Genomic DNA, 72,089 nt, shown 5'->3' on the forward strand with positions numbered 1-72,089 from the left:
ATATATATATATATATATATATATATATATATATATATATATATATATATATATATATATATATATATATATATGCTTATCTGCTAGGGCTCGATCCCTGGTCTTGCGTACAATTTTCCAGGAGCCACCTTCGGGTCTTTCATACAAATGTTAAGGGTCACCCCCTTGTCTTCCTATAACATAAGCCAATGGGCCAGCACTGGTGCCTTCGACCCATAGTATAGTGAGGAGACTCACCTCAAGCTTTTGTATCTCACAAATGATTCTTGGCATGCTAGTCCAGAAAAATCCTCGCGTTAACATCATCAATAACATCTAATCAGTAACTGGATCTCGACCCATAATTAGGAATCCTAGTCTGATGTCCAATCTTCAGGGTAAAAGTCCATTTTACCCTTTCTTCACTTCGCCCAAAACCAAAGCCCAATCCAATTGCATCAAAAGCCCAATAAAGCCCAACTTCCTAAATGGCATCCCAAGCCCAATATGGCCTAATCTTCGAAATTGGGCCCAAAACCCATCATGGGCCAAATTCCAAAAAGGCCCAATCCAAAAGTCTAATGGCCTACTAGGCCCAAACCCTAAAAGTCCAAAGCATGGCCCAAAAACCCAATTTAGCCCACTGATCAGCGTATGCCAGGCGTACCTGATCCCTACGCCCCGTGTACCCCAACACGGACTAGCCACGAGACTTCATCCCAGTACGCGCAGCGTGCACGATGGTACAGCCATCGTACTAGCCATTGCTCCAATGTCTTAACTAATGGTTTTAATCCTTAAGACTTAGACGTACAAACCTCAGGTCAACACAAAAATAACGTCTTAATTCATAAATTTGAAGCTTTTAAGCTTTTGCATGGAAAAAGTGGGGCTAAATCTCCAAAATCCATACTCAAAACCACGTAACTCATGCATGGCTATAAGAAAATGATCAAGCAACCATTTTTATGACTCACAACACTCTAAGACCTCAGAAAGGACATCCAGTATGCTCTCGACTACGCCATACTCACAAAGATCCAAGCTTTCGGACAAAAAGCTTGTAAAACCATACTAAAACAAGATCTAAAAATAGATTCATCAAGCTTGAAACTTTGTACATTCAAAAGATAGATCAAGGATAGCAAAGTCTGGATCTTCAAGCTCCAAGCCCCCAAACACTCCTTCAAGAATCTCTTCCTTCTTCAATGTACACCAAAAACCCTAAAATCACACTAAGAGCTCAAATATCACTCAATGAAGGCTAGGGTTTCGAGATTGTAGGTTCAGAGAGATGAAGGTTGGAAATGAGGAGGGTTCCAAGAGTTTTCGTCTTAAATCTGATTACGAGGTTCAGAGAGATGAAGGCTGGAAATGAGGCTAGTGTTTCGAGATTTAGGGTTTGCATCAGACCTACGTACGCCTAGCGTACATATGGTACGCCCAGCGTACAAGGGTGATGGTCAACGATCATTTGTGCCTTCTACGCTCAGCATACACCCTGTATGCCCAGCGTACTCGGCTTGCCCCAAATCCTTGATGACTTCTAATGGCCATAACTTTTCGTCTTAAATCTGATTACGACGATCCTTATATCCACAGAAAGGTGATGAGAAGCTCTACACTTTTATTAACTCCCCTTCCCATAAAATTTCCATAACTAAAATCCAAATTTTATAAAAGGCCCGAACCGCCACTTTACCGATATACCCCCGGGCTCTAGGGTGTGCAAAAAAACCGAAAAACCAAGCCGATCCGGCCAACCCGAAACCGAAAAAACCGAAACCGAAATAAACCGAAACCGAAAAAACTGAAATCGAAAAAACCGGGTATACAGGTCGGTTTCGGTTTGGGTATTTAAATATCCACGGATTCCCGAACCGAACAGTCATATTATAATAATAATAATAATAATAATAATAATAATAATAATAATAATAATAATTGAATTTTGTCAAGTTTTAAATTGATAATTTAAGTAAACAATTAAGGATAATGAAATGTGCAGCACAATACTCACGAAAATTGGGATGCAATGTATGTTTTTATCAAATTTATCATTACTTATCAAATCAAATTATAAAATGTACGTTTTATGCATGCTTATGTATTTATTTGTAACATGCATGTTTTGTCAGATTCATAGTGTGTATATTTTTATCAGCAATAATTGATTTTTGTTTTAGATTTTTGTGAATTTTTTGTTCAGAAAAAAGTTGTAATGGAGTTTGTAGTTTTGATTATTTTTTATTTTTTTATTTAACGGATACCCGTGAACCGAACCGTGCTTACTCGCCTTCATACGATTCGGTTCGATTCGATTTTCTTAGCAATTCATTTCGATTTCGGTTAGTGCATGCAAGGTATCCGCCCCGCTGTCACGGTTCACAATTTTATTACTATCCGATCCGAACCGCCCCGTGAACACCCCTATTGAGCTTCAAAACATGAACCGAACTTCCGGATCACCTAATCTATGATACCCACATCCAAAAGGGTCTAAATCCTTCTTTCCTCAAGGCCCGAAGCCTTATGATAACTGATCATCGGGTCACGGCCCCGAATAATGAAACGATTTGAAACCGAGTGTTACAGAAAGATACAATGAATGTTCATAAAAGGTTACTCTCACAACCTAGACTCAATACTATTTATAGTACTCACAGATACAAAAAAAATATTAGGACTTCAACTATCGAAGTGTAACTGATGCAGCGTACAAAACAAATAGAAATAAACAAGAGTGAACCTGTTGATTCTAAAAGAATAACCAGGTCAATCTCTTCAAACCCACATTAATTCTACGAATATCGTGGAATTGGGTTCAAAATCTTGGTTAACACGCACAAAATTTTGGGAGAAAATGAAAGTTCATAAAATTGATGATCGACCATCCAAATTACATCAAAAACAGTTAAATAAGAAGCATAAATTAAAACGAAACCCTAAAAGTCCATGGGCCAAATACAACCCAAAAACCAAAACCCAAAAATTAAGGAAAAATAATAAAATTGTTCATAACTCCATTTAGAAAGCGACTTCTGGATGTGCTCCTTGCTCCAAGCTTGGACTGGTCGTAGGCCCAAAACGGAGATCTGTAGCCAAATTTATGGTCATTTCCGTGAAGCCCCTTTAGTCACACGATCGTGGGCCTCTAGGAACGCAAGGGCCCGATCCTCCACACTAGGGCCCGCATCACTAACAAACATATGTGCCTGATAAAATACATACAAGTATTGAAGTAGTGAAATCTTCAATATGGAAGCAATACTTCGACTCCTACCTAAGACTTCGATATATTACAACATCTTCGATATCCTACATACGATCGAGAACATATCTAATTTACTTAATTAGATGAGATAATTAGATTAACGACATCTCAGTTAATCGTAAATGAATCAGTATAGAATACTAAATATACCCTTCCACATAAAATGTGACTAATTAAAAAAGATGGATGTGATTTAATGAGATCAATGGTTAATAAGGGTTCCTTAGTTCAATGGCTTAAAATAATATATATATATATATATATATATATATATATATATATATATATATATATATATATATATAGAGAGGTAGGTTAAAATGTTTCTCACATCTATTGTGTGGTACAATGCACCAATACGAATTTAGTATTAATTATATATATATATATATATATATATATATATATATATATATATATATATATATATATATATATATATATATATATATTAAATGTTATCCATACTTATAACTCATTTTTATGGAAACTAATTAAATTCGTCATTAATGTCAACAATAATATTCTTTCAGCATTAATTCATATCTACAAGAATGAAAGTGTATTCCAGCAGAATGAGATTGTATTCTAGTAGAATACACGCTCGTTATTCATATTCCATTCAACTTTATTGTATTTTAAGTGAGTGAGTCCTGAAACAAAATACGAACTCATATATAAAAATCTAGATGCGAATTCATTCTGAAAGAATGTTATTGCTGACATTAATGACGGATTTAATTAGTTTCCATAAAAATAGAATTATAATTATGGATATCATTTAATATACATATTATTATGGAAATCATTTAATATCTATATTTATTTAATTAAATAATTATTTGATTTACTAAATTTCTATTGGTGCATTCTAGCACACAATAAATGTAAGAAACAAAATAACATAGCCCTAAATATATACATATATATATATATATATATATATATATATATATATATATATATATACACACACACACTACATGTCTGTCCGCGCAAAGCTGCGACGATAAATAGTTTTTTTGGCGAATAGTTTCTTACAAAGAAATAATTATTAGATTTTATTATTAGTTATTATGTGATAAAAAATTACCATTTTTATATAAAATATTCATGTTTATACCTTATATTTATATTGTATGTTTAAATTAATGATGTAAATTAATTAATATTGATGTCTAATTTAAGAAATAGAAATAAAAATATATAAATGAATTTAATATTTTAAAATTTTCATTTTGCTCCAAATTGAACTTAATTACTTTCCTTAATTCAAGTCTTCAAACTTTTGGCAAGTATTAAAAATTTATTTATGCATAATTGATTTTTACAAAAACCTTTATAACTTATGCTTCTTAAAATTCAAGATATGAGTAATATGTTTTATAATATACTCTTTCTCTCTCTCTCTCTCTCTCTCTCTCTCTCTCTATATATATATATATATATATATATATATATATATATATATATATATATATATATATATATATAAAGAGAGAGAGAGAGAGAGAGAGAGAGAGGGTTATGTGTTCTAACTATCTATTGTGTGGATGTAGGGTTGATTATGGACCAAACAAAATTTAAAATAATAATAATAATATTTAAATTAACAAATAATGGTAATTAAGTAATTTGATAAATAACTTCCACAAATACTCCTTATCATCATGCTAACTTTTAATCCGATTTCTCCCCATTTTTATCTATGGTCGTTCCTCACCTCTTGCAAAAACCATGAATCGTCACATACCTCCATATCCATCATCATCATAATCTCTCACCATTGTCGCTTCTTCCTCCTCCATCTCAACTGTCGGCTCTATTATCTATTGTAGGAATCAGTCCATATCTGTCACCCGTATACCAACATCCTAACCTTGTTATGTTTTTGAACTCAATTTATGATTTAAACCTAATTTCTGATATTGCAGTTGAACTTCTTTTGAGAATAACACGCTAATCGATTTTTTATCATGCACTTTTGATGTTTTGGATCCCAATTTTCTGATATTTTTTAACTTCGATTTCGATTGGTCAGATAGCCAATACCAATATACAAAAACCTACCTAGTAGAATAATTTGTGGCTTAAAAAAATACCCAGCTAGCCATGTCTCGTAAAATTGATTATTACTTACATTTTCAAAAATTATTCGAATTATTGATATCGTTTGCAATAAGTAAGAATTGAGTATCCTATAAAAATATATACGAACACAAGCTAGTTTGGTTGAATATAATCTACAAAAGTTACATTGTCGTGTATTCAAATCAATATTGATGCAATAAATATTCATATACTATATACTAGTAAAAACTCTCAAATCGCTTTTTTCTCTCTTGTATATCATTAGCGATTTTCATTCTTTTTGTGTTTTGAATTTAAATTAGTAATATGCATAAAGCTACATGTAAGTTTCACTGTTTTCAAGTTGATTGTAAGTTTTAATTTATTTACTTGTGATTTGTAATACCAAGTTCATGCGGTGACTTTTGTTGCTCTTAAAAAGTGTGTATGATGCGTTAAGAAGAATGGTTCATATAAGCATTCACTCGTTTTGATGTTTGTTATGTAATATTGTTATGATTTTTACCTTTTTGTATGCAGCCTTTCAGTTTTTTGAATCAATTTCATAACTAGATTTCGCATTCTGATATGGAAAAGAAAGAAAACATGGAGTACGAGATTATATTCTAGTAGAATTTATTCTAAAACAATGTTGTATTGTGATAGAATTTTAGTTGATTATTTATATGTTCAATGTGCAGTTGTTACACGTGTATCACCATAAAGTAATTGAAAATGCATTCGTGGTAGGAATGATTTAAAGAATGGCTTGAAGAGTTGATAGGAACGGCTTGAAGAATGAATGAAATATTGATCACACTCACAATTTAAGAATGAGATTATTTTTTAAGAATTAAACTTGTTATTTTTTTTTCATAATGTTGTTATTATTCTAATCATGTTATTATTCAATAATATGTTTTTTTGTTCACAATCATACAATGTATTGATATATTATTAAATCAAGAGTCGATTTTGTGTATTCTTTCATAATGTACTTATTCATACTTTCTTCTTATTTATGTTTTCATATATAATGTCATAAACTTTCATTCTAATAGAATCTTATTCTGACAGCATAAAATATGCTATAATCATTTATATTATCATTTTGACAGAATAAAATCGGATAAAATTAAAAATTACGTTAGAATTAAAATTGAATTAATTAAAAAACCATAATTCAAAATTAAAAGAATCAAATATCTCTTAAAATAGGGAATTTTCCATTTTAAAATCCATTGACTAAAATATCCTTAAAATTAAATTAGACGGTGTTTTTCTATTATCTTTAATTTAATAATAATTATTAATCATTTTCTTAGAATAACTAAAATAATTGGTGCACGAACGCAATCAACGCTACATCTACACAATAGTTAGATCATTTGTTATACCCACAACTAACCACTATAGTGATGAGTATCACATTATCACCATATATTTACCACTAAACCATGGGATACCTACTATTAACACATCATTCCACCTCTTTTTTTAAATTAAATTTAATTCAAACATATATAAAAATGCAAATACAATATATTTTTTATAAACTAGTTTTTTTTTTCAATTAAAAAACATTACATAATTTAAAAAAAAAAACAACTAAAATAAAATAGAAAAAAAACAGAAAATGCAAGCACTAACACCTTAAACTAGTTTCTAAACCCTACTTTTTTAATTATCCCACCATTAGGACTCTTTAAAATTTAGCCAAGCTTTGAGATGTTTAAACGGTTTGTGGTTTATATCTTTATATTGATGCATGGTCACAGCAATCGGATCGTCTTCGTATGCGTTGTTTATAATAAAGTTATAAAGTTCGTTGAACTCGCGACATGTTGCCCTCATATAGAGAAATTAAGAACATATTGCATCAAGATTACGACTAAGACAACCCATTAAATCATGAAAAATGTTTCCAACTTTTGCCCAAAAATCCCTGGAAGTTCGACTATATGGATCTTCCGAAACTGACACCCATGTCAGTGTTAACTTTTCTTCTTTCTCTTCCGACCAACTCTACATTTTGAGAACCATCGTTTTTGAAAGTGAATAAAGGTAGAGAGAAATGTGTGAAATGTGAAGATGTATAGGTAAAAACAGAATGGGTTGAGTGTATATGTTAAATTATTGTGTTTATATATAGGTAACGTTTTTATATTAAAAAAATTCAAAATTTTTACCGTTGAACGGTCAAGAAAAGGAAAACCAAATGTAATTGGCCGTTTACATTCGTCGTCGGCAACACGAGTAAGCACGACCACGCCCGACAACCAATGGTCGGGAAAATTTTGTGGCCACTTGCACCATGATGGGTTTCGTCGAGGGAATACGCAATGGCCTTACCACATATATATATATATATATATATATATATATATATATATATATATATATATATATATATATATATATATATATATATATATGAGACGATTCACTTGTGATTTAAAATAATAATAATCTTGAGATTCAATATCAGTCATATATTTTTCATTTTCCGTTATAACGTTCCAATATACCGAAAACAACGAACTATGCCTAATCATAAATGATTATATAGCAGAGAGGTATAATCATATATGATTATATATATATATATATATATATATATATATATATATATATATATATATATATATATGATTATACTTATATATCTCTTTATAGATTGAGTAATCATATATGATTATTATGGTTGGTAGCAGAGAGGTGGTGGTGGCAAAAGTGGTTGTGGTATAGGTGACATAGGTGCCACTGGTGGGGTTGGTTGCCACAGTTGGTAGCAGAGGTGTGGTAGTGGTAGTGGCGGTGACAGTTGTGGTGGTGAGGAAGCTGACGGGGGAGGAAAGGAATGGACGGCGCTGAATAATGGTTTATGATTATATATATATATATATATATATATATATATATATATATATATATATATATATATATATATATATATATATATATATATATAGGGCTACGTTATTTTGTTTCTTATATTTATTGTGTGCTACAATGCACCAATAGGAATTTAGTAAATTAAATAATTATTTAATTAAATAAATATAGATATGAAATGATTTCCATAATTATATGTATATTAAATGATATCCATAATTATAATTCTCTTTTTATGGAAATTAATTAAGTCCGTCATTAATGTCAGCAATAACATTCTTTCAGAATGAATTCGCATTCATGTTTTTATATATGAGTTCGTATTTTGTTTTTCAGGACTCACTCACTTGAAATACAATAAAGTTGCATGGAATATGAAGAACGAGAGTGTATTCTACTAGAATACACTCTCATTCTACTGAAATACACTCTCATTCTTCTAGATATAAATTAATTCTAAAAGAATATTATTATTGACATTAATGACGAATTTAATTAGTTTCCATAAAAATGAGTTATAAGTATGGATAGCATTTAATATACGTATAATTAATACTAAATTCCTATTGGTGCATTCTAGCACATAATAGATGTGAAAAATATTTGAACCTCCTCTATATATATATATATATATATATATATATATATATATATATATATATGTATATATATATATATATATATATATATATATATATATAGAGAGAGAGAGAGAGAGAGCTAGGTTTAAATGTGGATTGACATTTATTGTGCGGAGGTGTGGATAGTGCTATTCTGTGAGAATGAAAAAGAAAATATGTTGTTTGGTAAGGTAAATACGTTCAATCTTACATAAATATTGTCATTATCACACATTCATACTAATTAAATCGTCTATAAGGTTATTATAATTTTTTTATTATTATTCTCATTATGTCAGAATGTTGCTAGAATGTTTATTGAGTCGTATTCTGTAAAAATGAAAATGAGTAAAACCAATGCGTGAGAACAAAAATGAAGAAGAATTAGTGAGAATGCATGAAAATGACGATAATTGTATGAAGTTAAACGTATTCACATTAGCAAACAACCTATTGTCTTAGTAATTATCATAGAATAACATTGTCCACACGTCCACATAATAGTTATTCATCCACATTATAACTTAGCCCTATATATATATATATATATATATATATATATATATATATATATATATATATATATATATATATATATATATATATATATAGAGAGAGAGAGAGAGAGATAGAGAGAGACAGAGAGACAGAGAGAGAGAGACAGAGCTAGGTTCAAATGTTTTCAACAAGTATTGTGTGCCTCTAACAACCAATCAGAATTAAGCAAAAATAAATTCAATAATAAATCAGAAAAGGGTATAATAGTAATCTTGGCTACGTTTAATTTTTGTAGATATTTAAAACATTTAATGTCCAGGGAAATTAGTTTGTTAACCCTAGAAAAATACTCACCATTCATCCTTAAATTGTTTTGTTAATATTCACCAACGACTCCTTCATGATACCAGGAGAAGAAACCCACCATGTCGACCATCATCAACCTGACACACAATACAAACATGAACCCTAATGGTGCCCAATTCCCATTCACATTGAACCCTAAATTTTCCATGGTTCGAGCCCTAAAATATCCACTATCAATCATCAAGTTTCCAAACCTATGACCATGGATAAATTTCTTCTCCAATCATCCTGTAAGTTTCTTTTTCTTCTAATGAGCTCGTTTTTTTTATTTAATCGATTTTATGTATTTGGTTTTGGATAAATGATTTTGTAAACGCCATTTCTGAAAAATCGATGATTGCAATCTGTTTGGATGTATTTATTTGCATTTTATTTGAACGAAGCTGGTAAGTTCTTTCCAATTAAGATCTCCCGGTTCTGAAAATTCACTAGCGGAATCGAATATACGTTCTCTTAATTCAAGTTTGGTATAGCTACATTTGATTTCTGATTATCTCAACATCTGTAATCGATTTCTATCGATTTCCCATGATATCATGACTCTTTCTCCTGCTTTCGGTTCAATTTCTAATGTTATGAAGGTGTTTGGTGTTTAATACAACTTGTTGAAGGTGTTTGACATTGTATTTCAAGGTAAAGCTAGGACAATTGGATAATGCACAGAAGGTGTTTGATAAAATGCATAAGAGATGTTCCAAGCCAAATTCTCAGTAATTGACTAATTCCATATTTAAAACATAGTTTCTAGTAATCTTTGACATGGATTTTGTTATATTCTATGTATTCTGTCATATTCTATGTATTCTATGTATTTTGTCAAAATGTATTCTATGTTCTATGTATTATGCCATATTCTGCGAGAATGTTTATGTCATATAACATGTATTCTGTCAGAATTACTAGTAACATATGTTTTATGTAATATGTATTCTGTCATATAACATGTATTCTGCCCTCTAAATGTTCGATGAAATGCCTATATATAAGACTCAATCTTTTTTCATTGCAGTTTTAGGATTACATGATTGTATTTCATATGTTATACGCATATTGGTTTTTAACATTTTTTTTGATGATTTCTTTGTCTATTTATAAGGATCATGGTCATTGTTGATACACACCTAGCACCCACATTATTATTCTAACTTCATTAATTGTTTTAAATGAATTTCGGTTTGTTTGATGATAATGCCTAACAAGTGTTTGTTGAAATGCCTGAAAGAGAATCTAACGAATTTAACCTTGTGGTATGCATTCTGTCAGAATTACTAGCAACACATGTTTTATGTAATTTTTTAAAAAGGTAATTGATTTGCCTGTGTATTATTTTGGTTCAAATTGGGATTTTGAATTCCAATTTCTATTGTCCCTCGTTATTGTATATTTGGAATCTAAAATCATATTAGCAGTAAATACGATACTTTTGAATGTATTCTTTGTATTCTGTCAGAATGTATTCCGTCACAACAAAATCTATGTATTCTGCTAGAATACATTCTATGTATTCAGTCATATTATATGTATTCTACCAGAATATATAAAGTGATAGTTAATTGTAAGTAACATGTTTTTAACAATTATTAGTTTTTGTTGTATTTGTGATAGGAATGGCTGGAAGATTACGTTGAAGACCTAATAAGAATAACTTGAAGAATGAATAAAGTTTGATCATACTCACAATTTAAGAATGTTGTTATTTTTTAAGAAATTTATTCATTTTTGTTGATATTCTTTTAGAATATGTATAATTATATTAAAATGTATAAGACTTTTAGTCTGTAAGAATATGTATGAATTTGTATTTAACTTCGGATGTATAAGAATATATATTAGAATGTTGTTATTTTTCAACTTCGAATTCAAGAATTTTGTTATTCTTCAATAATATTCTAATAGAATAAAATTCTGAAAGAACATCGTTCTAACAAAAAATATTCTGACAAAATAAAATCGGTTATGTTTACAAATTACGATAGAATTAAAATTGAATTAATTAAAAAATTCAGATTTTTTAAATTAGGATAATTAATTATCCCTAAAAATCAAAAAAAATCTTTTTATACATGTAGTTAATTGTCCAAAATACCATTTTGCTAAAAATTGTGTGATTATAGGGTACATGTTATCCCATTGTAGTATCATACACTCTCAAATCATGTCCATTGATTAATTCCATCCATTGGTCCAGATATGTGCATTCTGGCACACAATAGTTAGTAAAAACAAAATAACCTAAGCCTATATATATATATATATATATATATATATATATATATATATATATATATATATATATATATATATATATATATAAAAGTTTAGGTTCTATGGAAAAAAAACACTAAAAATCAAAAAAAAAAGTATAAAAAAAATGTATAAAAAAAATACTTAGAGATCACAAAACTTTTTTTTTTATTTTTTTATGAAAAAATCGCAGCTTCTACTTTAAATTCGTTGAAATTTATTTTGAAAAAAAACCTATTTTAAAAAAAAATTGTGTTTTTATTTTTTTTTCAGCGATTTTATTAAAAAAAACTGCGATTTTTCTATAAAAAAATTAAAAAAAAGTTTTGTGATCTCTAAGTATTTTTTTTTTATGAATTTTTATAATTTTTAGGGTCTTTTTGTTTTCCAAATAACCATTCCTTATATATATATATATATATATATATATATATATATATATATATATATATATATATATATATATATATATATATATATATATATATATATATATGGAGTGGTTCAAATGAGAACCAAAAAAGATTAAGAACCTAAGAACAAATTGATTAAGGAAAATGCTTCTTAAAACACGGAATGGCATAAATTGTAATTATCAATAAATAGAAGGTCTGTTATGTATCATATTACAAAAAAAAACACGGTGGCAATTTCGTAAATATACAAAACATATTAACACTCATTAATTTGCTAGAAGACTTCAAAACCCTAATTTCAATTCACAACTTTTTAAAACAACAAAACCCTCTAATTTAATTCACTGCAACGAGATCAGCGATCATTCAGACAAAATTCAAAAACAACAAAATATATACAATACGATGACAAAAACACGTAAAACAAGAGAATTTGGAAAAAAAATCGACCAACAATGCAACTGATGAAGAAATGACTCAAACACAAACAAAACAACAAACTACGAACATTTCAGCTGAAAAAATTCCATTCATACCGATCAAAACCACGACAGAGAAAGAAGAAACATCGAAGAGGATGATTTCAACACTCATCGAAAAAGGTAAAACCCTAAATACAGTATAAAACGTAATATACTTAAAAAAATTGAAAAAGTAACAAATATTAGATGATTTCGTTCTAAAATCTTCGTATTTATTTACTTATATCATGATTTTTTTTAAAAGTATGCATTTCTTAAACTGTGAATGAAGATTTTATAGATTTGAATATAAAAACAGTTTTAAGTTAACATGGTAATAATGATTTTAAACTATGAGTCTTGAATTTTATATTGTGATTATATATTAATGATTTAATATATTTATAAATTTAAAATAATGAATTTCAACTATGAAAGATGATAATGATTTAAAACTGTGATTATTGAATATTAAATATATATAATGATTTAAACTGTGATACATGATAAATAATAAATGTTGAGATTATAAAATATAAAATTACAATTTTAATTTTATGTATGTATCACATATTCACATATGAAGAAATGCAAATAGAACAAACAAATGTATTTAAAAAAGGAAAACTAAACTCTGAATTTAATGATATTTTAAACTGTGAATTTACCTTTAGAATATATAAAATATTAAATATTTAATTTAAGTTTTAAATATATAATATACATAAACTAACACATGATTTAATGTTAAAATGTGCAGGTGAAAACAAAAGAAAACAAGATAAAGAAAGTGAAACTAAAGAAAGTACAAAAAGAGTTATGACAAAAGAATTGATAAGGAAACAAACAACAAGAGTTGTTCAAATACAAGAACCAAAACAATCAAATGATAAAGGTATCATACATTTATGCAAAAAATTAAAATTTTGTTTCTTATTCTTAAAAATCTTAAAATTTCATTTTTCTTTTGATTAAATTTTCAGATAAGGGAAAAAGCATTTTGATGAAAAAATCAAAACAAAAAGGTAAATATGTTAACTGTGAATTATATTTTATTAATTAAACTGTGAATTATCTGTTAACTTGTGAATTTTGAAAAAAATAAAGTTGTTGAGAAGAAGAAAAAACAGAAAACGAAGGAAAAGGAAAATGAACAAGAACTTCAAGGTACATTTTAAAACTATATATAAATAACTGAGAACTTATTTAATTTCTCATATAATTGTTCATTATCATTACATAATGAAATTTTGTATATGGAAAGAAACGGAAAGAAACGGAAAGAATAAAAAAGAAAAACAAAAAAGCTAAAACAGAGCATGAAGAAGATGAAGACAAGTTTCAACCATTAAGAACAAGAGTTGCAACACAAAGCTTATGGAAAGTTGTAAAGATATTAAGCAGTGAACAGAGAGACTGTGTAGAAAGCTTAGGTTTAAGATCACTCTTAAAGATGACATTGGATGTGATTCCTTCAAAAATAGGCTTCTTTTCTGTGTTTCGCTACAACTATACAACAAACTCCATTGATTTAGGACATGGAAGAATAACAATAACAGAAGAAACAATAGGAGAAATTCTTGGGTTAAAAAATAAAGGCATGGATCTTGAAACAGTTGATGACTGTGAACAAGATAACAGCACATTAATTAAATGGAAAGAACAACATCCAAAAATTACAAAGTCTGCTCAAGCACTGGTAGATCTTATAGAACAATCGCAAATTGCAGATGAGATGTTTGTGTTGAACTTCATTGTACTATTTGTCAACTCAATCATAGAGAAAACAACATCTGGAGCCATAGAAACAAGATCTTTGCTGAAGTTGATTAAAGTTGAGAATAAAGAAAATATCAATTGGTGCAAGTATATCAATCACACATTGGTTAAGAGTAAAAAAGTTTGGAAGCCAAATTGTAAAAACAGCTACTATGCTGGACCATTACCATTTCTAATTGTAAGAATAATTTATAAAAATTTAATTTCTCATAAAATAAAAATATTTAATACTAATGTTAATCAAACTTATGTTGTTTTCATGTATCTTGCAGCTTTTGTATGTGCATAAAACTCAATGCATTCAACAACAATTCATTAACAGAAGAATAAGACCACTTCAATTCTGGAACTATGGGAGACTGAAAACAAGACAAACAAATGAAATTGCAAATGGAAAATTTGGAATGGTAAAAATTTTGGACAATATGGAGATGATTGAAGTTGATGAATGTCACACCCCAAAACCGGAACGGCGGAAACGTTCTGGGGTGGAGGACGTCATGTCAAGTATCACAACATATGCAGTATAGTAATCAAAGTACAACAACCATTGCATTAATAGTAATAATTTTACATAGGTTACATTTAACAACAACATCAAAAGTAGATATAGGAAATAACATAAGCTGCAGCTTGGTACTAGGCTGACTTCGCAAAAGCTCCCGGAGTGTACCTGTCTACTGATGACCTGAGAATACAAGTTATTTTGAAAGCGAGTATCAGCATTTTAATGCTGGTGAGTTCATAAGTATTTAATGACATTGATATAAATACATGTTTTTCTTCAAAATAATCTCACTAGATAATGGTGATTTGAGTTTACAGAGTATCAGAATCCTTTCCAGAAAATCCTATATTTTCTCATAAAAGTAGTCTTCTACCAAGACCCCATTGTTTTATGGTTAAGGAGTAATTTCCCCCAAAGGTAACTATCATTATCAAAATATAGTTTATACTTTAAGAAATATGTGAGAAGATCACAAGCAAAAGTAATAGGGAAAATACTATTTTACCTCAGCAGTAACGCTGCTGACTAAAAGTGAATAAAACATAGACTCCAGGTGGTATCGAATGAACCATACGCCTCGGAGAGTCTAAAGGAATGAAGTATAGACTCCAGGCGGTATTAAGTGAACAATACGCCTCGGAGAGTCTAAGTGAATGAAGTACAGACTCCAGGCGGTATTAAGTGAACAATACGCCTCGGAGAGTCTAAGTGAATGAAATACAGACTCCAGGCGGTATTAAGTGAACAATACGCCTCGGAGAGTCTAAGGGAATGAAGTATAGACTCCAGGCGGTATTAAGTGAATAATACGCCTCGGAGAGTCTAAGTGAATGAAATACAGACTCCAGGCGGTATTAAGTGAATAATACGCCTCGGAGAGTCTAAGTTAACCTTTAATCCTAAGTAGGTCAGTTTAAAGGTTTAATATGAGGCCTAGTGTATAACTAGGAAAATATATTATGATGGTTTCATATGTAGAAAATACCGTGATAATACTTATTACCTTAAAGCCATGAATTATAAGGTGATTGAAAAGATACTCGTAACCATACTGATTGACGGATGTAAACATGACGACCTGCTGGCGTCGGAATGAATGTGACATTTGTCACCCCTTGGCTTGGTCGGTCGGGACTGTAGCTAGCAGTCTGGATGTGGGATGGTCTGTCCCGTATAGATCTATACACACAATGCCCGCTCTCCCTCCAGGAGACTCTGCTTACCACTCGACAACGGTGAAATCCACGTCATGAGGATGTATCTCGTGTTTTGATTTCTATATACCTTTCTTGTTACTATAAGTACAAGTTCTTAGAATATAGATATAACTAAGTTCTCCTTCATGAAAGTTATGGTTGGTTTCTAAACTATACCTATTATAGTTTACTCGAGAGGTTATCTAGATGCCTTTGCTACCCAAAGGTGTTGAACTGGAATAAGAGTATTAACATCTAACCAGATATACATAATATATAACTAGGACTTCAACGACACTCGGACAAATAACCGGATGCTCTAAGTCCACAACCAAACAAGGAACAGGAAATAAAGCGGGTTATCAGTCCTAAGTCCTTCAAACCCTACTTATATAACTATATCTATATAAACATGATTCTATCAAGAATATAAATTTAAAAGACTTTGATAAAAGCTTGGTAATTTAAAAGAGATTTTGGTACTTTAAAAGAGATTTGAAAACAAAATTTGGAAACCTTTAGCTGGATAAAACAGTTTAACATGCAGAAATCTTTTTGCTATACAGTTATTAATCACATGCGATTGATATAATAACTTTATAGTTCAACTTGTATTCCCCCCATAAAAGCATTTAAAATCATTTAAAAAGGTTGATTAAGGGGTATGAACTCACCTGAAGTGGGTGATTTGGATGAACGGGCGGTATAGGATGCTAAGTGTCAAGTGAGGACTTGAACACACACGCGGATCCTATTGAGCATGCAATGATACATTTATGTATCTAATTAGTCATTTAATAACTAATTAAGCAAGTAAAGACACTCAATTACATGAAAACACTTTGTTTCAAGTGCTAGGAGTGCTAAGGGTTGCATCTTAAGAGAGTATGGCCTCACATTGGAGTTTACTCCCCATATGGTAGCACCATATGGATTTACGTTCTGGGACCATTTCACACATGAGTTTACGGCCGTAAACTCATGGTAATGGTGCCATTGGGTGTTTTAAGGTCCTACACCACACAAGGAAGTAAGCTAGACTCGAATCCAAGGCTTAGGAAGTGACTATGGCTCGAAATGGCCCTTCTTTGGAGTTTACGGTCCTTGGACCACTCCTTGGGAGTTTACGGTCGTAAACACATGTGTTTACGGTCGTAAACCCATGATTTTACGGCCGTAAACTCATGGTTACCCAACCATTTCGTGTTTTGGTGTTTCTAGATCATGCATGCAAGGTTCTAGTCCTTTATACAAGCCATAGAAGGTGTTAGGGGCACCTAAACCCCACTTGAAGGTGTTTACGGTCTAAGGAGATCTCCTTGAACCGTAAACACATATGTTCTTGGGGATTTTGATGTTCTTCAAGGGTTTAACATGTATTCTAAGAAAACAACTAGTTAGGAGGAGTGTACTTACTTATAGGAGGCTTGTAGGAGTGTTTAAGGGCCAACAACACTAGTGTGTGTTCTTGGTGTTCTTGGTGTTTTGAAGAACACTTGAAGATCTAAGAAAAGATGAAGAATCCATGGATGAAATGATGTATAAACACTAGATTAAGTGTTGCATGTTCGAATCTAGGAAGGAAACAGTTACATTTTTGCGGATTTGAAGAGATGATCTTATGATAGTTGAGAAAAAAGTTGGGTGTTCTTGAAGTTGGAAGTGTAAAATGAAGGAGTGGGGAGTAAACTCATGCTATATGCATGAGTTCAAGGTGAAGAGGAGTTTATAGCCCAAACTCCTCCTGTTTGGCCGTAAACACCATACTAAGGTGTTGGTTGTTTTATTGTTACACATTGCTCCTAGAAAGCACTTCCATTTATTTGATCGTTTGACGAAAATTAAAATAAAAACACCCAACGGACTGAAAACCAGGCAAAAACGTACTAAAATGAATTTGGATTTAATTTGATGTGTTTGACTGCGGAGTTTATACAAATGAAAATTTCAGGTTGTCACAATGAAGAAGAATATGTTGATTAGGATAACGAAAAGAATGAAAAGAATGAAGAGGAATTTTCATATTTAGATGACAAGGATATTGGTGCAAATGTAATACAACTTATACATAAATCTTGAATAATAAAAATACAAAAATTATATAAAATTCATATAAAAACAATAATCATGATACAAAAAGTAAAGATTAAGTTGCGAATTTTAGTGTTGAAAATGAATTGACTATTCATATTAATATTAATAAACTATGATTATAATTTTAACATTTAGATATAAAACATAACACATAAAAACAGATGGTTAATTAAACTGTGAAATAGCTGTTAAGTTGTGAATATCATAAAATAAAATATTCCTTTTTTTATTGTAACCTTGTTTATTATGAATCAACAAAATACATACACCACAGGTATTTTGATATTAATATTACTAAACTGTAACAGATTTTTAATATGTGAATTTTAAACATAACACATGTTTAATTAAACTGTGAACAAGTTGTGAATTACATAAAATAAAATATAACACATTATTAGTTTGTTTTAATGAAATCTTATTTATAATAAACTAACAAAAAATATACTATACAGGGATTTTGCTTAATGATAGAAAAAGATTACAAAATGGTATTAGCTTACAAAAAGAGAATGGAAGATACATTGGTGAAGGCGAAAGAAAAACATGCAGATGACATAACAATTAAAAGATGGTTTATGAAATATCAGAGTTTGTTCAATAAGCATATTGGTGAAACATCAAAAGTGAATGAAAATGAAGTTCAAGTTGAAAAGAAAATAGAAGAATCAGAAGATGAAAATCTGACAAATGATATTGCATTTCAAAAAGAAATAATTGTGTATACACCGAAAGAGAATCAAGTACAACACACTGAAGTTGAAAACACAGTGAATGCAGAAGAAACTGAAGAAATGGTTGTGGCCCAAACAACAAACACACAGAAAGAAATTCAAGAAGAAGCATGAGGAGAAAATAAAAGGAAAGCAAAAGAAAAAATTGAAAAAACAATGGATGAAAAACAACATTAAGAAATGGTTATGTATCAAACAACAGCCACACAGGAAGAAATTGAAGAAGACAGATTCAATACAACTCAAAAAACACCATCACTTACTGATTCTCAATCTATTCCAAACTCATCAGCTTTCACACCAACATTAGAGTCACCAACAATTTATGCTTTCGTTGACAAAGTTGTTGAAGAAAGCTTAAACAAAAATGCTTTAACTACAACTCCAAAACAACAACAAGATGAAATAACTTGCACACCATCTATTCAAAAATCATCTTCTCAACCATCTTTTTCACTTGGACTAACCCCAGATATCAAACATGATGTAAACTCTCCAAAAGCTGATACAAGAGCAAGCAAAGATAAAGAACATAAAAACAGAGAACAAAAAAAAGATGAAGAACAAGTTCAAACAAAAAAAAGGAGGAAATAAAGGGAAAGGAAAAGAAATTTTTATTGAAGAGGAACATGAAGAAAAAAGGATCAGAAAAGAAAAATGAGAGATCATTCCAACAGAAACTTACTTCACTCACTACAGTGGTCGAACAGTCGAAGCAAAAGACATGGTATTTAATGCAGAAATACTAATTGCAAACTCAATATTTTCAATGCAAAGCAACCACAAGTAAGTATATATTTTTAATAAAAAGTTAATTAAATGTAATTTATGAAACAAAAATTATTTTTTTATAAAAATTCACAACTTAATAAATATTAACAGGGAAATCATTTTCAGAACAAGAAATGGGGATGCAGTAGAAAGAATTTTCTTTAAAACATTAATCCCAGGTGCCTACATCCACCACAAAGTCATTGATTGCTGGTCCATTCTGTTAAATGACGAGGAGAGCAGAAAACAAAAGGAATCTCCATTAAGATTCTATTTTCCAACAGGAATCATAGTAAGTAACATTCATATTATGTATATATATGCTAATAGATTAACAAAATTCTAACAAAATAAAATATTTAATATATGTAATTAGACTGAAGACATGACAAATGAGGAGATACCAATGGATGACAGATGTAAAATGTTTGATCAAAAAGCAACAGAAGCAATGAAATTCCATCCATATGCACATGATTTTGATAAACTAGGATTTGTAAGTTACAACAATCTTTTATATTTTATATATATATATATATATATATATATATATATATATATATATATATATATATATATACTGATAGTTTAGAATTTAATATAAATGCAACTATTCTTTCCAATCAAGAAGAAAAAGCATTACTATTTGTTATGTATAAATCTCAAAAAAATGTCAGTAGTTTTGATTGACAGTCATAAAGGAATGCCAAATGTTAATATTGAATATGAGCTATTACCACAATCTTTGGTAACAATTAATATTCTATATTTATTCCAAATTAGACTGTGAATTATCAAAATGACTAAATTTATTTTCTTTGTAATACAGGTACAGCTGATGGCAAATTTTATGATGGAAAGAGGATTCGAAAAAGCATTTCATTTGCTTACAAAAAAAATTTCAGTACTTAAAATCAAATGGTGGTTAAAAAACAATATTGAGGAAAATAAAGTGGAATTAATGAGACATATGGAATGTTTTCAAGGACAGACTGAGAGCAGATAGGATTGTGACATTGAGAAGGATCAAAAGGAACAGAGAGAAAAATTAACTAAACTAAGATTAAAGTATCTCACAAAAATGCTACTGAATGACATCAACTTAAATAGAAAAAAAATAATTGATGAAGCAATGCAATTTGATAAAAAAAACTGAAGAAGAGAAAAAAAAAACATTGGTGAAGAATGCAATGCAGAAGTATAAAGAAAGATTTAAGCTCATGGAAGATGTTTAAAAATTTCAGAAAAAAAGGAACAAACAAGATAACAATGATTTATGTACCTTTTATTTTGAAAACAGTTTCACTTTTTATTTTTTTCTGTTTTTGTTTTTGTTTTTTTTTTCTTTCTTTTTTTTGTTTTTAATCATAGGGTACTGATGAATCTACTGCTTAGATATATGAGAATTTCAACATTATATTACTATGAATGTTAAAAAATTATTGAAGACTTCTATCTAGTTGAACAAATATGGTGTTTATAATATTTTTATTTTGTGTAATATTTGCACACATAGTGAACATGTTGGAATGATATATTTTCTTACCTAAATATGAATTTCTAATTAATTGTTGATGTTGATATAAAAGTTATTAAGAAAATGAATGTTTATCATAACTTTGACAATTGTGAATGTTTAAATTAAAACGAAATGAATAAATTATTAAGTTGTGAATTGAATTTTTGAAATTTTCTAAAAAAAATGATAAAATATTTTAAATAACATTTGAATGCACTTCATATATATAAGACAATTGTGAATGTTTACAAAATGACTAAAGAATTAAGTTGCGAATTGAATTTTTGAAATTTAAAAAAAAAAAAAAAAGATAAATTTTTTTAAAAACATTTGTATTAGTACTGATAAATCTACTGTTTACATATATGAGAATTTCAACATTATATTATTATGAATGTTAAAAATTTATAATGAAATATCAATGTTTTATATAAAAAATTAAACTGTAAATAAACGAATCTACAATACATCTTTTGTTTAAAATGTGATTCTTTTTTAAATAAATGTTATAGAATTTAAAATAATTTTAATGAACAATGTATATACTATAATTTTTACTGTAATCTTTTACATGATATATAATTTTTTTTTAAATATTAAACTTTGAACAAATTATTTGCTAATAATACTTAAAATATTTGAAACAAATACTTTAAAAAAATTAATTGAAATGATATAAACAGGAAAAATTCAAAAATGGAACAAAATTTACAAAGACAAAAGTTGAAGAAATAATTGTTAAAATACAAAAATATAAATATTGTAGTTATGTTAAAACAAAAAGAAAACAAATTATTATATTAATAAATGACCTGTGCAACTTTTGTAAATAAAACAAATTTATAGCGTTTTACGGATTTGTGTAAATAACAAATAATAAAATACTCTCATTAAAAACTAATAATGCCTATATTTATATAATATATTTTGTACTTTTCCAATAGAACAGGGGCTATTCATGTAATACTAAAAAAAAAGGAAAAGGCGGTTGCAGCAGAAAACATCTCGTCAAAAACCGACTAGTCTCATTCATTTCTAATCACAGCCCCGATTTATTTTTTTTCAAAAAAAACCCACATTCACAAACCTCCATTTCAAACACTCGATCTAAACAACATCCATTGATTCTTCAAAAATCAAGCAAAAGATGTCTTCAAAATCCAAAAGGAACTACATCGAGTACAGATTCTTCAGAAAAAACAATATCCGAAGAAGAAAAAGATAAGAAAACCCTGGAGAAACAACAACTAGAAGCAAAAAAGGTTTCAAGTCTCAAATCGAAGATTTCGACAACAAAATCACAACATCTAACAATCAAAAATGTCGAAACGGAAAAACAAAATGCTTCCGAAAGCATTTCTCCAAAAGCAAAACCTACATGGAAAATAAGAGTCAAAACGAACGAAGTAACACAATGTATTTTATTTCAAAACTTCTAACAATGTTTAACGAAACAGGCATTATGTTTTATAATGTTTAAATAAATATAAAATACACTGTTACAAAACATTTAAAACAAACATCATCTTAATCTATATTATTTTGTAAATCTATGATATGTTAAACAGTGAACATATCATTACAAACTCAGATTTGAATTAATACAAATGAAAATGTTAAATTATTAGAAAAATATGTATATAAATGATTTTATTACATGTTTAATGTTAAATGATATATATGATTCTAATATATTTTAAGATGATACTATTAGATTGACTATAAATAATTTAATTAAACTGTGAATATAAAAGTATAAATGTTATTTTCATATTTTGGAGAATGAAAATGTGTATATATGTTTTTTTTAGAATGTGAATGTAAAAATTATATGTTATTTAAATATATTTAAGAAAGATAAATATGAATGATAACTCATATTAGTATTTGCTGTATACATCAAATTATTAAACTGTGAATTTTAAAAAAATAAATGTATTCTATTATACTAAAAAATCAATTCAAATAATCAAAATGTATATTAATATTTAATAATTGCAAAATTATGTAATTAAAATATATTAAACAATTAATATATGACTTGATGCAAGATATGCCATTTGCAGGAGAGAATACAAGACCTGTAATGACAAAGACTACAATCAAAAAGCTTAAAGGATTGCATATTCATCAGTTAGAAGAAAAGAAACATTCTACAGTGCAAGGTAAAACATGATTATAAAAAAAATATTTGAATTATAATAATGTTCTACTACATATGCTTTTTGGTTTTGATTTTCAATTGAATAACAAAAACAGATTTGAATAAACAAATTCAAAACATATTATTTGATCTTCAAAGAACAAAAGAAATGGAAAAAAAGGTAAAATAAAAATTAAACTATGAGACTATAAATAATATCTTACATTGTGAATGCACAATATGTATGTACATTTAAGGTGTGAATATACTTATGTATATGTAAATATGTATCTATGTACATATTTATGTATATACATACATACATATATACATATGTATATTCACAATTTAAATGAATGTATCTACATACATACATCTATACGTATGTATATTCACAGTTTAAGTATATGTACATATGCATGTGTCTACATATCTATGTATATATACACATACATGTATATTTACAATTTATATTTATATACAAATGTATGTACATACATATATGAATATGTATATAAATATACGTATGTACATACATACATATGTAAATATGTGTATGTATGAACTATGTATATTCACAATCTAAATTTATGTACATACATATGTAAATACATACATATCTATATTCACAATCTAAATTTATATACATACATATCTACATACATACATATGTATACTCACAGTTTAAAAGAACGTATGTACATAAATACATTCATATGTATATTCACAGTTTAAAAGTATGTACATATGTACATATTTACATATGTATGTCTATGTATGTAAAAACATACATATGTACGTACATGGATATGTATGTACAATGTAATTACATATATTTAAATATCTTAAACATTATATTAAAAAATGTTTAATTTTTTTAATAACCTCTTAAACTGTGCATATACTTAAAATTCATTTAAATTTATTTCGATTATACATATGTAAAAATTGTGAATATACATACATATACATATATAGATATGTATATATACATACGTATGCACGTATGTATGTCATACATACATATTAACATATGTGTATGTATGAACTATGTATATTCACAATCTAAATTTATGTACATACATATATATGTATATTCACAATCTAAATTTAATATAAATAGATATTTACACACATACATATGTAGATTCACAGTTTAACTGTATGTATGTACATATGTACATACATTCAAATAAAAAACAATTTATCATATTAAAATAAAAAAATTATAAAAATAAACAAAAAAATAAAAAATTCACAATGTAACTACAAATAAAAATAACATTAAGAAAAAAACTCTATTTTATACATTTACAAACAAAAACAACAACATAACAAACCAATTCACATCTTAATAACGGATAGAACATCAATAATTACAGCTCAAAAATAATAACTTTAAAAAAACAAATATATATATATATATATATATATATATATATATATATATATATATATATATATATATATATATATATATATATATTAAAGTACAAATTAATAACTTAAACAAATGAAAAACAAACAAATTAAGGAATTTTTTAATCTAAAATATTTAAAAACGAATTAAATTAGTAACAGAAGGAAACGAGTAACAGAAGGAAACGAGATACCTGCTTCTGATTCACATTCGATACCAATATCATCATCAGATTGAGCTTGAAACTGATCTACAGATTGAACATTAAATTGATCTGTTCCTGATACAATTTGAACATTACTTTGAACACACATTGAATCGGACAGAGAAAACGATGATACTTCACCTTGAAAGCAACTGAAATCAAATCGAACTATCGACGAACACTGATCAATTTTGTCGATCAAATACCCTAATCTAGTAGAATCACTTTCAGATAATGATTCCATATAAACTAAATCTATATAAAAATGTAACAATTTAACATAATCGATTAACATAATCGATCGATTCAATAAAAAAACGAAGATCACGATGAATCTTTGACAAATCTGTGAAGGAAATATAGGATTCTCATTAAAAATATATATTTAATTAGACGATTACTTTTTGTTTGCATTTGATAATACTAAAATACCCTTACAAAAAATACAATGAAAATTTTGAAATTGAAAAAAATAACTTTTTAAATATTTGAATAACATATTTGGTTAAAATAATAAAACATTTAATAATAACTTATAAATAAAAGGTTCTTATGGTTCTTAATTTTTTTTGGTTCTCACTTAAACCATTATATATATATATAACCGTAAAAGCATGATAAGAAAATAATTGCATAGTATGTCCAAGTGCAAGAAATTACGTTGAAGTTAGAGAATTAATGTGTAAAGGAAGCAACTAGCAAGTAGAAGAAGAAGAGATAAAAAACGAAGAAGAAAACTATATATGTCGTCCCTTCACCTTTATACATTTACAAGATACATACGGAAGCTTCAAAAAGCCATCACAAAGATCCATGCATCCCCAACCTTGCACCTCTATTATATATCATTTATAAATAGAGAGAAAACTAAACACTCTGTGAGTGTTTATGTGTGATAGTCAGTATAGCTCAGTAGTAAAAATGATTCCATTTTAGATGGAGAGAGAATGTACGTGTTCGAGTTGGTACCATAAAACAACAATGGGAAACCTACAAAATGGAAAGAGAAAGGACGCTCTGTTCGACGATAGAGAACCTTTTCCCATTTCTCTATTCCTTTTTTGACGTATATATGTACACACATATAGTCCATTTGTTCTACTTTAAAATGAATCGTTTTTCTTTGAACTGTTTTCTTAGAAAAAAAAATTATTTTTACAGTTATTTCAGAACAATAGTTTTAAAATTGTTACATTATATATGTCGTTTCCATTTATTGGACTAACATAAGGTTTCAAACTTAAAAATAGCCACAATGCGTACTAGGTGTAGTAAAAGTTGAACAAGACGTATAAATTGACTGCTCCATAACATTAAAAATATGAGAAAAGAGTGCCAATTTGTATGAATATATGGAAAAAGAAAGAGGAATGGGAAATTTTAAGATTGCCCAAAAAGTAGGATAAAAAATCAGTAGCACATAAAAAGAGTAAATAGGGGGTTGTCACCGTCAATTTGCGTACATGTGGCTGTGCGTGGGGTGGGGCTTCAAGTTCCATTGACACTTAATTTGCTACTACTAGTATATTCTACTGATCTCACCTAAAACCCAGTATCAAATTGTATGTTAAAACTAAAAAAGTTTGTGTGTGTGAGTGTGTGAGAGAGATAAAGATTGTAACGTGTCACGGGTTTGTCTTGAAAAGCTCTTATTTTTCACAGGTTCCTAGACAGACACATATTCTCTATTCCTTCTCTCTCTACATATATATTCGAGGCGCTCTCTCTAGCTAGTAGTATAACTATATTACCACAAGTATCACCATCAGTAATATACATACTTTTAGATCCCCTTTTTCCCTTATAAATTTACTCTAAAGTTAATCCACAACACAATCTGGTCGGCGAACTAAAGTGAACTTGTATGCTTTCGTTTGTGTTTTGTTGAATTCCTCTTTGTTAAACAATATTAATAACACGGATTTCAGCCATATATGTCTAAACTTTTTTGTTAATCTTGGTTAAGATTTAGTTTAATAGTTTTTTTTTGGTGTTTAAAAAGGTGTACTAAATGTCAAGATTTGAACTCCCGTTTCCTACCCCTCTTCCACCAACCCTCATCTTTCTCTGTCTCTCTCTGTCTCTTTCTTTCTCTCTCTAGGATCATAAGTAGAAACACCCAGAAGATTTGAAAGAAGGTACGATTGTCATGGCGTCGATGATAGATAACTCATGTGAAGGGATATTATTATCACTAGAGTCCCACAAATCAATGCCTGCTCCTTTCCTCACTAAAACCTACCAATTGGTTGATGATCCTTCAACTGATCATATTGTTTCATGGGGTGAAGACGACGCAACCTTCGTTGTCTGGCGGCCGCCGGAATTCGCTCGTGATCTTCTTCCGAATTACTTCAAACACAACAACTTCTCGTCCTTCGTTCGCCAACTCAACACCTATGTATGTAACAGTCTCTTTGATTTGTTTAATTAGCTCAGTGTTTATCTTCGTGGATACTGATTTTGTGTTTGTGTTTTTGTTTATGATGATTAGGGTTTTCGAAAAATCGTTCCAGACAGATGGGAGTTTGCGAATGAGTTCTTCAAGAAAGGAGAAAAACATATGTTGTGTGAGATCCACCGCCGGAAAACATCACAACCACACGTTGGGCTAAACCATCACCATTTCACGGGCATTAACGGAGGAGGAAATGCTTTCTTTTCTTATCCATCTATACGTGACAGCATCTCCCCACCAAACTCCGACGACCACCTATACTGTGACTCCCCACCACCTCTCTCTTCACCAACCACCACCGCCTCCGCAACAACAGCAGCTACGTTGTTCGGGATCTTTCCAAACAACAGTATTTCTAGCAACATTAGAGGTAACTCCGTGACAGCGTTATCAGAGGATAACGAGAGGCTTCGGAGAAGCAATAACATGCTGATGTCCGAACTTGCACACATGCGAAAGCTTTACAACGATGTTATCTACTTCGTACAAAACCACGTGAAACCGGTGACACCAAGTAACACATACCCTTCATCTCTTCTCTTACCTTCAACAAACAACCCATTAATGGTGCAAAAGCAGCAGCAAACGACGTCTTTTTTCAATAACGCGAATGCAACGGTTGTGTACCCTAGTCAACCTCATCAGCTGGAGCTTTATGATTCGACAATCAGAAACATTGTAAGAGATCAAGATACAGTAAACAACGCTGCAAGAACGAAGCTTTTTGGAGTTCCGTTGTCAAAGAAGAGAGTGCACCCAGAGTACGGGAGTGCTAATACAATGGTGGAGACTCACAAGGCAAGATTGATTCTTGAAAAGGATGATTTAGGGTTGAAACTCATGCCTCCTTCTCCTTGTTGATTGTTAATTTTTTTCTTACTTTTTGGAACTTATAAAGTTCATTAGACTGTTTTTAGTAACTAATCAAACCCAGTTATTCGTTAGTTTATCTGGTCGTGATGATATATTGAAGTTGGGACATGATTTGTTGATTTCTTCTTATCTTTCTGCGTCTACGGTTTTGATATCTGAACGTTTCAGTTAACGTACTCTCGCTGATGAAGGTGTCACTCATATAGTCATATCTTCTTTACAGATCACAGACGCTTGTGTTAAAATACTAGGGTCCAAATTAATTTAAATCTCACGATTTCTCTTTTTTTTTTTTTTACTTCTTATTTCTAGTTTCACAATAAATGGGAAGTGAAGAGTTTCTCACAAGTCACAAGATTATCATGAATTCTAATTTCTGCCTAATACGATTTCAGGATTTTGTCTTCTTAAAAATGCAATGTTGTTCACGTGTTTACAGTGATGACATGTTATCTTTCCCAAAAATCAGAATTGACTGTTAAATTGTCAAGAATTCATCCTGATTTTTAATTTCTAGTTTCCCAGAAATTTAAATTTGAATGTTAATTTATACTATGATTCTTTTGATTGAAAACAAGGTTTTTTTTACGAAAAAATTCTCAACAAGTATGAATACGCCATAATGCATGATTAGAGAAAAATCTAGATATAGAGATACTTCCTTTTTTTTTTAAATGTAGTGAGTAATTTAGTTTAGAATCTGACAAAGTACTAGTTTGAAATCAGATTCTCCTAATTATCACTAATAATATCTATTTTCAAGATTTAAATCATTTGCTTAAAAAAGTAGTACGATCTAGGGAAAAAAAAGAAGAAAGAAAAAACTATAAAGATGGTCATGATCATCATCATCATCATGATGATCATATCTTTGTGATTAAGGTTATGATCTCAAAATATTAATCTATTCTGGAAAAGTCATTTTACTTGTTTATTTCTGGAAGATCTCTAGATGCCAGCCATGAAAGACAAAGACAAGGAAACGAAAACGTTTCCTTTGTGAGATTCGATGAAAGGGAAGCATTGGTGATAGAAAAACAATACTAGAAAAGGTTGGTTCTAAACGTTGCAATCAATCAAGTATCCTTCCACTTCTTCTGCTTCTGATACCTCTTCTGACCACTAAAGATAAAAGGAATATCTTTCCCTTTTGCTTTCTTTTTCTCTCCTTTGGATCCCCCTTTCTCAATATGGATTTTAATTTTAAAAATTTAATGGCGCACAATGCACAAGTATAATGTATTTATTTACAGGAACTTATGAGTTATAACCATGTTTTATAAGTTATGAACTTATAATCATGTTTCTGTCAATTATGTTTAGAACATTTACCCGTACGTGTGTACCATAAAATAAACCGAGTCGTGTTGTAGTGATTGGTTGGTGTAATTACACAAAGCAAAAATAGCTTTAGTTGCAAAAAATACGACTTTTTTGGTGTGTTTTTTCCATTGAAGAAAAGTTTCAACATAAAGTTTGATAATAAATTTGTACAAGCTTTTCTCTTGGCCCCTTTATGTGATTGTATCATGTCAATCACCTCAATTTGGTGAATGCGGATTTTTATATATTTATAGATAATTACAATGGGATATATACAAGGTAGATATAAGGCTCAATTATATACCACAAATAAAAGAGAATATTTATAACGGTAATATGTAAACACTTTTAAAAAGTTCGTTACTTAGATGTGTTTAAAAAAATAGTTAGTCAGATTTAAACAAACCCAAAAAGTAAGAATAAATTACACGAATGGTCCCTATGGTTTGGGGTAATTTGCATGTTTGATCCTTAATTTATTATTTTTTAATTCGGATGGTCCCTTCTGTTTTTTTTTTCGTGCTTGGTCCATGTCTTACCTAAAAAGATTATTGTGTCCTTATTAACTTAATTTTTTTAATTAATTTTCTTATTTATGTATTTATTTTTTATATATTAAAAAAAATAATAGACCCCACATATATATATTTCATCACCCTAAACCTGAAACCATATTTGAGAAACTCACTAGTCACCATCTCATCTCTCATCCTCGTCAAATTCTATTTTATTTCCATCTTTAGTGACATCGACGTCTTCACCATCCTTTCTTTTTTCGGTCCTTCAACTCTGCGAACCAACACCACAACCCATTGTCTCTTCATCGAATTATCCACCACCACAACCCAATACATCACAATCCTTGCAGGAAAAGAAATTCACTTATCGTTGTAATTAATTTTTCGGTTTGTCACATCTGTGTAACTATTTTTTTTGTACACATTTAGGTAACGAACTTTTTGGAAGTGTTAATATATGACTATTATGACCGAATGTAACCTGCTACAGCCAGTTATAATGGTCATATGTGAACACTTCCAAAAAGTTCATTACTTAGATGTGTACAAAAAAATAATAGTTACCCATATGTGAACAAACTGAAAAGTTAATTACCTTAATAAGTCAATTTCCCCAAAGTGAGTGTGATGTGTGATTTATAATCAAATTTAAATTTGTAATTGTTTTCACCAAACTATGGTCTATTACACAACTAGAAAAGTGTATCAATCACACAGTAGTATAGTTTAGGTAAAAACTGGTTGTCGATCACTTGGGGAATAGTTAGAATCAGTAAAGAAAACATAATTATTGGTAAAACAATAATCAAAAGGTAATAAAAGGAATTTGATCTTCAAACACAAAACAACCATATAGAAAACAAATACTAGCAAACAAGAATAAAGAAATACTTTCACTTAGCCTCGATTCCCCTAGCAATCATGGTTGATTCAAATGAAATGCAATGGATATTGGTTATACTTCACTGATTACTAAGTTGATTAGATCTCGTGGTCCATTCCTTAATTCTATGAAATTAAGGACTCCAATTACAATGGTCATGTTAACTAGTAATCCCTCGTTTCGTTATTAAGTTCATCTTACGAGGGACTTAATCCAATATTTAATCTCAATGGTCACGATAATTAATTAATTGCATAGAATTGTCATGTAAAGTAACTCATACACATTAAAGTTCTTTCCTTAGTAACCTAACCCTAAGATTTGGTCTGTCTCTAGTAGGGTCGTCCCAAACATATTTTTGACTCAGGACAAAAGAGGAAAAAATACTCTTATAATACACAAATTTCATCAACTGTTTTTATGTTAACTTAATAATTGAAAAAAAAAATTACTTATACTAGCTTCTAAATATAACATTTTTTATTATAAAAAACCCATATATTTAAAGAAAAACACTTCTTCTAGCATTTTGAGATGCAAAATCACTAATAATATCTTCAAAATAGATCATGGGCGTGTTCGGCAAAATTAGCTGTTAGCGGATAGCGCGTAGCTTGTAGCTTGTAGCGTTTTGTTAAACGCTACATGAAGTAGCATTTGGATTTGGAGCGTTTTGTCTAAACTAAACGCTACAAGCTTGTAGTGCCAAACAAAGCTTTTTGTTCAAAACGGAGTGTTTTGTCAAACGCTAGAAGCTAGAAGCTCTCAAACGCTCCGTGCCGAACACTCCCCATGTCTAACATTATATTAATAAAGTCTGTAAAATTTTAGGCCCCTTTAAAAGATGGGTCATAGACAGTCGCCGCTATCACCCACTCTCTGGGAAGGGCATGGTCTCTAGTCAGAGTTGTGATTGATCAGGACAAGTATGATAAAAGCATACATAATTAGAATGGTCCTGTAGATCATGTAAAATCAACAATAAGTTACAAGAATTAAACTAAACACATCGGAATCATCGATTAAAAAAATATTATAACTTAAACGACCTCTAATATCCAAATCATAGAATCTACGCACAATATTAAGGTTCATCCACATCTAAGAGAAAGTAAAGAGTTTTAACCCATAATCTTATAAACAAATTACAAATAAATCAAACAAAGAATGTTAAACATATTGATTAAGCAAACTGAATGATTGTTGATGATTAAGGCCTCCAATCCTTCCTCATCTGAGTTATTCAGCCTTTGAACCTCCAATCTCCATATCCAATAATTAGGTCAAAACAAAAGACCTATTTATAGAGATATTGTTAAACTAATAAAACACGACGCGTAGTAGGGAAAGGTATTACATACAACTTTCCTTAAGGTTTCTTTTATTTGACAGCTTGTCACGACGCGTAAAAAAGGGAACACATCATGGTGTAGACTTTATACCTTCAAAAGATGCACAAGGAGGAGTAGTTTCTGGATCTATAAGCTTGCAAGAAACACCTCCTTCTTCAATGGTCTTCTTCTCCAACCAACAAGAACCAAAAGTCACTAATAAGCTCCAAACTCTCACAACCAAGGCTTAAACTCAAGATTAGTGTTCTTGAGGGAATGTGGTTGATAAGGAATGCCCAAGGGAAGCATAAGGTGGTTTAAATAGGAAAGCAAACCCTTAAAATTAGGGTTTTGAGGCTGAGCTAGTACACTTTCGGTGTACCACATGTACGCCCAACGTACTAGCATGTGTTTCGCAATCTGGTCACATGAGTACACTGCGCGTACCCATATGTACGCCCAACGGACAAGATGAAATGTGAACTCAACCAAAAGGGGCCGAATGTGAAATTTGCAAATAGGTTAAGGCTAAAAATGGAAATACCTTATATTCAGATGCTATAAATGTGAAGGAAACTCTAAAAGTACTTACGAAGATCTGAAGAATGTTCATTAAGTTGTTTTGTTTATAAAAGAGATCTTAGTGTAAATTGTTACACAAGATGTTGAATTCAAAATAGATAGATATAACTATAAACTACAATCTGGTTATAACTTCATTATGAATGAAGAAAGAGTTTTTTCGGAATGAGCTCGAAGCAAAACATAGTTGTATAATCTACTATAGAATAAGAATACATTGTTACTTTGGAAGATGCAATTCAATATGGTTGAATGAATAATTTTATAGGAAAATGAGATGAGTCCTTCCATTCAAGGATCACCTAGAAATATTTTGCGACATCGAGTATGTACTTACTCTAGCTAAGGACTCTAAGTTAGATCAAAACACCAATCATATTCTATAGAGATTCAACTATATTTGGAATAAAGTTAAGTAAGGAGATAATCGTATTTGTAGAATTCACACAGGTCAAAATTAAGTTGGACCCATTCACGAAGCTCTTCCATAAGCTAAGCACGAAAGGTCTCACTTGAGCTATAGAATTTGTTATATTGGTAATGGATTTGATTTGATTTAGTGTTTGGATATTGGAACATTATAACCACTATTATTGTATTATTTTTATATATTGGGATATGATCTTTTCATTAATATTTGTTGTGTTCTATATTAACAAGTTTAATCAATAAAGAATCAAATTATTCTAAAAGTCCATAGTTAGTCATATTTGTAGGAATAGGATGAAATTAGGCAAAGCGTTGTAGCCATGTTCATAGGTACTTATCAAAGAACAAGTGTTAGAGATGAGCCATTTCAAGATCACTTTGTGGATCACTCTCATAAATGATACTTGATAAAGGTATTATCTTTATAGTCTTAGACTTGAGATACATATTTGGAATTTGAGTGTATGGAATGCTATACTTTGATATGGTTAAAGGATGCACTTTGACCAAACAAATATAAAAGCCAATATTAGGGGTGCGAACTATAAAAGAGACGTATATAGTCAATATATCATTTGTCCCCTTTATATGTTTAGAGTTAGATATGTAAGGCGCCTTACTAAAATTTGAACACTAAATGAGATTGATTGTGATCCATATCATGTTTAACATGATGCATGTGATAAAGAGGGAACTGATAATTTACCTTATATATCAATTAAAGCTTTGAGATTTTAGGAATTAAATGTTGGTGAATGGCCCTTCATCATGTACTGTTAGGGAAGTAAAATGTTGGTAGACGTTCACCACTATCTATATTAATCTATAATGAGTCTTGTGCAACTTGAGGATTGTTGGATCTATATGCTAAAGAATTATGTTAGATGATATTTGATAATATCATATGATCATATTGGGTCAATCAATAACAAGTAAACGTTAATTGAATATGTATAAAGATTTGATCTTAATAAATAATTATAACTCTTGAAATTAATTGAAAATTATTTATTTTATGAAAATATTAGTTTTCAATATTAGGTATCAAAATATATCAGAAGATATGATTTATAAAGTCATGTATATTTTTTTGGACTAGAAAGACGTTTGTATTTTAACTAAATGGATAAGGCTTTATAACTTATAAAGATTAAGAAATTTTTTATAAAAGTTTTGTCTTCTTCCTTACCAAAACTGTAGGATTGAAAAGAGGAGACAAGATGATGGCTTTTGATTATTGTAATGAGATATACATGCTTCTAAAGTGTGGCTTGACATGAAGCATGAGTCTTAAAGTTTTAAGACCCATAAGATAAAAATTTGAAATAAATAGCTTAAAGCTAGTTTTTCTCTTCCTCTTTCATATGATAAAATCTGATTTCTAGCCTCTCCCCGTTCTCTTATCTTTCTCTCTTAAAGGTTAAGTCATAAGTTAGTGAAAATGACGATGCTTATACTCTCCTTTAATACAAAAGCTTCGTTTTTTCTTAAAGGCTTAAGAGCTTCTTTGATTCAAGAAGAACTAGCATTTTAGTTTATTTGGTTATTATTGGTGGATTACTTCTATTGAAATTCTTCTTTAAATTTTTGTCATCTCTTCATCAACTTTCAAGCTTCCAAGAGGAATCAAAGTCTTCAAATGTTGTAATTCTTTCTTCTTATGGTTGTGTTAATCTTTCCATACATGCAAAATGATCATTGGTGGGATAAAGTAGTTTTATCAATATTTTAAAGTTTCCGTTCTCGTTTTTTGTGTTTTCATAAACCTATTTTTGAATAAAACCCAACATAAGTACGTTATGATATTGTAAATTTAATTTTTTTTAAAAAGAATAAAACTATATGGTTCTTATCTAAGAACTAGGTTCTACATGTATACGTAAAAGGATCTTTTTATGTTTGCTTAGGAACCGAGTTCAATAAATGTAAAGGACCTAATTTTCTAAATATTACGTTATGTGGTTGACTATACAAAAACATGGCTCTAAACACCTTATACGGTTTGGTTTTTTTATATAGGAACCGGTCTCTATTTATCTTATAGCACCCAATTTATAATCGGGCTTCATTAAAATTCTCACATGTGATATGCCATATCAAACTCGGTTGCAAAACTAGGTTACATAATACATCGGGTTATTTAACCAATTTTTGTAGTGGTGGCTAACGAAAAAAGGACATTTTTCTCTAGGGGTTAATGACTTAGGAGGGTAATAAGGTTTTAACTTTGTTCATATTAGGTCTTTAAGGTTTTTTTTGTACATATTACACCAACATGGTTGTTATAACCGTTTAAAAAAGATAATAAGGTATTAATTTTGTCCACAATAGGTCCCTAACGTCTTTTTTTGTAAATATTACACCAACATGGTTGTTATAACCATTTAAAGAAGGGCAATAAGGTTTAACTGTGTCCACATTAGGTCCCTATTTTTAATATGTTTATCATTTCATCTAACTCTTTTACAATTTATATTAGTTTCTAGTTAGATGGCTTCATCATTTCATCTTCTCATTTTAGTCGCCCATTCACCACAACCACGGTTTCAATCAAAAGGTTACGTAAGCCAGTGGCGGAGCCAGGTCAAAGTAATAGAGTATCCCCGAAAAGTAATGGGATATCCCCGATAAGTAATGGCTCCGCCAATTGGGTATCCCCGATAGACAATTACTTATCGGGGATACCTCATTACTTGTCAGGGATACTCTTTTATTTTGACTCTAGCTCTGCCACTGGCTTATAAGTTATCCGAAATTTATATAATGACATAAAATGGCATTTAAAAAATATGTTTACATAATTAATTAAGAGGTATATTTGTAAATTAAAAAAAAAAAACTTTTAAAAAACTAGTCTAAGTAGCTTTTTAAAATGCTAGTTTATAAGCTACTTTTTGGCTTGCCAAACATGACAACTTAAAAAATATCAAAAAATAATCTAGCTTATCAGCTAGCTGTGGCGCCAAACCATGCTTCTTTAGTACATGGATCAAAAGAGTATCTAAAAGTAGTTATTTAGTTATCTATCAAAAGACAAAAGTTATTCCTTTTCATTTTACATAGTATTACAATAGTGTGCAAATTATGTTAATGGTAGATCATAAAAGAGATCTATTATCAATAGGACGAAAATACAATTTGGCAAATATTAGAAGCCAAACCGGTTAAAGAGCCAAGAATGTTCGTTTGGATGGATCACTTCGATCTAGTTTAATAATTGTATCCAAATAAATTTTGAATTTTAAAAATGGATATGAACAATATAAACTAAATTTAAATCCAACCCGAACAATCAAATGATAATTTGTTTGAAAAAAGAATCGAGATATTTTAAAATATATAACTTGAATATTAATTCACTCTATAAACACATAAATACAAATTGGTTATTTGTAAATTAAAACTAAAAGTGCAACAAAATTAATAAAATATATATTAAGGATTTAATAATAGATGAGACCTTATAATCAATTTAAAAAAAAAACATAATTAAGTAAAATTATATATATATATATATATATATATATATATATATATATATATATATAGAGAGAGAGAGAGAGAGAGAGAAAGAGAGAGATGTTCAAATAAAAACGCAAAACAAAATGACAAAACGAAGATACTATTTTTATATTATTATCCTGTTATAAATTTTATATATATGTAACATTATAGCAGTTCTAACATGAATATTAACATATTATTACTTATGTATTTACTTTTATGTTATTATTATACTACAAATTTAATATATTTCTTGGATTGTAGTAAATTTTAGTATGAGTTTAGCGTATGGTTATATGATTATTCATGTATTCATTGTTGAATAATGAAATAAAGTTGTATATATAAAATTCATAACTGAATATTATAAATATTTGTTATTATCTTTTTTTTACTTCATTTTTATATTTTGTAGACCAAAACTCATACGAAAGTCAAAATAATAATTAGTGTTTACTGAAAACTAACTTGAAAATCCAAAAAACTTAATAAAATATACAATTCCGTATTTTCTAAATGGACAATTCAATTTTTTATATACAGTAAACAACCTTATAAAGAATGACTGATACACTATTAATACACTAAATGGAAATACTTTATTGACATAAAATTCAATGGAGACAAATATTAAGTATATCATTTTTGAAACTAAAATAAATTATTTTATATCTTCTTTGAATTTGAAAAGTAAAATTTCTAAAGTTAAGTATACATGATTCCAATAATAGACTATATTAACTCCTTTGAGAGTAAGGATGACAATTGATTACACGACACAAAACAAAATTGAGACAAAATTGAAATTAAAATTCGTGTTGGTGTCGTTTTCGTCTTACTTGTAAAAAACATGATATTGTGTCGTTTCATGTTCGTTTTCTTGTTCGTGTTCAATATTTGACACAAAGTTGACACAATTTAGCATTTGTCTTTTGTGTTTTTTGTGTTTTTCGTATTTTTCGTGTTATGTATGATTAAGTATTAATTAAATGATTATTGCATAAAAACCCTACAAAGTTTGGCTTCCGTCCTTAATTTGTCATCAATATTTTTTGACCCTCTAAGGCCATTTAATTAGCTTAATAATGTTTTAAAATGGTATTTTGTTAATTGTAATCACAACTCATGTTTAGATAAATGCCATGTAGATAAAATTCATGCCACATAGAGACATTTTGCAGACTTGGGCGACCTCAACTAAATGCAGGTTATATGGTTTTGTTATTTACGTAATCGATAATATCCTACAGGTAGACAAAACACTAATTTGTTTTTGGAGCTCCCTTGTGTAGTTGATTGTTAAAATTCAAGATGTAAAATTAGGATTTTTGTTTATTACATAGGTTATTGTTTTCTTATTTCCATTTATTTTGTGCCGATTTTGATAGATCCTTATAAGCCACACCGATTTTTGTAGAAAACCCTAAAATCGACAAAAACCTTATTTTTTTCATCTGTCTAATTGGGTAATGTAAATAAGTGTATCACAATGATCCAAATGGTTTGAGTAATCACAATAACCAATTTATATATCTTCGATACGTGTACTTACAATGAAATGCAGGTTTAGTTCTAAAAACAGTTTTGTATGGTAATCATGATATAGAAATGAGTAGGTTCACGTATGGATGATATATAGGTTATTATCATTTAGGGTAGTGCAGGAAAACAACTTTAGTTTGGTATAGCAATGTACATACATTTAGGGTAATGCAGGAAACAACAATGTATATACATTTAAGGTAATGCAGGATATAAAAATGTACTATTGTAACTTATATCGTACTTACGTACTTTATGTTTTCATGATCTGTATGCAGGTAGTATATCACCCAAAATGCAAATAATTTAGGTGGGTTGATCATGAAGTGAACAAACACGACAAACTTACATTGTTGAAGTTGAAAGCAATGTGTAATGGTGTTGAATTGGCTACTATGAGGAATGAATTGGCAAGTGTGAGGAGTGATCATGCAAATTCAGTATTTGGTCTACAATGTGTAAAGGCTTGAGAAGGACACTTTCTTGTCCATATAATTCCTACTAATGGTGGACCAGACACAAAGAGACATGCATTCACATGGTGGACCACTAAATCATAAAAAATATTACGCATGCACATGGATTCTAGCATAAAGACAACATTGATTATGTTGTCATTAATATTATACAACCAAAAGTGACAGAATTATAGTAGCAACACTTAAACAAACATAAAGTGTTTGACTGTACATGTAGTAACTATCAAAATAGTTAAACTGTTTTCAACACAAAAGGCAAACTCCACCCTATTGTTATATTATTCTAGGTTGATTGGTTTGTTGTTACTGCATCTTTCACAATTTTTGGGCACAACTCTTTTAGCAAGTTTTCTTTTTATGATTCTTTCATAAGGCTTCATCTTTGCAACTCTTCTACTACTTTCACTTCCTTGTTCCTCTCCAATTCCACCATCACTATTATGAACATGACTTCCTTGTCCTCCCTCCATAGCATCCATAGCACCATCACCACTAGGAACTTGACTACCTTGTCATACCTCTATTGCACCATCACCAACAAGAACTTGACTTCCTTCTCCTCCCTCTATTACATCATCACCACTAGGAACTTGACTTCTTTCTCCTTCCATTGCAACCTACCACATGTTGTGATACACATTTTAATAGATAATATTAAGCATTATACATAATAAGAACATTGTAACACCTTTGTTTTCTTTTTAACTCTCTTTACTAGTAGTTTATTTGGTCTATCAAGTGTGGGACAACTTCTCTTATTATGTCCATGTTCACTAAAATACCACATAAAACCTTACTTCCTGCCTTTGAGACCCTATGCTTCCCTACTTGCTCAAGTGCATCTATTTTCCTCTTAGTTGTGGGTATTCCAGGCATTCTTCTTGATTTTGGGGGTGATGGTTGTGTGTATGTGGTTTCAAGCCATATGATGTTACCATTAAGGGGAGAAATGTTGTACTGCTATTTTTTCAAGTACATATATCTAGTAAATATATGATCCACATACAGCTCCACATCCCTATTTGTATATGAAATTGTAGCCACTGAATAAACACAACCATACCAATTTAACTGCCAAAGTCTGCAAGAACATGTTCTTTTCTCCAGGTCAGCCTCATATGCTTCATTACTTTATCTTGTCATAAATTTCTCTAATTTACTTGGTATCACTTCCTTTAATCTTTAGCCCTTTTTCAACAAACCCAACTTTTTATTGGATTAGGTGTCTAAGCCCATAACTATAATTGGTATGTACTTGACCCGAGAGTAGCATGGTCCATTTCGGGTTGCCTTCATCACGACAATTTGATAGGATGGATATTTGAGTAAGAGGTTATTTGTGATTTATTAATATATTATAAGTATAATATATTAATTGAGAAATCATATTATTTAATTAGTATTGATCAAGAATTAATTTAGTGATCAAAGGAGACTAATTAAATTAACGGAGACTGATTATGTAAATCAGTGAGACATATGGTTTGGGCTAACGATCCATGATTAATTTGTAATGGGCTAAGCTTATGTGAAAGTCCATAAATTATTAGTCCATATAAGTTATGGATCATAACCCTAAGTGTTAGAATTAGGGTTACATATAACTCTTGGAATTCTACACTATATATGTGTAACCCCTTTAGCCAAAATCGGACCTAAGAGTGACATTGCAAGAGTATGGACGATTTTTGGTGCCTAACCTCTATCTCATTTGTCTTCCAATTGTTCATGATGTTTGTGACTTGTTTGAGGCACAACACTTGAGGTGCTAAGCTCTTGAAAGACCAATTCGTACAAGCTACAACAAAGAGGTAATCTTCTAACTTACGTTTATGATTCATATGTCAAATTGTATGCTAGTTGTAGGCTTCATGCTTTGGAAAATTTTGTTGCATGTATAACTAGAGAAAACTTAGATCCAAAGCTATTAGGGGTGTATGTGCATCATAGGAGTGTTATAGTACATAAAACCCAACAGTGGTATCAGAGCCATGGGTAGTTTTCTGTTATATAGATGCATAGCTAATTGTTCAAAGTTGGAAAAGTCGAAACATTGCACTCTGACAAGAGGACTGGATGAGTCCATACATGAACTCGTCGAGTCCATGCTTATAAGTGATGAGCACGTCGAGTCCATTATCCGACTCGACGAGTTGGATCATCTGTTGGCGGTTTTTCGGGTTTTTTTGGCCTCAATTGGATTAGAATCATTACCACAAACTGTTTTGTATCATAAAATTTGTTTTTTCTGATATAGTAGGGATTATTCTCATCCAATTAAAAGATAAATTGTCAAATTTTAAGATAATTACTAGTTTATATGATAAAGCTAATTATTTGTAATTTTTTATTTGAAATTATCTTACTACAAGAATTGTATTATGATCAAATTGGCAAAAGATAAAAATGGTTATTTTATAAATTTATAATTTGATCTAAAATTTTTTTGGAGTTACAAAACTCGTCATCAAGTTTGGAACTCAAAGGTTTTTCAAGAGTTACAAATTTTGTCATCAAAATTGAAACTCAAAAGTTTTTTAAAGGAGTTACAAATAAATTGATCTTAATGTTTTGAAGAGTTCCATAAGTTATGGAACTTGAAAAGTCTCATCTTCATTAAACAATTAACTCCTTAAGTTATGGAATTCAAAAAGTTTTCAAGAGTTACAAAACTTGCCCTCAGGTTTTGAAAGGTGAAAAGTCAAAATTATGAAACATTGAATTCTAAAAACCCTAGTAATTTGAAAAGTTTTCAAAAGTGTAACTCATGGGTTCATAACTTAAAATTAATTAGTTTTAATTTGATTTAGCATCTTGATGTTTTTTGAATAGTTACATTAACTCTTATGGAATTTATTAACAGTTAATTAAATGTTTAATTAAAAGAGTATTATAAATCCATAATCATATGGTTTAAGTTTAATTAAATTAAGAGTATAATTTATTAATAGATTAAACCATCAAGTATTTTAAAAGTTTAAAATACACACTTATACTATATAAAATTAAAAGTCTAATATATTATATATGTATAATTAAAAAGTCAGTCTTACCGTTAGTAGGCCTCATTCACGAAGCCAATCTATAAGGGGGTATAAGGAATTTGCGTATAAAATGGCAGTTGAATGGGTGTCCACTCTCACCCATCGCTTCCTTGATTGGTGGAGGGTCGTTAGCCGAACGTGTAGGATAGGACTCAAACTCCCACTAAAAGTATAATGAAAATACAAAGTAACTAAACACTTTATAAATTCCCAATCTTAGTTACTTTAGGAAAAATGTGAAAATGTTGTTATTCCATGAAATTGCACTTTGCACCTTGCTAAGTCGTTAGTTGAGCGTGTGTGGTTAACTGACACACTAATTTGGGACTAACAACGTGTGGCAAAGGGTAGCTTGATGTTAATCATGGATCAATGGAGCATGTGTGGTTAACCGGCACATTGATTAGGTGATATGTAACATCGAGAGTACCAAGCTAACTTGCATGGTTATTCACACCTTGTTTGTGATCCACGGCATCCCAGTCACAAACTTGAAGGGCATAATAGAGATTAAATATGCCATTGAAAAGTTCAATGAATCTCAAAGGATCTAGGAATTTCAATTCATTTAAAACCTAAAGTTCATTTTCGTTTTTCATGGTGGAAATTGGTAAATCGTCATTTACCTACCTTCAAATATTTTGCAATTGGATTACGACATTCCACTTCCGAATTGTAAAATATTGTGTTGGGTCCTAGCCTTAATATTTCATTTTGGGTGTTATATTAAGGACTTAAATCAACTAACTTGAATTTCTCCCTTATAGATGTCCAGTTCTGACAACTATGGTCTTCCCGAATCTTTTGGAAAAAGCTTTCCTTATGAAGATGATGTCCCACGATTGGATCGTGGAAATAGATTCTTAATACATGATGTGATAAGATTACATTTTGATGTTTTGTAGGATCGAAAAAGAGAAAGGAAGTTTAAAGAAAGAGAAGGTTGAGTCTGATCGCGAAGAAATGGATTTCGATCGCACGATTCGATGATCAGAATTTTGAGCTACTGCTTAGGAGTTATGATAGATTGTTTAGAAATATTTAGAAACATAGTTTTCATATGTACTTGCATTGTAAGGACAAGATTTTCCGCAATTTTATAAATAAAGAAAATTTTGATTTTATCTTATTTTACATTTCCTTGCAATGACATTTGTGAAAATTGATGTTTGTATGTTTCTATTTTTAGCAATAAAATGGATTTAATTCTATCATTTGTGGTAGTGTCAGAAATTTACCAAATAAGGAAAGACTCTCATCACCCAAGTTTCAATTGGACAGAAACTTGGAATCATCGAACTTGTAGTGTATGATGAATGAGAACTTTCGTCTTTGGGAAATTAAGACTAATTCCTTATTTACATGTATATGTTAGTCAAGTGAAGGACTAGGGGATCGGGTACACTTGGTTGTGCGTTGGTCAGGTCCACCACAAATAACAATAAGACTATTTGTCATGATTTACTAAAGTTAGTAAATATGGTTATACTTACAAGATTAAGTGTAATTTTGAATCATTGGAAAAGTTTCAATGTGAGGCATAACGAATAAGAAGAATCAAATTAGGCAGAAAGATAAAAGTTTCTCCAATCTGAAAGGAAATGAGAGTACTTATGTATCTTGTTTTTATGATCATCTTAGTGATTATGGACCCATATCACAATTGATCCTCTAAGGACACCTTAGTGCATTTGTATGGCCAAGAAGAGGAATCGGGAATTGTTGAAATGGTTAAATCAATTAAGGAGAGTCATACTTTGTTCCAAAATCAAGTCTTAGAGTCTTAGAGTCATACTCCAAGATTGTTCCTCGAGTGACATATCTTAAGTAGGTTTATAATACATTTGTAATTGGTAGTTGTGATGCCTTGGATAAGACAAAGACCAACTAAGACCGATTATATGAAGTGTCATTCTTGATAAGAATCCACACTGACTCATGAATATTTGTTTGTCAAGGAATGTTTCTTGACAAGAGAATCTTATATGTCAAGAAGTCAGTGGGAGTCTTAAAGACATCGAAAAGTTTCAATAATTAATCAAGAATAAACCTATTGTTTATCACTAGCACACGACTTGAGGTTTGTAACCTATCGTGTTGACATATTCTTGTTTTTGTGCCCATTCCAGTTAAAGTTGACTATGCATGTGAGTTCTATGAGTTCTCAATTGTTTGCATAAGGCAAAGCACCTAGATCAGTGAAAGTTCATTGATCAGTAAGGGTGATCTGCTCAACATCTTGGAAGACATGGTAGGCCCTTGTGCTGCCAAGTGGCAAGAAATTTAGATTGAACAAATTCAGTCCATATGAGTTTGAATTTGTCATAGACCTTGTCTTATGATAATGACAGACTCACATGTATAGGAACACATACACCATAAAATCACTTCATGGATTTTATCACGAGTGATCATGAGACGATAATATCTTATATTCTGGAAACCAAGATATGTGAGTTGTAGTTTACAAGTCGGTTGCACATTGACATATGTAAACGCACCAGTAACTTGGTGTTATAAAACATATTGTTGTGTGTGATTTGATGAGTAAATAGAGCAAAGACATGAGTCGAAGTTTATCCCTTCCTTTTACCCTAAGAGGGATAAAAGCGATATATGTGGGCCCCTCGATGATTTAGTGATGACAACCCTAAGCGCTTGGCCAAGCCTGGACTGATTTGATTTGTTCAATTAGTCAGGCGTCATAAATCAGAAATCGGAAAACAACACATGAACAGAGAAAATGATTATAATCCATGTCTCAGTTCATACGATATCTAGAATGGAGGAATATATGATCCCTTATCTAATGGACGTGTTATTGATCAGAGTTCGATAGCGACTTTTGAGAGTTACGATTGTTAGTCGGGTTTTGAAGTCGTACTTACAATTATAGTTATTAGACTTATCCAAGTGGGAGACTGTTGGATTAGGTGTCTAAGCCCATAACTATAATTGGTTTGTACTTGACCCGAGAGTAGCATGGTCCATTTCGGGTTGCCTTCATCAGGATAATTTGATAGGATGGATATTTGAGTAAGAGGTTATTTGTGATTTATTGATATATTATAAGTATAATATATTAATTGAGAAATCATATTATTTAATTAGTATTGATCAAGAATTGATTTGGAATTAATTTAGTGATCAAAAGAGACTAATTAAATTAACGGGAACTGATTATGTAAATCATTGAGACATATTGTTTGGGCTAATGATCCATGATTAATTTGTAATGGGCTAAGCTTATGTGAAAGTCCATAAATTATTAGTCCATATAAGTTACGGATCATAAGCCTAAGTGTTAGAATTAGGGATACATATAACTCTTGGAATTCTACACTATATATGTGTAACCCCTTTAGCCAAAATCGGACTTAAGAGTGACATTGCAAGAGTATGGACAATTTTTGGTGCCTAACCTCTATCTCATTTGTCTTCCAATTGTTCATGATGTTTGTGACTTGTTGGATGCACAACACTTGGGTTGCTAAGCTCTTGAAAGACCAATTCCTACAAGCTACAACAAAGAAGTAATCTTCTAACTTACTTTTGTGATTCATATGTCAAATTGTATGCTAGTTGTAGGCTTCATGCTTTGGAAAATTTTGTTGCATGCATAACTAGAGAAAACTGAGATCCAAAGCTATTAGGGTTGTATGTGCACCATAGGAGTGTATAGTACATAAAACCCAACATACTTTAACCTAATTGAAGGTGCCATATCAACTGACCATCCCTTTAATGCAGAGTAGAACAACTTTTCTATCATGTACAACCTTAGTTCTTCTAACATACTAATTATAGGCTTCTTTCTTACATCCAGTATAACGTTATTAAACCTATCATTTCCACCATTTTCTATAGAATCACAACATCTACATGTGTGGTAGTAAGCCCTTGACCATATTTTAGGGCCTTATCAATAAATTGTGTGTGCTGGTGGACAAAGTGTTTCAATTTCATTCATAACATCCTTGAAAATACTCTCATTTGTGGCATTGCATGCTTTCTAAAAAAGAAAGGTTGTCTAAATGGGTCCTACGATATTATTTTTTGAAATTTTGGGCAATGTTCCTTGCATATTGCCTATGCTTAGCTTGGGGTAGAATTTCCTTAACAACCTCCAATAGACCCTATATTATGAATAAAACTAGTAAACCCAAAATTAGATAAGAAGAAATTATGTAAATTCGTACCTTATCTTGATCTGACATCAAGGTAAGTCCTTTCCCCACATCCAGGTAAAGGTCAAAGAAACCATTTCCAAATTTCCTTGTTTTCATCACAAACAACTGCCCAATTAATTGAGTATATATGATTGTCAACATCCCTTCCCACAACACATAACAGTTCTCCACAACATATTCCATTTAACAAATATCCATTAATTCCAATCACTCTCCTACACCCTTCAATCTAACCTCTCTTCACACCTTCAAAACACATATAGAATTTGCTGAAATAAATTTTCCCATCAGGCATTGTTAGTACATCCATTTTCACAATAGAACCAGGATTTACCCTTTTTATCTCTTCCCCATAGGACCACAACTTCGCATAATGTTCAATAAGATTACCTCCAACAATGGTCAATATATGCTTCCTGGCCCTCCTATATTACTAAACTTACATGAATCATAAATTTTTGTATGACCTCTAGTCTAAGTTGCCTGATAATCAGTTTTTCTCTATGCATCATCTCCTTGGTATAATGTGAACCAAGCCACTTGTAGTTGACAATGAAACATAGCTTGTAGTTTCTGGAACATTGATGCTCACTCTTCAATGACTTAATATGAAATTAGTGTTCTTCACTCATCCATGATCCCATAATCTAAAGGTGAAAGCCCCTTACAACACTTGACTAGAAGACTTTTTTGTCATTTTTCAAAACATAGTTGATACCCATTATGGACATCATATATACATAACATGCTCTTAAGCTGTTCAGGGCTCTCAAATCTCATACCTAGAACAGGCTTTTGTTGCTTCTACTATACAAACATTGAAAATAGGGTGAAACAAACAATCCTCATTGTCTTCCTCCTCATCATTTATTGCATCTGAACACAACTTGTTGAGGAATTCATCAGCATAAGTCTTGTTTAGGTTTATCTTTAAATCATCTGGAATGATCTCATCTTCCAAACCAATTCCTTCAAACACATGGGCTATTTTTTGTGGTTCTTTTTCCATATTATCCTCATCCTGTATAACATTATCCCTCACATCACTACCTGAATTAAACCAAACCTCTAAATCATCCCCAATATGATCCATGAAATTGGAAATTAGGATTTATGATTCATCAAAAGCTGTATCAAGAAAATTGGCATACTCCATATCATTTCATATGGACCTAATGCCAATTAACAAAGGACGAGTATGAAGGAAATAGTAAATTTTCTCAAAAATTTCTTCGGTGAATCTTTCTAAAAATTCCATACACTCACCATAATCCATCCCAGCAAAATCGAAATCAGTAATTAAATTGATCACCTTCAACATAAGAGAATGGATGTGCTCTCAAAACATCATTAATGTTAAAATCAACTTTCAAGTAAATACCTTCATGATATTCCTCAACCATGCAACTCAAAGTGAAAAGAAAGCCTTAAGCTCAGACAAATGTTCTTCTCAGAGAAATGCTCTTCGTGCAACTGTTGTCTCTTACTTAGGTGAAATCCACGACCAAAAACCATAGTTGAAATCGATCAAGAGAGTGTGTCTTCATCTGCTTAAATATGAGGGAAACCAACCACTTTATCATTTAAATTCAAAATGACATGTGGAATTACTGAGGTAGTAGGACATTAAATAACATTGTCCATAGCAGTTGATTATAACGACAAAGGGTATAAAATTAACATAATACCTTTATAAAACATTATTAAGAGACTTAAATGACCTCAAAGGGTCAAAATAAACTTTTAGAACCAATTAAGGGTGGAAGCCAAACTTCGTAGGGTTTTCATGCCAATAACCCTTAATTATATAAAGTAGTTGTTAGGTTATGTTACCTTTTTGTGTCATATCGTGTTTCTCGTTTTTTAATCGACTCATTTTCATGTTTGTTAAATAAAACACGACATCGTGTCATTTCAGACAAAAACACGACACAATTACCCAAATTTTAGAGTAAGTCAACATGTTAGGAGAGATATTACTTTAATTTATATGAATGGAGCATTTTATATCGGTTATTTTATAACCCGTCATTTTAAAGACTAGAATATTGCTTGAATAATTTTAGACAAATTCTCATAATTAGTCCTTATGGCTTGCAAAATATTGCGCTTTGAGGACTTCTACGAAAAACGTCACGCTACTGGTCCCTATGGTTTCGAAAATTACATGAATGATTCTTCTGGCGTTAATTTAAATTTTGACTAACTAGTTTTCTTTTCCATATGACCAAAATGCCATTGGAACAAATCAGAAAATTATGTATACCTCAAGGATCAATTCTGAAAATTTGAAATTTTGTATATGTATATAAATTATAAATATAAATTATATATATATATATATATATATATATATATATATATATATATATATATATATATATATATATATACACACACACACACATTATTTTTTTCGTTTATTTTATTCTATTTTTCAACAATTTGGTAACTTTTTTAAACCTTTTTAACCTTTTGTTTTCTATTTTTTTATAATTTTAGTTATTTATGGTTTGTCTATTATTTTTATTTATTTATATTCAAGTAAATGAACTTAAATTCGATAAACAATATCAGAACCATTTTTTCTTAATTTTTTTTTAATTTGTGAATTGAACAAGTAATGTTTTTTTTTTAAATTTGATAATGTTACGGTTAATGTTTTTTTTTTACTTAGATACTCCACCACATAACTAAAGTTGTTATTTTTAATTATTTAATGTAATAAGTAGCTTCAAGTTTATATCAGAGTTTTGTGTTTTAAAATTTTTCGTAGTTATATACTCTAATATACACATTTTAAAATTTTCAATTTTACAAAAAAAATATATATATTAAAATTTTTAAACTTCTTTCGTATTATTTTTAAATTTTTAAATATTTTTAATTTTTAATATTTTCTTTTAATTTTTCATTATTTTGATAAAAAAAATTGAACTTTTCCAAAAAAAGTAAAGTTTATGAATATACCAAAGTATATTACAATTTTGGTGTTTGAGATTTTTTTTCGTTTTCTATTTCTTTATAATTTTGTTACTTTATGTTATTTCTAGTTTTTTTATTATTATTTTGATTCAAGTAAATATACAAGTTATACTTATATTTTTAATTTTCATCCAACTTTTTTTTTGTTATTTACTTGAATCTAAATAAACAAAAACATTATAAAAACTATAAATAATTAAATTATAGAATCTATAAAAAATAAAATGACGAAAAGATAAAAAAAATTATCAAATTTTTGAAAAATATAATAAAGTAAACGAAAAAAATAAAGTATATATATATATATATATATATATATATATATATATATATATATATATATATATAATTTTAAATTTTCAAAACGGATCATTGAGGTATTCATAATTTTCAGATTTGGTTCAAATGAATTTTGGTCATTTAATAAAAAAACTAATTACTCAAAAAGTAAAGTTAATGTCAGAAAGGCCATTCATGCAATTTGTGAACCACATAGGGACCAATGTAGTGATGTTTTTTCTAGAAGTCCTCAAATGTAGTATTTTACAAATCACTAATTATGAAATGTTGTCTTAATTTTATTATGACAAAACAAAGATAAATATGTAAAACGATTTATAACATGTACACTAATTAGGTAAAATATAGCATAACATTATTACGGAAAATATTAATAATGTTAACGTAATGTTTGTATTTCTCCGACTTTTCAATTTTTCCATAAGGTTTCTTCAAATATTTTTGTTATTAGAGAGATTTATAGAATAAAAAATGGTTAATATTTGTTATAACCCGTTAAGTTTACAATTAACTTTTTATTAAGAAATAAAGAAAAATAATCAAGTAGAAGTTAGACTATCCTTGTAGTCTTTTAAGGCAAGGTTGGTAGAACCGAGGGAATCTTGGTCGTCAAGTGTAATGATTTCCATCTTAATTACAAAATCCTAAACCCTAAACCTAGTTTTGGCACACCTAGCTACCTTCTTTTTTTGTTTGTATTTTGCTTGTCACTATCTCCTTCTATGCGGCACCTGTACATTGCACGTGCAGACTAGTAGGATACGTCCCTTCAATACCAGAAGTGTTGAGATTGGGAGCTCAGGACTAGGAGGAGTATCTCATTGTATGCGTCTTATTGTATGGTAGATATATTGCATCTATTTGTATAAACAAATTCATATGGACCTCTCTTATTTTAAACAACAGGACAAAAAATAAAGATTATATATATATATATATATATATATATATATATATATAGAGAGAGAGAGAGAGAGAGAGAGAGATGTAAATTCAATTGAAAAAAAAATGTTAAGATTAAGAATAATTATCAGTCAATCATTTATTTTTATCGCAAAACAGGTCGTCGCACCAACGTGACGTAAGAGAGGTAATATTTATATCTGAATATAAAATAAAAGTATATTCTTATATGAATCCACCACCTCCACTACATCTACCATACCACCACCACCATCTCCGCCACTAACCACCACTACCTTCGCCACCAACCACCATTGCCGTAGTCACCGCCTCCATCACCACCTCTTCCGTTGGCATCACCACCAATACTTCAACCACCCATCAACATCATCATCGCCAATGTCGCCACCACCACCACTACCGCCATCACAACTACCACCACCTCCGCCACCTCTACCACCACAATCTCCATTATCGTTGTCGCTATCGTCCCCACCACCCACAACCACCACCAACACTTTCCCTGCCACTACTATAACATCCGTCATATTCATGTATGAATAATCACTTATTAATAGACGTATAATGAATATTTATACTTATTAATATATGAATAAGTATATACCTATTCATATATGAATACACTTAGTCATATATGAATACACCTATTTATATATGAATATTATCTATTATGTCGTCCTAGTACACTGGAACTCTTAATCAACATATTTGAAATGAGTGGTCCATATTTACTCTCGCATTCTCAACATTTTTTCTCAATTAGACCTTCCTCTCCCTCTCTCTATCTCTCTCTCTCTCTCTCTCTATATATATATATATATATATATATATATATATATATATATATATATATATATATATATATATATATATGCAGGTTCGAATAGATTCTAGAAGTCTGAAATCATGTTGGAAATGAAAGAAATGATTGCATAAGAGAGTAAATAAGATTTTGATTTCAATTAGAGTATGAAAGCTCAATTACAATGTTGGAAGTAAGAACTTGCAAAAAGCATACTCTACCTTCTAATTAACATCCCTATTAATAGGTTGAAAAAACAGTGAGTCGGTTAGAGAAAGACCAATAAGAATATGATACCTAGGTAGTAACAGACTGTTAAACAATTACACATATGTTACTACGAAAACTAGTGTACAAAACTTTCAGACCAACTTACATTCAGAATAATACAATAAAGACTTAAGATATTACAATTATGAAATCTTTCATAATATGACTCAGACACAACACATATAGACTACATCATAATAATCTCCCTTTTGTGTTGAGTCGAGAAAGTAAGTCTTCATTTTCTTTTATCAAAAACCGAAGGAGTAAAGCCAAGCACTATCGTCAGAACAGCAATTCGCCATCACAACTTATTGTATACAAACTTTATTTCATTCTTTGAGTTGACTTTGGAAAGTTAAACTTTAGAAAGAATACTATTCAGAGTTGTCGTCTTGTAGCAATGCTTGTCTTGCATGTACATCATATGGTTCTTCAGAAATTTATAAATCAAAGTCTTGTATACTACTTCGCAAGGTTCTTCTTGACAGGTTTTAGATGTTTCAAAAACTATTTTTTTGCGGCAAAACATAAACCCTAAGTTCACATGCACCCTAAAGGATTTATGTTCTCACTATGATTTGCAAAAAACTACTGAATATCAAAAACCTTTGAAGTACATTGCTATTTTCGAAAATCACTAAAGGGTTATTAGAAAATACATACGTTATGTTTATTGTAGTAAATAAACAATGATTCCTTCTTGATCTAGCTTTAGAAAGCAAGCACCAAAAGTCTCGTGCCTCTAATGGCTAACACCCAAACCTTAGCAAATTGGAGGCTAAAGAGGAGAGAGGATGAGGAAGGGAATTTTCGAAATTCTCTTTGGAATGAGGTGGATTTCGAAATTAATAACCCAAGGGGGTTTATATAGGTGATAGGGAGGCTAAGGATAAGGCTGGTTTTCTTTTAGATAAACATTTCCCATTGCTTCCTCCCTATGACATTCCAAGCTTCCTTAGATCCCAAACATACCTCTAAAAACTCTTTAGAAACCCTATAACTTTATAGAATTTCGTCCCCCTCCTAGGGAGGTTCTAGAATTGGTCAATGTTCAAGTTTTGAACATTGTCACCTTTAGTCATTCCACTTTTAATTAATCCAATTAATCCCAAAATTAAATCCATTTAATTTCTGATTAATTCTTAATTAAATAATATTTTTTCTAATTAATATATTATTCTCGTAATATGTTAATAAATTATTTATTTTGATTTCTAATTAATTTATTAATCATATAATAAATTAGTAAACCAGTCTCTCTCTCTCCAAATGGCAAATCCAATCAATTACTAGGCTTGAGGGCAACCGAAAATGACTTTGTTAATAATTCAAGATTATAATAATTTAGTTATTGGCTTAGACACCCAAGCCAACAGTCTCCCACTTGGATAAGTCTAAAACTAAATTACAGGTATAACTTCTAAATTAAACAGCAAATGGTGCTTTCCAAATCAACTGCCAAACTCTGTTCTGATCAGTTGTTTGTCCTTTAGATAAGTGATCTAATATTCCCCCATTCTTCTAGATATCATATGGATATGAGCCATGGATTGTAATCAATCTCGTTATCCAAAATTCAATTTCTCCATTTCCTGATTTATGATGACTGAATTCAGACTACTAATTGAACACATGAATTCAGCCCGGGATTGGCCAAGCACTTCAAATGTCAGCATCAAATCATCGAGGGGACCAAATATATCGCTTTTGCCATCAGGGCAAAAGGAACGAATAAACTTCGACTCATATGCTTGTGTCTTTTACTCACCAAGTCATACATGACATTATGTTTTATAACATCACGTTACTGATGCGTTTACGTAACACCAATGCACAACCGACTTTTAAATTACAACTTATATATCTCCATTTCAAGAATATAATATCTCATCATTTAAGAATTACGCATGATAAAATCCATGGAGTAATTCTCTGAGCCTAGGTTTATCTAATACTTAAAATCTACATTTTCTAAGTACCCGTGAATATTGTAGCAACAATTGCAATGTCTAATCTCCATAGACAATCTACAATTCAATTCATGACAGCCTTAAGTCACTACTTACTTCCAAAAGTATGAGAAACTGTGGAATTTCGAATAATCCAATCATCCAGGAAGTAAAACATGCAAAGTAAAACACAATAATAAACTAATTAACTATGGTCTCAAACCTATTGAAAATTAATAAATAAATCTCTATTATTTAATCATCATAATAATTAAGACTTTATTCATTGTATAATATTGTGAGTAATCAACTAACCACTTGAATTAAACATCAGTCATGCCATGTTATGAAGATGTATACTATGCTTCTCTATAGTCCTTACTTTGTAAACAGATCAATTGGACATTATTCCAATGATGATCATTTCAAAATTCCAAATTTTTATCACTATCTAAAAGGTATTGGAATTCCAACCTTACATGCATTGACCTTATGTGATGTCGAGGCTTTAAAGTTACAGAGACTGAGCCAACGATATTATAGAATGTTCCATTGCAACTTTGTTACTAGAAATAACTCAATGATAATGAAGGTTCAAATTCAAGGTACACTCCTTGAATACTTCTCTTGCATCAAAGTTTCAAACTCACATGTAGATTTAATAATCAACTCCCATTATGGAAACATTTCCATATTCCTATATGACCATCAATTTTGATCAAGAATCATCTCAATACAGAATCATGTCACTATGGTCTGTCCAAATTAATACCATACTTCCAACTGTCCACAAGCAACCAATATTCAGTAAACCTCAGAATGTTCTTGATAGTTGTTTAACAACTCGACTCATTATGTCTTACATAAGGATCTGATACCAATTATGTCTCTTGCTATAATATTTATTTATGTCGAATTTTCTTAGTTAAATCATTTCAACATGATCTTCATATACATCTATGACTAAGTTATATTAAACTATACAATCTAAACCTTTAGATTCGAAAAGAAGTATTAGCGCTCTCTCCCTTAAGTCTACTATAGCGAAAAAATTACCAAACTTTGCAATTTGCAAATTGAAAACTTTTTCCCTATGAACATTATTGTCAACATATAATACTAACATAACAATTATGCTCTCACTAGCATTGACATGTATCCAAAAATCAACTGGACTTCTAGAAATCAATACTCTTGACTTTCTTATTGAAGTACATATTTATGTTAAACGATGCTTCAATAAGTCTCCAACTAGACTTCTTAAGCATATGCACCTTAATTGGATAGCGTATGTGTGTGTTTAAACACTTTCAGAACTTATAGATATATGTCTTTGAAAGTTCAAACAATTCCTTGCCATTCCTCACAATTCAAAATATAAAGAGGGATGTCGTAATCATATTGTGCATTTGAGAATTCAATTAACACAACCAATATCCATATTGATCTTTATCAGATCCTTTATAATCTACTAGCAAAAGGGTTTCCTTATAATCATTCTCATGAATTAGAGCAAAAACTTTGCCACATAAATTTCAAGGTACATACATTCCCATCCATGTGAATCTATCATTTGCAACCTACAATCATAAAATAAGGTTTAGGACAAAACCAAATTCAAATTTACCTTTCCTTCATGGACCGAACTTCGCCATTCTAAATTTTTTGCCCTCTAGTAGCACAAGGGCCTACCATTGCTTCCATGTCGTTAGCAGCTCAGCCATATTGTTCAATGTATTTTCACTGACCAACATGCTTTTTTCTTTTGCAGTTAAATGAAAAACATATAATTCATAAGCATTGCTAACTCAACTAGAAGTGCATAGAAATAAGAATGTGTCAACAAAAGTGATAGGTCATCAACCTCATATTGCGTGCTAGTGATAACTAAAAGGTTCATTGTTGGTTGACTCTTGAAACTCTCAAGATCAATACGACTCCCACTAACTTCTTGACATATGAGTTTTCTCCCAAGGAAAAATCCTTGATGATCTGAAACAAATATTCAAAAGTTTCTGTGGATTCCAGATAAGAAAACACTTCATAAAATAGGTTTCAGTTTATCCTTTGTTTCTTTATTAATGAAAACATCACAACTCCAATTCTATATGTGCTAGAGTAAGAAAACATTTTACTCCACATATTTTGAGGTGTTATCAACCTTCTTAGTTTGAAATGAGTTTCAAGATACGATTTGTAGTTACTAGAGCGTGGCTCTACAACTTGATTTGGAATGAAGTATGTCTCATTTCTTGATTGAACTATTTTTCAACAAAATCCAATTCCTCTTATTAGTCATACAATTTCACAAAGATGTTCTTCGAGGATCAATTGTTATATATTTCCACAATCATTAAGATGATCATAAAACATGATGCTAAAGTACTCTCCTTTCCTTTCACAGATTGGAGAAAGTCTAATCTTTCTGCCTGATAGATTCTTCTACTCATTCTATTATTCTTTGAAAACCTTTTCAAAAGTAGTAGAATTCTGTTCAATCTTATGAACAAAACATATTTACTGAAACATCAGAAAATCATGACGAATAGAGTTATCATCCTTTGTGGTGGGTCTGAAGAGTCCATAATGTACTAGATCCATTAGTCCTTCACTTGACTCACATAAATATGTGATCAATGAATTAGTCATAATTTTGCAATAAACATGATTCTCATATACTATACAATACGACTTGTACAACACTAGCTATTTGTCCAGTTGGTCATGAGATTTCTTTTCACTTGGTCAATTATGACAATACCACAAGCGATATCATAAGAATTAAATCCACATTCAATAATGATAATATTAGAAATGTAACCAACACTTTTATAAATGCCATTGCAAGGAAATATATAAAATGAGGCAACTAGATAAACCAAAATAGTACTTTTATTGAAAATAAATGAAAATTTGGAACTTGTCCTTTCAATGCATAAAATGAAAAACTATGTTTCTAGACATCTCCTAAGAGTAATAGCAACCTATTAAATTATCCCAACTCCTTAGTAGTAGCTCAAATTCTGATCTTCGACCCATGTGACCGAAGTCCATTTCTCACGATCAGATTTAGCTCGCCTTACTCAAGCTTCCTTCTTTATCTTAGCTCCTTTAATATTATCAAAATTTGATCATCACGTCATGTATTAAGACTCTAGGAATAGGAACCTATAAAAAATAGAGTCAGATAATCGATGTACCTGAAGTAGAGTCACGCGATTTGACTTTACTATCGCTAAGATCTTTCAGGTATTTTGGGCAGCTTTGTTTCCAATGTCCCTTCAATTCGTAGTAGTACAAATGAGCTCTTTGGGGTTAACACATGGACGATCCCAGAACTAACCATTTCTATTTACCATATGATCAAACAGTTTGATCTTGGACGACCGCTTTCAATTAGGAAGAGAAATCTTTTCTAGGACCACCATTGTCAATGTCCAAGGAAACTTTGCAATTAGAACCCAATAAGCATCTTTGCTTTATATATGCTCTTAAGCATTTCTGTGATAACCGTCAATTTCTGGTCAAGTCAAAGTCAAATAAAGTCAACAAGTCAAACCGGTCAACTTATCTAACCCTTGTATATTAGGGTTTCCGTTATGCTTCTCATTGTACAACTCGCAAATCTTAATACAAAGTATCACTTAGAGTTTTCATGTGTTCGAAAATTCTAAACCCTAATCAGGGCAAGTGATGAAACTACTCGATAAAACATTGTTCCTTAACCCTCGAGGGCATATAACAATCATAACGAGGCTTAACAGAGTGTAAGACCCTTGCGTTACGAAGCCAAACACTCAAAAAGGTCACAAACGTAGTCTCTCTCAACCTCTTTCACTCTATCTCTCCCAAATCTCTCTCTGTATGAGAAATCTCTCCAAGTATGTGAAATCTCTCCCAAATCTCTCTCTGTATGAGAAATCTCTCCAAGAATGTAAAATCTCTCCCAAATCTCTCTCTGTATGAGAAATCTCTCCAAGTATGTGAAATCTCTCCCAAATCTCTCTCTATATGAGAAATCTCTCCAAGAATGTGAAATCTCTCCCAAATCTCTCTCTGTATGAGAAATCTCTCCAAGTATGTGAAATCTCTCCCAAATCTCTCTATGTATGAGAAATCTCTCCAAGAATGTGAAATCTCTCCCAAATCTCTCTCTGTATGAGAAATCTCTCCAAGTATGTGAAATCTCTCCCAAATCTCTCTCTATATGAGAAATCTCTCCAAGAATGTGAAATCTCTCCTAAATCTCTCTCTGTATGAGAAATCTCTCCAAGAATGTGAAAACTCTCCCAAATCTCTCTCTGTATGAGAAATCTCTCCAAGTATGTGAAATCTCTCTCTATATGAGAAATCTCCCCAAGAATGTGAAATCTCTCCCAAATCTCCCTCTGTATGAGAAATCTCTCCAAGAGTGTGAAATCTCTCCCAAATCTCTCTCGAAATCTCTCTCAACTGTTTATAATCACTCGGGGCATCCTGACCCTCGAATTAGACGAAAACAGCTTGAAAACGAAAGTCTACGTGAAAAACAGCCTTAAGGAGCCGAAACCTCTTAAGGAGCCGAACGCTCTTAAGGAGCCGAACCCCTCTTAAGGAGCCGAAACCTCTTAAGGAGCCGAACTCTCTTAAGGAGCCGAACTTGTCAGAAGCGAAGATGTCAGAAGCGAACTACACCCTCTCGGACCGAAGCTCAGCAGACTGAACCGAGACCTCGGACCTTCGGTCCCTCTCCCTCGCACCTTCGGTCCCCTTCTCTTCTCTCGGTTCCTTCCTTCCCTTCTCTCGGTTCTCACTCTTTAAAGCCGAACCTCGCAGGTTCGGTCCATATTGCTGGTTTTTGACCCAAACTTCGTTTTAAGCTCGTTTTTCGTGATTTTAACGTGAGATTTTCACCCAAACTCGTATTTTAACATAATAAACCCTAAATATCCATATTTCAATTATATTTTGGGGAAAATCCTTGCCTAAGAATAAAATCTAGTAGGTAAGATTTATGGGTGGAGTGTTGACTTACCCTTTGGGCAAAGACACAAGTTACCTCCCATACCCACTCCAAGACCATCCCCAGTTACTATTCCACCATACCTGGTCATTTCATTGTCTTTTTTCCCCACTCTTTCGAGCCAAGTACCTTGTCACAAGGATAGAAAAACCCTTATCTCTCCTCCCACTTTATTCATTCTTTCTCAAGGAGAACAAACACATCTCTTTCACTTTCTCTCTCTAAAATTCGAGATTCAAAGGCTGGTCTTGAGTTTCTCCTCCACATTTGGTAAGTATCTTCCTCCTTCACTTAGATATTCTTCTATCCTTCATCCAAATCATGGATTGCTTACACAAATATCGTCATAATTATTGTTAGATCTTCAAATCTTCAAGCATCTCCCAAGTGTTCTTGAGTTGAACACTTCTTTTCTTCCTCATCCATCTACTGAAATCACTCAAGGTGAGTTCATACCCCTATCTTTTCATGTTTTTCTTAAGTTTTAAGGTGGGGAATACAAGTTAAAACACCAACAACTTGACTAAACTAAAACAACAGCTTTCATCAGAAAAGTTGAGTCCTATTCACAGACTGTTTTGACCAACTTAGACTTAATATCTTTCAAAACTGTTTAATATGCAATTAGTTCAGTTTCATACCTTTAAAATGACTACTTACACATCTCCATACGATTTTTCTACAATTTCTGGCGATTTTTACAAAACTGCCTATCACTGTAGCAACGAATTCAGACCAGTCAGTGAATATGAACGTTTTCACACCAGTTAGAGACTTCTAAAAATCATAATAAAAATTATGAACAAACTATACACAGTTTCTAAGCCCTCATAATTTACGGAATCAGTTTTTGACTCCGTATGATTTTTCTATAATTATTACAAGAACAGGAACATAAAAGATAAAACTAGCAAATTGTCAGTAACTCATTTACACCTTGTAACTTGCTGAGCAAGGTGTGTATTATAATATATAAGTACATGTTGGTTATATTACATGTCTTTTACCTCATTATAAAGGTTTACATCATATACAAAGAGGATTTCTACCATTACAAAATGTTTTGATAAGCTATAATAGGTATAGTTTATGATTCCATTAACACAACAAACACAGTTCGGAAGGTTTTATTCCCACAGAAAAAGGGTTTTACATACACACACACCACACGTAAACTTGTTAACGTAAATTGTGAGACATTCCTCTTAGTACTCCTAGAGTACGGGTTAAAATTCCTGGTAGTTATAACCAGAGTCTCTTGTAGGGAGAACGTGATAGTTGTGTATAGATCTATATTGGGTTTGACAAACCACACCTGAGCTGCATGCAACAGCTAGACCGACAGGTCTGGGGTGACAAGTGTCATTATCTTTTTCGACGCCTGAGAAACGTCGTGGCAGGTTCATTAGTCATAGTATGGTTATAGCGACTCACATAGGGAGTTAACAACACATAAAGTTTACGGGGATTTTTCTCAAATCAGAAAGGGTTTTATGTCAATTTAAAATCACTTTTTATATCAATAAGTATGGATAGTACTGTACACTTTCGGTCTTGGAATTAAAGACAACACATCACTTTTGTAAGGAAAATATTGGATTTTTCTTGGTATCACATAACTCATAACAAAGATCGGTTTCCAAAATCTTCATCTAAAAAGCTTATGAACTCACCAACTTAATTGTTGACACTTTTTCAAAACTACTTGTATTCTCAGGGAATCAGCAAAACCAGGTAATCACAAGCTTTTGAGGATGGAACGCTACGACGTTGAACAACTATTTTTATATCATGTTGTAATCAATGATTGAAATATGTAACACTTGAAACCATGTAATTCTTTTCCTTTATATTTATGATTGGTTGTATTGCTTTGATCACTGTTATACACATTGTTATGATACTATACATGAAGTCCGCCACCCCCGGACGTTTCCGCCATCCTTAGTTTGGGGGTGTGACAATTTCTGCTTCAGCAACAATCAATATTTATGTCAGATCAATTAGAGTCACATCGATATTTTCAGATAAAAGTTCTCAATGAACTAATCATATGACTTTGGAAGCGAAAGAAGAACCAAAATCATGGCTTGCTTCCATGGGAAAACGACACCCATTCTATCCAACTTGTCAATTTAGGATTTCTTTTTAGAACATGTGTTCACACAAAGTTTTCATCTAGATATATATATGTCAATAGGGATTGAGTAGTATCGTATCTTTCAACTTGAGGAAAACATGACGTTGGGAGAGTCACAGGAGGAGAAGGTGGAAGAAAGATGATGTCCAGTTCCAACATTTTTGAAGGAAGGGAAAACAATTTCACCTTGACTTGAAATTAGAAGACCATCTCTAGAAGATTAAGGAAAATTATTTCCTTAAGAATGATGAAGACTATTTCTATCTTCATAAGATATTTTAAAATAGGAGAAAAGGAGAATTCAAGTTAGTTGATTTTAATCCTTAATTATTAACCTATAAATTTAAATTAAGGCTAATCCATATTTTCGATTCGAACTTTGAATAGGGATGCCATAATCAAATTCGAATCTATTTTAAGTAGGTAAGGATTTTACCAATTCCAATCTTATGAAACACCTAGATCTTTTGAGATTCATTGATTCTTATCAATGGCATGTTTAATCTTAGATTATGCTCTCACTTTTGTAACTGGGATACCGAGGATCACAAACGAGATGTGAATAACCATGCAAACCCACTTGACAACCTTAAAGTCATTTAACATCTCATATTAATGTGCCGATTAACCACACATGCTCCATCAATAATGATAATTTTCAATATGTCCATCATATCTCTTTACAGTCCCTATTAGTGTATCGGTTAACCACACACGCTCCACTAACGACATATAAAGCATGATGTGCGTTTTCATGGATTAGCATACTTTTCATATTTTTCCTAAAGTAACTAAAAGTGAGATTTTAAAATTAGTTTAGTTACTTTATATCATTATACTTATTAATTATATTATGTCTTATCAAATCCGTTCGACTAACGACCCTCCACCACAAAGGAGAGCAGTGGGTGAGAGTGGACACTCATTCAACGGCCATTTTATAGGCCACTTCCTTATATCCTCTTTATAGCATAGTTTCGTGAATGAAGCATACTAGCGATTTGACTAACTTTTCTTGTACATATAATATATTAAACCTTTAATGGTGTGTATATATATATATATATATATATATATATATATATATATATATATATATATATATATATATATATATCAAGGTTGTAAAAATCGCTCGACGGTAGCTCGGCGGTCGACCGGGTCAAGCGATTAATCGGTTTGGTGGGGAGTAATCGGAGGATTAATCGGGGACCATAAATTACTAATAAAACTATTTTAAAACTTAATATATCCTAAGAAAAAAATAGTATTTGAAAATTTTAAATTTTAAATTTTGAAGTTTTGAAATATTTGGTATAATATTTGAAAATTTGAATATTTATAAATTTAAAATTTTGAAGTTTTGTAAATTTTGGTATAATATTTGAAAATTTGAAATTTTGAATTTTTTAAAATCTTCCCGCCAAGGACCGCCGATGACCGCCAAGGAACGCCGAGGACCGCCTAGCCCGAGTTTGACCGATATTGACCAATTTCCACCAAACACCCCTAATCGTAATCAGTTGCAGACCGCCAAGCGCCTAGGCGGCCGCCTAAGCCGATATTTACAACACTGATATATATATATATATATATATATATATATATATATATATATATATATATATATATATATAGCTATGTTCAAATGTGGATGGATAACTATTGTGTGGTTGTAGGAACCAATCACATTTAAAAAAAAAATAATCCATTAATTAATCTAGTAAGGGTAGTTTGGTAAATGAATTAATTGAATTTAAATTAAATCCTATAATCTTGGTAACTTGATTTAGATTGACCCTATATTTATGTTAACTTCTTCGTTTAATCATAACCATTCCAAAGAGACAGACGCCTCCATCATCAAGAGACTAACGTCTGTGGCCTGCTTCTTCCGCTATATCCCTATTAAATCACGTATGCCATCTAAAACCCTAGGCCACCGGCGACTCAATCAACAACACGCTGGAAATCGGAAAATCCAATGAAAGACGTCGCCTTGTAAACTTGGAGGCTGTGTCGGCCGAAATCCTATCACGGTATCATCAATTCATTTTTGTATATGGCTTTTTGTAATTGATTTTAAAATTTAATCGGGTCTTTGTAACTGAATTTAATCGGCATCTGATTGAATTTTTTTTAGTGTGTATATTGCGATCGTCGATTCATTGCATATAATGATTTGCTTTAACCCATTAAAATATAGTATATTTTAATGAATTATGATTGCTTTTGTAGTTTTGAAGGTTATTTGGTTTGCTAAGCTTCTGGAATCGATAACAAAAAATTGATTGTTATATATACAATTTATACTATAACAGTTTTCTTACTTGTAAGTGTATTATTAAATATGTTAAATAATAAAAGAGCTCATACTTATAATTGGTTAAATTGTTTAATTGACATGAAATAATGTTCCTTTAAAATTATGATGTTTGGTTCTTTGGTTTCATAATGAAATTGTTGCTGCAAATTTATATTGTTAATGGATACATTTTTTGTATGAATTGAGTTATTAATCTGATTTCATGTTAGAATTTATATATTCTTATGATGGTGGATTGAATTATTGTTTTGATTGCAGATTATTAATTATTTTTAATCAAGGTAAAGCTAATTTTACTGTATCTATCCTTCATTTTTTCAAATGATAGTGTATTCTAGCAGAATATATTCTATATATTATGTCGGAATGAAATCACAAATTTCAATTCTATCGGAATGGAATCATGATATTTCATCACTAATTTGTGCATTTTCTACAATTCTTGGTTATGGATTTTGGTGCAATTCACAGATCTTCAGATTTGTACAAAAGACTTTAGTTTTTATTTTTCATTTGCTAATGTATTATTGGGTTCTAAACTACAACTGGATTTGGTTTCACAGATGCTTGAAGAATGGACCGCAAAATTGAAAGTGATTCTCAACAATAATATTCTTATAGAATGTATTACTGTCTTTTGTTAGATTTTGATGTTTTTTTTTTCAATTTTTAACACTTCTTAGTTTTATTTTTTAACAATAAATGTAATTCTTAGCAATTGTTACCCATATTCTTTAAGAATTAATGTAATTTTTGTTTTTATTCTTCAAGTGATGGTTCAAGAATTTGTTATTTTTCAAGAAGCTCTTTCCGTCAAAATATGTATTCTGTGAGAATATTTATTCTTTTATGGTTCAAGAATGTTTCAAGGTACTCATAAACATATTCTGTTAGAATGACCTGAAATAAAAGAATTATTATCTATTAAAATCAGATTTTTAAAATTAAAAGAATTAATTACCCCTAAAAATCCGAAATTTCCTTTTATAAAATGTAGTTTAAATAACTAAAATACCCTTATACTAAAATTTATGTGATTACATAGTACATGATATCTCATAGTAATATCATAGACCCTCAACTCATGACCATTCATTTTATTGATCTATTGGTTCAGAATTATCCTTACGACCACACAATAGATGACATCCACATATATTATCTAGCCCTATATATATATATATATATATATATATATATATATATATATATATATATATATATATATATATATATATATATATATATATATATAAGGTCTATTTTAACGCCTTTTTAAAATAATAGGTTTAAATTTAAAATTTTGAAATTAATAAAAATATCAATTTAATTTAAAACTAAACCAATTAAGATTTAATCTTTATCTTTTAATTAACAATTAATTAAATTAATTTAAATCTCATGAAGATTAAATAACTATTTACTATTAGCTGCTAATCAAATAATTTAAATTTAATCATAATCCAATCGCTACTAAATTTTTGAAAAATAATGGTATTGGGGTTATCCAGTTTTAATTATTCTATTTTAACTAATTAAGATAATTATTAAATAAGGAAACGCTAACTTGCCCTCTAATTAATGGAAAATAAGGGAGGAGGCTAGGGTTTCTAAAACCCTTACAAAATCGAAAAACCTAAGGATGGAGGCTAGGGTTTCAAGAACCCTAGGGATTTTCGAAAATTGCCTCCTTAGGGTTTAGTTTCTATAAACCCTAATTTCGATCTATTCAACTTTGTGCAAGATCAATGGGAAAAAATGGCTCTGATACCACTGATGGGTTTTAGATGTTACAAACTAATTTTTGGCAGAAAAATATAAACCCTAAGTTCACATGCACCCTAAAGGATCTATGTTCTCTCTATTATTTGCAAACAACTATTTAATATCAAGAACCTAAGAAGTACATTGCTATTTCCGAAAATCACTAACGGGTTATTAGAAAATACATACCTTATGTTTATTGTAGTAAAGAAACAATGATTCCTTCTTGATCTAGCTTTAGAAAGCAAGCACCAGAAGTCTCGTGCCTCTAATGGCTCACACCCAAACCCTAGCAAATTGGAGGCTAAAGAGGAGAGAGGATGAGGAAGGGAATTTTCAAAATTCTCTTTGCAATGAAGTGAATTTTGAAATTCATAACCCAAGGGGGTTTATATAGGTGATACTGAGGCTTAGGATAAGGCATGTTTCCTTTTATATAACCCTTTCCCATTGCTTCCTCCCTAAGACATTCCAAGCTTCCTACAAGCCCAAGAATACCTATAAAAACCCTCTAGAAACCCTATATTTTATTTGAACATTGATATATTTTATTTAGAAATTTTAGAAACCCAATATTTTATACCTCTAAAAACCCTCTAAGAATAATCATTTGTATTTGAACATTGATATATTTTATTTAGAATCATATAAAAGGTAAAACAAATGAGAATGCAATTATTGTAATAATGTATGTGTTATTATGTTAAATACTTCAAAAAATAACTTGTACATTTTGTCAGAATCAAGTAGAAAATATATTACATTTGAGAATGTACATTGGCTACCAATAGAAAATTATTCGCACCAAATAAGTATAGATATTTTAGGAGAATACTCCATCAATTTAATTCTTTTGTTGAGGTTGTATCACTTCCTACTCCAACCCTTTATTTACTCAGCAAAGAAAAGCAAAGGCTCTTGAATGGGTGTGTGACATATGTCTCTTTTTCCTACTATAAAAGTAAGTTGAATCTACATTCCTTGGCATATAGTAAGTGAATGAGAACAGATAGGATTTCGGATCTTAAGTGAAAATGAGTAGAAATGCATGAGAATGACATTGTGTGAGAATGTCTATCATGAAATTCAACTCGAGGGCTTCTTACTCGGCATCTTGTATGTATAAATTTAGCCTTATTCTTTCGTTTATGTTTTTCTAGAATGAATACTAGAAAGACAAATAAACACATCCTCTTCTTGATGTATGCATGTAAATGAAGATGACATATGTTGGTGAAGATGATGAACAAGGTTGATATTGTAAATGTGATAGTTATGACATGGAGATGATAAACTGATGGTGGTAAGTGATTGTGGTCAGTATAAAAGTGGTGGGTATTGGAATATGTTATGTATAAAAATATAAAAACCACCAAACTAGGATCATAAGATTCAAATAATGACATATCTTAAAAAAAGAGACAAAATCACCATGTTGTTGTATGAAGAACTATCACAACTTAATTATTTCACTCAATGATTCATACCAACATTATCATTAATATATATGTGTTTACATATGCTTTCTTTATAGTTTCTTGTCACACTCCCGGACGACAACAGAAATGTTGGGCTATGCGACGTAGTCATGGATCACAATTATTGAACATACATTGAATAGTACAAAATATAACTTCTATTATTTTTGAAAAACATATTACAATGTCGTTTTCTATTACCAAAATACAATATAGGCCTAACAGTTTGGAGTTTACAAAATATAGTGCAACATTCAGAAGTTCCATAGATCTTTAGTGTAGGTGTTCTTCCAGCAACTTATGATCCTGAGAATAACTGTGTTTTAAAGATACGTCAACATAAAGTTAGTGAATACTAGAGGTTTTGACACATTGTACTTTTATAACCAAAGGTGTATTTATATCCTATTGACTGGTTGACCAACTTATATAAAATGTGTACTTTTTCTAACTAAAAAGTATAAAATTTGAGACCATAAGTACTTATCATACTTATGTGTTTATGTGATTTCTTTCATTTTGATAGTTCTGCTGATAAGTTCTTATCTATCTTATAAATCATAAACCTACTCCTAAATCCGTACAAGTGTTCTGTATTTCAACTTAAGTCCTATTTCAACATAAATTTTATAACAACAAAAGTTCACGTGGTTTATATATTTTTAAGTATTTGTTTTACTTATGAAATACCAATACTTATTTATTGTTCAAAATATGATTATGCATCCTAAAAATTAATTTATAAAGTTACTAAACTTATCGTTTATTTGTACAATTCAGAACGTCCTATAAGTGTGATTGTGTGTCTTAAACTTTATGTTATAAAGTTACTAGACTTATTGTTCATTCGTTAAGTTTAGATTGTCCTATAAGTGTCAATGCATTTCTTAGACTTTGAGTTATAAACTTACAAGACTTATCATTTATTCGTTCAGTTCGCGTCGTCCTATAAGTGTCAATGCACGTCTTAAACTTTGAGTTATAAAGTTACCATACTTATTGTCCATTCGTTCAGTTCAGGCCATCCTATATGTGTGACTGAGCCTCTTAAACTTAAAGTTATAAAGTTACCAGACTTATCGTTCATTCGTTTAGTTCAGACCATCCTATAAGTGTGATTGCGCATCTTAAACTTTACGTTATAACATTACCAGACTTATCGTTCATTCGTTCAGTTCAGACTGTCCTATAAGTGTGATTGTGCATCTTAAACTTTATGTTATAAATTCACTAGACTTATCGTTCATTCATTCAATTTACACATCCTATAAGTGCGATTATGCATTTCAAATTTATGTCAAAAAGTTTACTAGAGTATTGTTCATTCGTTAAGTTCAAGTCACACTAAAATGTGATTTTGTGTCCTAAACTTTATAATATAAAGTTTACTAGATTTATTGTTTGTTCGTTGCATAAAAACGTTAATGAGTTTTCTAATAAAATTTGGGCAGCATAACAGTTGTTATTTAGAGCATTATATATATATATATATATATATATATATATATATATATATATATATATATATATATATATATATATATATATATATGGGTTGATTCAGTTCCTTTTTAACAACCCGTTTGATATATATAGAAAAAAAGTATAACTAACGATTTAGAGTTCATATAAACGTAAAGACGATGTGTGCATGTATTCTCCCTCCAAAACATAAAAAGCTTAAAAGGGGTCATAGAACTCACCTTTTTGTATGTTTTACCGTTGCTTTGTTCAGATCTGAAACCAGGAGTCAAACCGTGACTCAGGATTTCATGAACAACACATTTTTTCAACAAAACTAGACTTGAAGGTTGTACATTAGGCAAAAGCAATTAGGAAAACCTTATCGGATTCGAATGAAAATTGTTCAGATTAGGAAATGGGATTTGTCTTGCGATTTCTGTCTTTTCACCCGACATACTTTTGGAGCAAAACAACACTCGAAGGTTGTAGATTAGACAAAAGTGAGTTAGGAAAAGTACTTTTCACGACTATCGGGGCTGCCAGAATCTCGTCGGAGCGTTGCCGGAAAATGAGTTTCTGAAATCGCTTAGAGAGGGGAATGAGGGGGGTCCTTCTGGTCGATTTTCATGACTTTTAGTGGTGGTTGATGGTGTTAGTCAGCATCCTGTGGCGGTTTCTTGTGGCAACAACAACTTCTGGAGTTGTTTCTGGCTTCAACGGAGTTTCTGGAACAGAGAGGAGGGTGGTCGGAGCAAGGGTTGGCTGGAGGGTGCTCCAGTGGTGGTGGTGTACAGTGGCGGACGACGATGATGGGCAGTGGCTGGATTTGAGAGAGAGAGAGAGAGAATTTAGAAAGAGAGAAAAAAAGAGAGAGAGTTGATTGTGGGAATATGGGAGGACCAACACCTCAATTTATAGGAGGAGAGGGAATGTATGGACCACAAAACCTTTGAAAAGTGTCACCATTTAAGTGGTGACACGTGTCATCGTCTCGAACCAAGTCCCAAGTTTCGACGAAAAACGACTCCGTTACAACTTTTCGAATATCCTATTCAGATGTCTTGAATGTGGTAATTTCAAATATGTAACCAAAATTTCCGAACAATAGATGTAACTATGCTAAAAACATGTTTGAAATTTCAGTTCAGTTATATTTATAGTTTTCTTGTTACGAATGATTTTGTAAAACGACTATAACTTCATGCTAAGAATATTTCAACAATGGAATCAAATAATAGAGTATAGTATGAGTCCAAAAACTTTTTCAAAAATACTTAACGAGATGCGTAACTAACCCAACGAATCAATTCAATGTTCTTTTAAGGAAAACACAGTTATATAACTGACTTGTGTTTTTAAAAATGGTGTAAGTTTTGCTTACGATCTCTGTTTTTGGTGTTCTTTATATCTAAGAAATCGTATTCTTAGGCTCTATCTGTTTATAGTATGAGTTGTTCATAAGTATAGTTAACACACAAATCTTATTTTCAATGTGTTAATTAAATACCTATATATTATGAATAGTATTTTGTTCGTTAAAGATCGACATTCATCAGAGGCAAAAAGGATATTCTGTATGTTCACAATGAAACTTCATTTGCATTATAAAACTTCATTTGCATTATAAGTATGGAATGAAATACATTAGGTATATTACAACAGCTGTTCATAATGACTGAGACTGGTGAACGATGACCTAATTTTCTTGTTTGTTACATTCTCCTCGCATTAAAAGAATTTTGTCCCAAAATTCATCTCGTAATCGAGGTATCTTTGAATGGTTGGGGTATTTACATTTTTTTGATCCTCACGTGATCCTTCTATAGTCTCCTTGGGTATGAAATTCATATATAATCATGGATTGGATAGTCGGTCGAATAAATGATTCTACTCTAAGCGCACAAGGAAGATGGAAGGATTAAATTAGATATCCCAAGGTTATATACAACTCTAACGCATAAATTTAGCATGCATGGAATGTTAGTATGGTTTCTCAGTTTGTAATGACTTGGTTTCATAGAGTTCTTTCATAGATATCATTGAGAGAGATAGTAAGAATGTAATCGGACATGCACTTCTTGAGGTTTGACACGTGAAACACATTGTGGACATTGTTTATCTCTTGAGGCAATTTGAGTCGGTATGCGACAGGACCAATTCGAGAATTTCAAAAGGTTTTATGCGTCGTGGGTTTAACTTACCTCCTTCTCTAAACCCTATCATTCCCTTTAAATGGGAGACGTTTAATATTACACAGTCTCTGACCTGGTAATTAGGAGGCTTGCATCTCACGTTTAGCATAATCCTTTTGATGTTCGAGAGTAGCCTTCAATCTTTCCTTGGTTTGCACAATATTTTCTACCGTCTCATGGGTGATTTCTGAACCAGTAAGCAGTGTATCACTTGCGTGTTCTCTGTTCAGTTACATATCTCTAACCATTGTTGAACATAATAGAGAACTATATTTTCAATCTTAAAGAGCCTCAAACGTTACGACATTAATGATGGTGTGATTGTTGGATTAGTGTCTAAGTCCATAACTATTTTGGTATGTACTTGACCCGATTGTGAGCATGGTCCTTTTGGGTTGCCTTCACACGGGTGACTAGACAGGATGACAGTTGAGGAGAGAGGTTGATTAGGGCATAAATATGATTTATTTATTATATTATATGATTAATATAATAATTTGGAATCATATTATTAATTAGTATTTAATCAGAAATTAATTAGGAATTAATTTCGGGATTAAAGGAATTATTTAAAAGTACAAGGGTTGTTTTGTAATTATTTGATAGTTGAGACTTTGGGCTATTGGATCACCTTTATTAAGGCTTGAACGAAAATCCTAGAAGGATCTAGGAGTTTTCGTCCAAGGGCTTAAGGAAAGGAGTCCATGGACTTGCTTAGGCCCTAAGCTAAGGGATTAGGGTTTCCACCTTGAAACCCTAGCTAGCCTCAAGTATAAATAGCACCCTAAGGCACTAGAATTCGACCACTCCTTGGGAAAACCCTAAAAGGGACGAATTTTAGAGCAAGATACCCTTCTCTCCTCTCTCCCATATTCATCCTTTCACCTAGTGTGTTTGTGAGCCATTAGAGGTACTACACTTGTGGTACTTGCTTTCAAGAGCTAAGGAAACTCAAGGAACTAGTTGTTATTACTACATAACAACAAAAGGTATGTATTCTATTCTCCTATGTCAATTTCGAAAATAGTAGATGCATGCTAGGGTTCTTTTGTGTTCATAAAGTTGTATAACTAATAGTGATAACATAGATCCAACTCTAGGGTTGCATGCACACATAGGATTGTTTGTATAAAACTCATTAGTGATAACTATTGTAGAAAACTTAATATATGGTAAATGAGTATCTCACATACTTCCAAAGTTTATTATGCAGTTTCGAAGTATATCTCCTAAGGTTTGGATGGTTCTTTTGTTCTAACCATTGGGAATAGTAACTTGTGTTCATATCCAAGGATTTTGGAAGTGCTTGCCAAAATCATGAGGCGAATCTACTATCTTCGTCAGATATGATATAATTAACACCTTGTGTAATCTAACGATTTCTTTGAGATATGTTCTACTAAGCTTTTAAATTTTGTTTGTTTCTTTGATTGGCATGAAGTGGGCAGACGTATTCAATCTACTGACTACTACCCAATTATTATCGAAACCACTATGCGTCATGGGTAAGTTTTTGATGAAGTTCATTGAGATCTGCTCCCACTTCCACTCGGGTATTTTCGATTTTTGGAGTAAACCGAATGGCTTCCAATGTTCAACCATAACTTTTAGAGTAAGTCATACATTTTCCCACACAAGTGGCAATCGCAGCTCTCATGTTCATCTTCCAATACTGTTTCTTGAAATCTAAGTACATGTTCTTAGAACCTGTATGGACGGAATTCCTTGATATGTAAGCTTTGTTCAAGACTGAGCTTCTGATGTTACTAAACTGGGCGTCCAAGTTTTTTTTTCTTCATAAAATACCAATCTGTCACACCCCTGCCGGCAAAGGAAACCCCGGGCTATGCGACGTAGTCATGGATCGTATTTATTGAACATACATTGAACAAAACAAAATATAACTTCTATTATTTTCGATATAGAGATTACATTGTCTTTGTCTGTTACCAAAATATAATACAAGCCTAACAGTTTGGAGTTTACAAAATATAGTATAATAATAAAAAATTCTATAGATCCCGAGTGTGGCTGTTCTTCTAGTTGCTTATGATCTTGAGAATACATACGTTTTAAAGATACATCAACATAAATTTCGTGAATTCTATAAGTTTCAAAACATTTTACTTTTATAACCAAAAGTTT

General features: G+C 30.8%; 2 protein-coding genes across 5 annotated transcripts; one reads left to right on the forward strand and one right to left on the reverse strand.

The window, feature by feature from the left end:
• Nucleotides 1-19,301: 19,301 nt before the first annotated feature.
• Nucleotides 19,302-26,222, reverse strand: LOC145168908 (uncharacterized). Of its 4 annotated transcripts, none has more exons than XR_013742168.1 (3): nucleotides 25,951-26,222; nucleotides 25,181-25,267; nucleotides 19,302-19,636 (listed from the first exon to the last, which is right to left on the reverse strand). XR_013742168.1 is itself a non-coding variant. In XM_079087557.1 (3 exons), exons 1-3 carry the CDS (start codon nucleotides 25,958-25,960, stop codon nucleotides 22,578-22,580), a joined length of 318 nt encoding a protein of 105 aa, XP_078943683.1. In that variant the 5' UTR covers nucleotides 25,961-26,222; the 3' UTR covers nucleotides 22,273-22,577. The 4 variants fall into 4 exon arrangements, 1 of the variants encoding a protein (XP_078943683.1); XM_079087557.1 differs by lacking the exon at nucleotides 19,302-19,636 and adding an exon at nucleotides 22,273-22,798; XR_013742167.1 differs by lacking the exon at nucleotides 25,951-26,222 and having other exon boundaries at nucleotides 25,181-25,810.
• A 755-nt stretch (nucleotides 26,223-26,977) lies between these two features.
• Nucleotides 26,978-28,642, forward strand: LOC145108507 (heat stress transcription factor B-4-like). Its single transcript, XM_079045547.1, has 2 exons — nucleotides 26,978-27,593; nucleotides 27,687-28,642. Exons 1-2 carry the CDS (start codon nucleotides 27,342-27,344, stop codon nucleotides 28,509-28,511), a joined length of 1,077 nt encoding a protein of 358 aa, XP_078901673.1. The 5' UTR covers nucleotides 26,978-27,341; the 3' UTR covers nucleotides 28,512-28,642.
• The last annotated feature ends 43,447 nt before the right edge of the window (nucleotides 28,643-72,089 follow it).

This window comes from Lactuca virosa, chromosome 4 (assembly GCF_052849685.1).
Source record: "Lactuca virosa cultivar CGN04683 chromosome 4, Lactuca_virosa_CGN04683_v6, whole genome shotgun sequence".
Lineage (NCBI taxonomy): Eukaryota > Viridiplantae > Streptophyta > Magnoliopsida > Asterales > Asteraceae > Lactuca > Lactuca virosa.

What these genes read in the sequence shown, in the direction of transcription:
- LOC145168908 (XM_079087557.1), bottom strand. An exon ending in CGAATGTGAATCAGAAGCAG is followed by an intron (nt 22,799 to 25,180) that starts GTATCTCGTTTC and finishes TTTTCCATGTAG; the next exon opens with GTTTTGCTTTTGGAGAAATG.
- LOC145108507 (XM_079045547.1), top strand. Translation starts at nt 27,342, where the DNA reads ATGGCGTCGATGATAGATAACTCATGTGAAGGGATATTATTATCACTA. An exon ending in TTCGCCAACTCAACACCTAT is followed by an intron (nt 27,594 to 27,686) that starts GTATGTAACAGT and finishes TATGATGATTAG; the next exon opens with GGTTTTCGAAAAATCGTTCC.